Source organism: Chionomys nivalis, chromosome 1 (genome assembly GCF_950005125.1).
Source record: "Chionomys nivalis chromosome 1, mChiNiv1.1, whole genome shotgun sequence".
Lineage (NCBI taxonomy): Eukaryota > Metazoa > Chordata > Mammalia > Rodentia > Cricetidae > Chionomys > Chionomys nivalis.
The window spans coordinates 64,965,551-65,034,325 of record NC_080086.1 but is presented as its reverse complement, the minus strand read 5'-3'; the positions used below and the strand labels follow the sequence as shown (position 1 = coordinate 65,034,325).

General features: G+C 45.9%; 2 protein-coding genes across 3 annotated transcripts; both read left to right on the top strand.

Moving 5' to 3' along the window:
* Positions 1–33,637: 33,637 nt before the first annotated feature.
* Positions 33,638–41,626, top strand: Cd207 (CD207 molecule). 2 transcript variants are annotated; one of them, XM_057786366.1, is made up of 6 exons: positions 33,638–33,727; positions 33,820–33,936; positions 35,651–36,025; positions 38,282–38,433; positions 40,181–40,299; positions 41,084–41,626. In XM_057786366.1, exons 1-6 carry the CDS (start codon positions 33,658–33,660, stop codon positions 41,220–41,222), a joined length of 972 nt encoding a protein of 323 aa, XP_057642349.1. In that variant the 5' UTR covers positions 33,638–33,657; the 3' UTR covers positions 41,223–41,626. The 2 variants fall into 2 exon arrangements, with proteins under 2 accessions (XP_057642349.1, XP_057642339.1); XM_057786356.1 differs by lacking the exons at positions 33,638–33,727; positions 33,820–33,936 and adding an exon at positions 34,252–34,307.
* An 11,041-nt stretch (positions 41,627–52,667) lies between these two features.
* Clec4f (C-type lectin domain family 4 member F) lies at positions 52,668–60,225 on the top strand. The gene is made up of 6 exons (XM_057768018.1): positions 52,668–52,743; positions 53,560–53,670; positions 55,349–56,290; positions 58,223–58,374; positions 59,202–59,320; positions 60,075–60,225. The coding sequence occupies exons 1-6, from the start codon at positions 52,668–52,670 to the stop codon at positions 60,223–60,225; spliced, it is 1,551 nt and encodes a 516-aa protein (XP_057624001.1).
* Positions 60,226–68,775: the final 8,550 nt, after the last annotated feature.

Genomic DNA, 68,775 nt, shown 5'->3' with positions numbered 1-68,775 from the left:
GCACGTATGCACACACACATATTCATACATATGTATACATACATGTATATATGTATACACATATGTACGTATAGACACATATATGTATGTACACACGTGTTGACTGGGGGTTTCTGTCCCGCTTAGTCCTGCAGCCATTTAGTCCCACATAATCACACAGAGGTCTGTATTGGTTATAAACAGATTGGCCCACTATCCCAGGCTTCTTATTAACTAATTCTTTTTTTTTTTTAAATATTTATTTATTTATTAAGTATACAGTATTCTGTCTGCGTGTATGCCTGCAGGCCAGAAGAGGGCACCAGACCTCATTACAGATGGTTGTGAGCCACCATGTGGTTGCTGGGAATTGAACTCAGGACCTTTGGAAGAGCAGGCAGTGCTCTTAACCTCTGAGCTATCTCTCCAGCCCTTAACTAATTCTTATAACTTATATTAGCCCATATTTTTTGTCTATGTTAGCCATGGGGTTGGTACCTATTTTGGCGAGGCAGTCACATCTTGCTATCTCTACATCTGGGTCACGACTGCAGAATGAACTTTCCTCTCCCAGAATTCTCCTGTTTGCATTGCCCTGCCTCTACTTCCTATCTGGTCACTATGCCTGCCTGGCTTCTGGTCAATCAGCATTTTATTAAAAATAATACAAGTGACAGGATAAAAAACCATTGTCCCACAGCACACACGCACACACAGAGCCTTGGATATTTTGGAACTCTCTATGTAGACCAGGCTGGCCTCAAATTCATGGAGATCTACTTGCTGCTGCCTCCTGAGTGCTGGGATTAAAGACATGTGCTACCACACCTGGCCCTGTATTTTCCTACTCTTAAGTTTTTAAAATACATACTTTTCTTCGAGAATTTCAAACATGTATACAATGTATCTTGGTTCTACTCACCCCATCTCTTTCAGTTCCTGAATCCTCTCCCTCTCCACCTTCATGCTACTACCTCCTCCTCCCTCTTCCTCGTTCTCAGCCTACTGGGTCCAGTTACTATATTCCACATACTCCTGCGTGTGGCGCCATCTTGTGGAGCATGGTCAATTTAACCAGGAGCAATGGTCTTAAACCCCACTCTTCCTTCCCTGACAGCATCAGCTGTGAGCGCTTCCTCAACTAGAGGTGGGGCTTGTGAGCTCCTCCCTCCCTGCACCATCTTGTTGGCTGGCTTGACTTTGTCCAGGCAGCCAGAGCGCTGTGAGTTCAAGGTCTTGACTTGTCCAGAAGCCCCTGCTTCACTCTGGCCCTCCCCAGATGTGTACTATCTTTCTGCGTCTTTCTCCAAATGTCCCTGAACCTCGTTTGGTGTAAATGTCCTATTTTGGCTGCTATTCTCGCCTTCGGACAAACCAAACTTAAAGGAGCTTTTGCGGTTGCTTTGATTTGCCTGCTTCTGATTTCTGGTCGTCTTGGGTGCTGTCCCAACACGTCCAGTAGCCTTTGGCTTTCCAAGGTTTGCACACTCAGGCACAAAGGTCCCAGAGTTGTTTAAAACCTGCACAGAATCGGATCGCTCGCCTTGTTCTCCTGCTCTGCTCCCCACTAAGATGGCTTGAAAAGCTTTTAATCAACCATATAGAAATCCATAGCGTGTGTGGCCCTTACAAAGCGGAACCATTTTTCTGTGAATGGACATCTTGAAAGCTTTCCATTAACACACAAGTGTACATGCCACACACATACAAACACATTATGGTCCTATAACCATGCTTAGTTTACTATGTTTGCACCCACACCAGAATGTCTTTAAGTAGATCCCCACAAATGGCGTCTGCAGTATGAGATACACGCTAGAAGCCTCTGTATCTGGCCATGCCTGTGTGTCTGCACTCACGTTTGTAGTGGACAGCAGGCCTCCCCGCAGGGATGGGGGGTGGGGAGAAAGGCCACCACATTGAGAAGAACTCTCCTTTAGAGATGGGAGGAGTCCTTGAAGTTGGAGGAAGGTGCTGAGGACATTTCCAGGAGAAACCTGAGCACATGGGCTGGCCAATGGCGTTGGCCATGATGTGCAGGCCATGGTGCAGCAGGCCTCAGCTTCGGGAACTGCTCCCTCAGATCCACTGAAGGGAGCCTCCACTGACAGGAACATTGTTGGCCCAGCTCGTGGAGTGTGCAAATGGACATTCACCTGGTGAGGGGGAGGTTGCTGCCCCATGAGACTGGCAGGCTCCCCCATGTATAGTCCGCAAGTTGTGCCCAGGCAAAATTACCACATTCAGAAAGTGGGCAAAGGCTGAGCTGCTTCTCCAGAGAGGCTGTGTGGGTAGATGTGGTACCGCCTCAGAGCCACAGTGAGAAGACAGTGGCCAAGGCTCCCTGAACCCCGGGGCAGCCACATGAAGCCACCTAGTAGATACTGTTAAGATCTCCCTCTCCTGAACTCTCTTCTGAAGGGGACGTGCCCCTTCCCAGCAGTCTCCAGTGAGGCAGCACCCCCTCCTGGGGCAGGTCTCACTCCACACATCATTGGGCTCACTGGGCTGTGTTGAATCCTTGAAGGCTTTAGATTGGGACAACTGGGTACATCTGGGGGTGTGGCGAAGAGATCAGAGAGGGCTAAGAAAAGACGATACGCATCAGTTAAATTAGTGATAAACCCGAGTCACCAACAAGCATCCGGGGCTCATCTGTCTGTTACGTTAGTCTAGATCTGTGTCCCTGTGCCCGCATAATGTCAGGTGTCTCGTCTGTCTCTAACAAACGGCTTTGCTCTTCTTTTGTTGGACAGGGCAGAAGGAATGAGGGACCCAGCACAGAAATCTTTAACAGAGTTATACAAGGGATTGCACTTTTCTGACTCCACTGACCCAGCAGCACTAAGAGAGGCAAACATTCACGTATCAAGTGTTCTCTACAGGCTGTTTCCAACGTTTATGGTGGATGTTTGCTTTATGAGGGTGCTTTCAGCTGACTTGCTGCTTCCAGCATTTATTACCTTAACATGCACACACACGTGTGTTCCTCAGGGGCCGGGCTGGGGAGAGCATATGTTTAGGGTTAGAGCTACGTGTTAGCCTGTAAAAACTGATTACAGGAGAAATCCAAGGCAAAGAAGGTTGGCCCATACATTGTTCTCTTAGGGGCAGTGAGACAACAGGTACACGACACAGTAGGATACCAGTCTTAAGAGACCTCAAGGTGTATTGTTCACTGGGCTGTCAGGTCCAGCAATAGTTCCAGTATTTTAGAATGCAGGAGATAACTGCATTGCCATGATGGTGTCTCCTGTCTCAGACTGAACCAGGGATGCAGTGACAGAAATGGATGGGGCCCCAGGCTGGTGTCTCTTGGGTACTAGACTCTGAGGCGTTAGGCTGCCTAGTAGCCAGCACACATGGGCTTTGAGGGCAGCTCTTCCTTTCTCTGAGTGAAGGTCGGGCTCAAGGATGCTCCAGGGAGCTGGAGCCTGAGGGATGGAAAGGGACTCAGGGGCTAACTCTGCTTGAGGTTTGAGCCAGGGACTGAGGGCCACTGAGGGCCTGGCAGCTGCGTTCCTGTCTTGGTTACAGTTCTGCTGCTGCAACAAAACACCGTGACCTAAACATCTTACAAGTGAGTTTTCATTTTGGCTTGCAGTTCCAGAGGGCTAAGAGTTCACTGTGGGGCAGCAGTAGCAGACAAAGCAGCCGGCACCGGGAGCTGAGACTGTAGATCCTTTACCGTAAGCATGGAGCAGAAAGAACTGACTGGAAGCAGCCAAGGCCTTTTTACTTTTAAAGCCCAACCCAGTGACTTTCTCAAGCAAGCATGCACCACCTCAGCCTCCCTAAATGGTGCCACTAACTGGGGACCAAGTACTCAAATGCCAGAGAGTATAGGGGACATTTCTCATTTGAATCACAACTTTGCTTAGTTCTTTGGCTGCATACCAGCTCCCTGAGCAGCCACTTCCATCTGGGACAGTGCTGGCTCCTGGTAGGGCCAAGATGTCAGACAAGAGTCAACTACCCGAGGAGCATCTCCTCTTGGATAGAGATCCCAAGGAAGGGGTCCCAAACACCTCAGACAACTGTCAAAGGAGAGCCTGCAGCTCCCCCTAGTGGAAGCATTCTTACCTGCAGGGAGGGAGGTGCAGAGGCCTCCGGCTCAAGGGACACTGAAGGCGGCTCCCCAGGGTTGTATAAACAGTACCCATTGTTGGGGAGAGGAGATTGTTCTGTGGAGCTGGCTGTAAGCTGGGTGGGGATCCCCAGGCTTTCAGCTTTCCTGAGTTGTCACTGAATTTCCTGAGTAATGACAACTGCCTTCAAGACACCCAGGCTCCTAGAAGTAATGCCAATAAACTCTTTGGTTCACCAAGGTAGATTTGTGTGGACTGGTCGCTTTGATTGTGGTTGGTGCCCACTCAGGAGTGATGACCCTTCATGTCGCCCCAGAAAACGTCACAGAACGGATGTCAATTCAGGCAAGTGTGGAGTGTTCAGAGAAGTGCTAAGGGGCTGGAGAGAAGATTCGGTGCTTCAGAGTGCTGAGTGTTCTTAAGAGGACACGTTTCAAGTCCCGGTACCCACAAGGTTAGCTCATAACCACTTACAACTCCAGTTACAGGTGATCCCATGCCCTCCCTCCCCCGGCCTCCAAAGGCACCAGACATGCATGTGGTGCACATACACAGACATGCCTGCTGGCTAAACACCCATACTCAACACGGAAAAGAAAAATGCAAAGGGTCCCCCCTGGAAAAGCCTTTTGTCTTGGGTTCCTGAGTTCCCTAACCCCCCAGTGAGCCCCACCGGTCCATTTAATAGACGGGGGGGGGGGGGGAAGTCAAGGCTCAGCTAGGGCAGGTAGCTTGTCCAGAGCCACACAGCCATTACAAAGCCCGTTTCCTCTACCACTGTGCCAGATGCCTGTTGTGGAATATTAGTCTAAGGTGTTAAATTCTTTTATGCAGTAGATTTTTTTAAATGACACAAAGATGTGTTGTATTCTTTTATGTCACCTTTGTTTAACTCTGTGAAGCTGTGTTACTTTGCCTGTCTAAAACACCTTACTGGTCTAATAAAGAGCTGATGGTCAATAGCGAGGCAGGAGAAAGGATAGATGGGCTGGTGGGAACAGAGAATGAATAGGGGAGAAATCTGGGGGAAAAAGAGATCAAAGAACAAAGGAAGGAGAAGGAGAGGAGGATGTCAGGGGCCAAGCCACCCAGCCACACAACCAGCCATGGAGTAAGAAGCAAAGAAAGCTGTAGAGAATAGAGAAAGGTTTCTCTGTGTAGCCCTGACTGTCCTGGAACTCGCTCTGTAGACTAGACTGGCCTCTAACTCAGAGATCTACCTGCCTCTGCCTCCCAGTGCTGGGATTAAAGGTGTGTGCCACCACTGCCTGGCTCATAGTTTCTTTTTTTAAAATTATGTGTGTGTGTGAGATAGAGAGAGACACAGACACACACACACACGCACACACACACACACACAGAGAGAGAGAGAGAGAGAGAGAGAGAGAGAGAGAGAGAGAGAGAGAGAGAGAGAGAACAACCTGTAGTTTCTCTTCACTTTTCGATCCTGGGGCTAAATTTCACATCAGCTTTGATATTTGCTGAAATAGCTTAGGTCCTGGTCTAGGCAGTGAAGGAAGTCACAGAATCACGGTATCGCTAGTTCTCTCCCTCTCTCTTCCTTCTTTCTTTTCTTTTTTTCTCCAGAGAAGTTTTCTTGTAGCCCCCACTGGTTCTTAGCCTCACTGTGTGGCTGAGGATGATCCTTAACTTTTGATCCTTCGGCTTCTGACTCCCAAGTGCTGGGATTACAGGAGTGTACCATCATGGTGCTGCTGGGGATTGAACCTAGGGCTTTATGCATGGTAGGCAAGCACTTTACCAACTCTGTTACAGCCTCAGCCCTAGCCCATCCCCAGCCCCCTAGGCCCAGCCCAGTTCCAGCCCCAACTCCTTATCCCCCCCCCCGCCCCCGCCCCAGGTCCAGGCCCAGCCCAGCCCAGCCCAAGCCTAGTCCCCTCCCTTTCAGCCCCAGTCCAGCCCGGCCCAGTTAGCCCCAAGTCCAGCCCCAGCTCAGCCCCAGCCCTCTTAGCCTCCAGCCCGGCCTCAGTCAAGCCCCAGTCCAGCCCCAGACCCCTCCCCTTCAGTCCCAGCCCAGCCCCGTCCAGACCTAGTCCCAACTCAGCCCCAGCTCACTAGTTGGATTTCTTAACTCCAGAATCCAGTTACAAGTGTACTATGGAGGACTAGCCTCCGGACTCTGGAGAAAACAACTAGAGCCTCTGTGCTCTGTGTCGGATGGCGCCATCTGTGGGTCATGGAAGGGAGTGCACTGCGTGAGTTTAATAATGGCAGGGTCCCCAGGCTTCTTCTTTTGGTTTGTGAGACCTAAATTCCACAGTGACATGATCTCTGTTTAAAGACCAGATGTTTGGGTAGAGCAGTGTGCGAATCTGACTTTCTTCCAGCTGTGCAGTCCAGAACACGGGTGTCCTCTCTAGGTGACCTGAAGACACTCTTTAGGCAGGAGCCTGGGATAAATGCTCTCACAGGCTTCCCTTTCTCCCACCTTCATGGAGGTAAGGTTAGCATTGTGGTCTCCTGGTGGACGGCCTCCTCCAGACATGTGCTGATCACTTACTGTGCATTTAATGTACGTTTAATCCTGTCCTGACATCTGCTTCCCAAAGGACCTGTCCTGACATACTCATCTGGCTCAAGAACAGACTCCTCTTTCTGAACAATTTGTTGGCTGGTTGGTTTTAAGATAGGGTTTCATTTTGTAGCCGTTACTAGTAAAACTTGTGATTCCCCTGCCTCAACCTCCTGAGTGCTGGATTACTCACCTATACTGTGGTGTCAGACATGTGCCGGGGCGATCTCTGAGTGAGCACTGCTTGGAGTAGGTGAGCACACAGGGCAGGTGATCTCTTGAGGCTGGAAGGATGAGAAGGGATGGTGGCTGGCCCTCATCGACTGGACCATGAAATGAATAATTCACAGGCTCTTGGTAAAGTTCCTCAAAAGGTTTTGCCTCTTGCTGAGAGGATGCCTGTCCCCAGACTGTACAGTCCCAATCCAGAGTCACAGTTTGTGACCGCTAAGACATGAAAGGGTCTGGGAAGGGAGCAAGAAGGTGTTAGAGAAAATCAAAATGGAGTCACTAGTGTCAACCCTAACAACAATAAAATGAGAAAAGTCAGAACGGTAGGAAGAAAGGGCTCTTACACATTCTATACAGATGACCTGGTAGTCTCAGAGACGCTTCCAAAACTATAAACTTCCACAGGTACCACAACCTTACAGAGAATAACCCTCCACAAATTCTTCCCAGCACCCTTCATTCGGCCTCCACTGGCTCCTATTTCATTTGCGGCATGTCCCCACTGCCTTCACAGACCCAGAAATGTCCTAGCCCTAGAGTTTTGTTCTCCCCGTGGAAAGGAACTTTGTTTTTGTAGACACATGTGGAACTCTCCTACAGTATCACTGGTGGACAAGCCTGGGGCTTTGTGATGGGAGTGGTTCTTGCTCCAAGGAAGTATCCAGTTCCCAGGGGTTTTTCCTGGTAAGTCACCTGCTTTGAGAATGTGACCATGAGCCACATTCAGGGTGGGGACCCATGCTCACGTCAGGGCTGTGGTGGTGGTGGTGGTGAGGCAGCCAGGCCTCTGTGGCCAGCAAGGAGAGCCTGTGAATTTTGATGAGGGGCCGTGGAGGACAGGGATGGAAGCATGCCTTACCCTCCTGTCCAGAAAGACAGTTTGTTGGGAATCTAATTATGTTGTTATTTTAAACAACACGATCATAATCAGGTACTGCAAACTGGAGACAATTATTTAAAATGAAATTCGCTTTATTGTAAAGAAACTTGCAAATGGATGAAAAGGTCACAGAGCCGAGGTTAAAGTAGCCACTCAGACAAGCTCCTGTCCAGACCAGAAGTCTGTATAACTTCATGAATCGTGGTCATTCTGCAGCTGTGGGGCCGTTCTTTGGATTTAAACTTTCACCATCACTTTATTTTTTATATATCATCTATCACAGAAAGCTGGAAAGTCCACAACAGAGTTTAAACTAGAAAAATGATTGGCCTTCCATCCTACGTCAGGACCCGTGTCCTTTCCCTGCACGCGGTCCTCTTCTCCTAACGCTGCACATTGTTTTTAGATCACATATGAGGGAGAACACATGGCTTATGTTTCTAATTGGGTGACCTCGCTTAGTATTCTAAACTCTCTTGAAAATTTTGTTATTTGTTTTTTCTTTAGAGCTGGATAGTATTCCATTTTATAGATGTACCAGAATTTCATTATCCATTAACTGTTGATGGCCATCTAGGTTGGTTCCATTTCCTTACTATAGTATTGCTGGGTCTTGAAGAAGGTTGCTTCCTAATTTTCTGAGAAATTGCCATACTGACATCCAAAGGGGTTGTACCAGCTTTCACTCCCACCAGCAATGCAGAAGTGTTCCCTTTACCCCACATCCTATCCAGCATAAGCTGTCATCAGTGTTTTTGGTTTTGGCCATTCTTACAGGTGCAAATCTCAGAGTTGTTTTGATTTGCGTTTCTCTGATGACAAAGGATGTTGAGCATTTCCTTAAGTGTCTTTTAGCCATTTTATATTCCTCTGTTGAGAGTTCTCTAAAAGGATGTCAATCATGCCACAAGGACATGTGCTCAACTATGTTCATAGCAGCATTGTTTGTCATAGTCAGAAGCTGGAGACAACTTAAATGCCCCTCGACCAAAGAATGATTAAGGAAAGTGTGATATATTTACACAATGAAGTACTACACAGCAGAAAACAATAACGATTTAGGTCCATTGGTCCTCCTGACTGTTCTTATGCCAGTACCAGGCTGTTTTCAGTACTGTAGCTCTGTAGTAGGGTTTGAAGTCAGGGATTGTGATGCCTCCAGAAGTTCTTTTATTGTACAGGATTGTTTTGGCTATACTGGGTTTTTTTTTCCGTATAAGGTTGAGTACTGTTCTTTTGAGGTCTGTGAAGAATTTGGCTGGGATTTTGATGGGCATTGCTTGAATCTGTAGATTGCTTTTGGTAAGATTTCCATTTTTACTATGTTAATTCTGCCTACCCAAGAGCATGAGAGATCTTTCCATTTTCTGATGTCTCCTTCAATTTCTTTCTTCAAAGATTTAAAGTTCTTGTCATACAGGTCTTTCACTGGTTTGGTTAGATTTACTCTGAGATATTTTATGCTATTTGTGGCTATTGTGAAGGGTGATGTTTCTCTGATTTCTTTACCAGCCCTTTTATCATCTGTTTACAGGAGAGTTACTAAATTTTTTTAGTTAATCTTGTATTTTGATACATTACGGAAAGTGTTTATGAGTTGTAAAAGTTCCTTGATAGAATTTTTGGGATCACTTATGTAAACTATCATATCATCAGCAAACATTGAGAGTTTGATCTCTTCTTTTCTGATATGTATTCCCTTGATCTCCTTTTGTTGTCTTATTGCTCTAGCTAGGACCTCAAGAACTATATTGAATAGATACGGAGAGAGTGGGCAACCTTGTCTTGTTCCTGATTTCAGTGGAATCACTGGGAGTTACTCACTATTTAGTTTGATGTTGGCTGTTAGTTTGCTGTACACTGCCTTTATTATGTTTAGGTATGTTCCTTGTATCCCTGCTCTCCCCAAGACCTTTATCATGAAGGGATGTTGTATTTTGTCGAAACCTTTTCTGGCATCTAATGAGATGATCATGTGGTTTTTATTTTTCAGTTTGTTTATATGGTGGATTACATTGACAGATTTTCGTTGTTGAACCATCCCTTCATGTCTGAGATGAAGCCGACTTGATCATGGTGAATGATGGTTCTGATGTGTTGTATTCGACTTGCCAGTATTTTATTTAGTATTTTTGCATCAATATTCATGAATGAGATTGGTCTGTAATTCTCTTTCTTAGTAATGACTCTCTGTGGTTTGAGTATCAGGGTAATTGTAGCCTCATAAAAAGAGTTTGGCAATGCTCCTTCTGTTTCTATTGTGTGGAATAATTTGAGGAGTATTGGTATTAGTTCTTCTTTGAAAGTCTTGTAGAATTCTGAGCTGAAACCATCTTATCCTGAGCTTTTTTTGGTTGGGAGACTTTTGATGACTGTTTTTTTTTTTTCAGCTATAGGTCTGTTTAATTTGCTCATCTGGTCTTGATTTAATTTGGTATATGATATTTATCCACAAAGTTGTCCATTTCCTTTAAGTTTTCCAATTTTGTGGAGTATAGGTTTTCAAAATATGACCTGATGATTCTCTGGGATTTCCTCTGTGTCTGTTGTTATGTCCCCCTTTTTATTTATGATTTTGTTAATTTGGATATTCTTTCTCTGCCTTTCAGTTAGTTTGGATAAAGGTTTGTCTATTTTGTTGATTTTTCTCAAGAACCAAGTCTTTGTCTCACTGATTCTTTGTATTGTTTTCTTTGTTTCTATTTTGTTGATTTCAGCAGTCAATTTGATTATTTTTTGCCGTCTAGTTCTCCTGGGTGAGTTTGTTTCTTTTTGTTCTAAAGTCTTCAAATGTTCTGTTAATTTATGAGTGTGGTATTTTCCCAGCTTCTTTATGTAGGCATTTAGTGCTGTGAACTTTCCTCTTAACTCTGCTTTCATTGTGTCCCATAAATTTGGGTATGTTGTGTGGTGATTTTCATTGAATTTTAGGAAGTCTTTAATTTCTCCCTTTATTTATTCCTTGACCCATTGATGATTCAGGTGAGCATTGTTTAATTTCCATGTATTTGTGGGTATTCTGGAATTAGTATTGCTGTTGAATTCTAGTTTTAAGCCATGGTGATCTGATAAGATACATGTGGTTTCCCCAAGTTCCCCTCATCCTCTCCTTCACACTTTTCTCTTTCCATCTCCCCTTACCCCCATCCCACCCCACCCCCAAGATTCCAATTTTTTGCCCCGCAATCTTGTCTATTTCCCATAGCCAGGAGGATAACTATATGTTTTTCCTTGGGTTTGCCCTCTTGTTTAGCTTCTTTAGGACCACAAATTATAGACTCAGTGGCCCCCTATCCATGGCTAGAAACCAATTATGAGTGAGTACATCCCATGATCTTCTTTTTGGGTCTGGGTTACCTCACTCAGGATAGTATTTTCTATTTCCATCCATTTGCATGCAAAATTCGAGAAGTCATTGTTTTTTTACCGCAGAGTAGTACTCTAATGTGTATATATGGGGAGGGAAATGGGAGGTGGGGAGGAGGCGGAAAATTTTTTTTTCAATAAAATAAAATACATACATACATACATACACCCCCCCCCAAAAAAAGATACATGTGGTTATTCCAGTTTTTTTTTTTTAATCTGTTGAGGTTTGTTTTGTTGCTGAGTATGTGGTCAATTTTTGAGAAGGTTCCATGAGGTGCTGAGAAGAAGGTATATTCTTTTCCATTTGGATGGAATATTCTATAGATGTCTGTTAAGTTCATTTGAGTCATAACATCTGTTAGTTCCCTTATTTGTCTGTTAATTTTCTGTCTGACTGACCTTTCCAGTGGTGAGAAGGAAGTGTTGAAGTCTCCCACTATTAATGTGTGGGTTTAATGTATGATTTAAGCTTTAGAAGTTTTTCTTTTACATATGTGGGTGCCCTTGTATTTGGGGCACAGATGTTCAGTATTGAGATTTCTTCTTGATGGATTTTTCCTGTGACTAATATGAAATGTCCTTCTTTGTTTCTTTTGATTGATTTTAGCTTGAAGTCTATTTTGTTAGATATTAGGATAGCTACACCCTCTAGTTTCTTAGGTCCATTTGATTGGAAATTTTTTTTCCCAACCATTTACTCTAATGCGATGTCTGTCTTTGAGGTTGAGGTGTGTTTCTTGTATGCAGCAGAAGGATGGATTCTGTTTTTGTATCAAATCTGTTAACCTGTGCCTTTTTATAGGTGAGTTGAGTCCATTTACATTAAGGGATATTAATAACCAGTGGTTGCTATCTCCTGTTAATTTAGTTTTCATCGTTGGTGATGTTAATTTGTGCTTTTTTTCTTCTTTGAGATTTGCGGTTATGAGATCATCAATTGTCTGTGTTTTTGTTGGTGTAGTCATCTTCCTTCTTGGGTTGGAGTTTTCCTTCTAGTATTTTGTGTATGGCTGGGTTTGTGTCTAGGTATTAATTAAATCTGGTTTTGTCTTGGAATATCTTGTTTTGTCCTTCTATGGTGATTGGAAGTTTTTCTGGGTATAGTTAGTCTGGGCTGGCATCCATGCTCTCTTAATGTCTGTATAATGCTTGCCCAGGACCTCCTGGCGTTCATTGTCTCCACTGAGAAGTCAGTGTAATTCTGATAAGTCTACCTTTATATGTTACTTGGCCTTTTTCCTCTTAATATTCTTTTTTTTCTCTCTTTATGTTTAGTGTTTTAACTATTATGTGACGAGGGGACTTTTTTTTGGATCCAGTCTGTTTGATGTTTGTAAGCTTTTTGTATCTTCATAAGAATATCTTTCTTTAGGTTGGGAAAGTTTTCTTCTATGATTTTGTTAAATATAATTTCTGTGCTTTTTAGTTGAACTTCTCCTTCTATACCTATTATTCTTAGGTTTGGTCTTTTCATGGTGTCCTATATTTTCTAGATATTTTGGGTTAAGCTTTTGTTAGATTTAATGTTTTCTTTGACTGATGAGTTTATTTCTTCTATTGTATCTTTATCACTTGAGATTCTCTCTTCCATCTCTTGTATTTTGCTATTTATGGTTGTATTTGGTCAGTTTCTCATGAAACCTGATCAGTTTCTCATGATTTCTGTTTCTATAATTCCCTCAGCTTGTGTTTTCTTTCTTTTTTTAAAAAAAAGATTTATTTATTTATTATGTATACAACATTCCTTCCATATATGCTTGCATGCCAGAAGAGGGCACCAGATCTCATTATAGATGGCTGTGAGCCACCATGTGTTTGCTGGGAATTGAACTCAGGACCTCTGGAAGAGGAGTCAGTGCTCTTAACCACTGAGCCATCTCTCCAGCCCCCAGCTTGTGTTTTCTTTATTGTCTCTATTTCCGTTTTCAAGCCTTGAATAGTTTCTTTCATATGTTTAATTGCTTTTTCTTCATTTTCTTCAAGTATTTTGTTGATGTCTTTCAATTTTTTTGTTTGTCTTTTCCTCCATTTCTTTGAGGGAATTTATCCTTTCCTCTCTAGGGTCCTCAAACATTCTCCTGAACTTATTTTTTAAGTCATTTTCTTCTGCTTCATCTATATTTGCTTGTTCAAGTCTTGCTGTTGTAGGGTCACTAGATTTTACTGGTGTTTTGTTGCTCTTTGTGTTATTGTGTGTGTTCTTACCTTGTCTACCCATCTTTTCCTCTGATTGGTGTATTTGGGGCTGTGTGTCACTCTGGTGATCAATCTTCCAGGTGCCAGTGGATCCAAGGCTCAGATGGGTGTTCCTTGTGGTGCAGTCAGTGCCACAGTTCCAGTTACCCCATTAGTCACTCCATATTCCTGGAGGTCATTCAGTACTCCCCGGGTTTGCTCCACTCCTGTGGAGTTCTCAGATTTGCTCTGGCCTAGGTTGCTGGCTCAGACCTGTTTCTGTAAATGTCCCTGGTCTGGATCTGCTCCTGCAGAGGTCCCTGGCTTGGGGTTGGTCCCACAAAGGTCTCTCGCTCCGATCTACATCCTCAGAGGTCTCAGACTCACGCCCGGACCTGCAGAGGTCCCAAACCTACACCTGGACCCACAGAGGTCCTGGCTCAGGCCTGCTGCCCCAGAGGTCCCAGACTCACACCCGGACCAGCAGAGTTTCTGGCTCAGGCCTAGCTCCTAGTTTCTGCAGGGGTCCTGGTTCATGTCTACTCTCTCAAAGGTCCCAGACTCATGTCCAAACACGCAGAGGTCTCTGGATCCTGTCTACACCCTTGTAGGTCCCAGACTCATGCCTGGACACACAGAGGTCTCTGGCTCCAGCCCACTCCCTCAGTGGTTGCTTCCTGTGAATTTTGCTGTCTCGGGTCTGCTCCGACCTAGGTCGCTGGCTCAATCTTGTTTCCATAAATGTCCCTGGTCTGAATCCACTGCCACTCATGAGGAGTTCTCTGTTTCAGGCCTGCTCTGGTCTTGGTCGTTGGCTCAGTCCTGTTTCTGTGGAGTTTGCTGTCCCAGGCCTGCTCCGGCCCAGGTCACTCACTGGCTCAGTACTGACTCCACAAATGTTCCTGGTCTGGATCCGAAATATGTATTTTTTTCTCTTGGGTTAAAATTTAAGTTTCAAGTTGTTACAGAAGAGCAGCTTTGGGTCTCCTCTGTGTAGCTGGTTTTCTAATGTAAATGACTGGAGGACCCTGGCATTGCTGGGTCCACTGTGAATGACAGGGCCGTGGTGACCATGTAGTCTGAGATGAGACTATTGTTTTTAGTGACCTTCACCTTTTCTTTTCTTTTCTTTTCTTTTCTTTTCTTTTCTTTTCTTTTCTTTTCCTTTCTCTCTCTCTCTCTCTCTCTCTTTCTCTCTCTCTCTCTCCCTCCCTCCCTCCCTCCCTCCCTCCCTCCTTCCCCCCCCCCCTCTCTCTCTCTCTTTCTTTTTTGAGACAGGCTTTCTCTGTGTAGCCCTGGCTGTCCTGGAACTCACTCTGTAAACCAGGCTGGTTTTGAACTCACAGAGATCTGCTTCTGCCTCCTGAGTTCTGGGATAAAGGTGTGTGACATCACTGCCGGCTTCACCTCTATTCTTAAGTCTTTTCTTCCTGGTCCCTCTCTGAAACCTTGACAGATGATCGTACTTTATCAAAACTACCCAATGAGAGCGAGGGTAAAGACCTGCAGATAATCCACAGGCTTCTACAAATGGTACGGGCCAGGAACCAACTAGTGTGGAGGCCACTTCCACCCAGTTAAAGGGGAGACAGGAAAGTAGAAGACTGTGAAGAAGGGGTGTGAACAGCCTGAAGTGCTGCCCTAGGGCTGGATTGAGCTTGTGCCACTCAGTGGCTTCTCTGCTAGAGACAGTGGGTGCGGGGAAGCCAGGAAGAGCTCCAGCACATGTCCTCAGTCCTCAGCTCAGCTCCCTGAATCAAACCAGGCCACACCTTGTTAATTCTCCTCCTGATCCTGTCTGAACCTCCTCGATTTATCTCTATATCCATATTTTCTTTTTAAATATTTATTTAGTTTTATGAGAGAGGGTTTCTCTGTGTAACCCTGGCTGCCCCGAAACTCACTCTATAGACCAGGTTGGCTTCCAACGCAGAGATCCACCTGCCTCTGCTACACTGTGCTGGGGTTAAAGGCACGTACCACCATAGCCCGGTTTTATACTTTTTTTTTTTAATTACATTTGTGCGTGTGTGCTCATTTGGAGGTTAGAGGACAACTTGGGGAACACACACACACACACACACACACACACACACTTGTCTAACGTCATCAGGCTTAGAAGCAAGCCTTCTTATCCACTGAGTCATCTCTCTGACTCCAGACTCATATTTTCTAATGAGTTACTTGTGAAAGGCAAGCCTGCAACCCCAGCATTTGAGATCTCAGGAGGGATAATTGCTGTGAGTTATAGGTCAGTCTGGTTATATAGCAAGTGTTGAACCAGCTTCAATTACAGAATAAGACTCTGTATCAAATAAAACAAAACAGAACACCCAAATAAATAGAAAAGTTACTCATATGAATTATTTTGTACTGTCTAAATATTAAACTCTTCTAATTTAAATAATTATCCAAGATACTTCTTTCAGATGTCATAGTTTAAAAGATTGTTTTAGTTGGGCATGATGGCACATGCACTTAATCCCAGGGCCTAATGGGCAGATCCCTGTGAGTTTGAGGCCACCCTGCTCTACAGAGTGAGTTTTAGGCCAGCTGGATATATGTAGGAAGACCCTGTCTCAGAAAAGAGTAATTAAAAATTGCATTAGCTACAAATAACAATAGCTTTATCTTTCCCCCTTAAAAATTGTTGGGGCTGGGGACTGGAGAGATGCTCAGTGGTTAGGAGCACTTGTTGCTCTTGTAGGGGACCTGAATTCTGTTCCTAGCACCCACATGGTGGCTCACAACTATTGATAACTTAGTTACAGGGAATCGAGTGCCCTTTTCTGACTTCTGAGGGCACCAGGCATGCATGCGGTGTACATACATACATGCAAGTAAACATTCACACACATAACATAAAAAAAATCTATAGGGGCTGGAGAGATGGCTCAGAGGTTAAGAGCATTACCTGCTCTTCCAAAGGTCCTGAGTTCAATTCCCAGCAACCACATGGTGACTCACAACCATCTGTAATGGGGGTCTGGTGCCCTCTTCTGGCCTGCAGGCATACACACAGACAGCATAATAAACAAATAAATATTTTTAAAAATATATATATTAAAAATTTGGGGATTATAAAATGAAACCTAAAAAATGTCAGACAGATACAAAAGAGAGAGACTTCTGTGTCCCTGCACGCAGCAACTGTTTTTACTGAGTTATTTTTAGCTTTATACAAATTTGACTTAAAATCTCAGTAGGATTTGCTATGTAATGGTTATTGTTCATTGTCAATTAGGCAGAATCTAGAACCACCTGAGAGATGGGTCTCTGAGCATGTCTATGGGGGATTACCTTGATCACATCCTAACTGTGGGCCTGGCACTCCCTGGACTTGGGAAAGGAGAACTAGGGCTATATACTAGCAAACAAACGTTTCTTTCTGTTCTAATGGCAGAAACAATGTTGCCAGCTGCCTCAAACTCTTGATGTTGTGACTACCCCTTCCATGATTACCCTGCAGTGTTGACTATCCTATCACCATGACTGTCCTGCCATGACAGTGTGCAGCCCGAAACTGGGCTAAATGAACACTTTCTCCCTTCGCTTGGTCTCACCAGAGTATCTCATCACAGCAATGGTAATGAAACCAATACATGCTGAAAAGAGAATTCTATATTCATTTAAATTTATTATTATTATTATTTTGTGTCAAGGTCTCATTATATAGCCTAGGATAGCCTCAAACTTGTAATAGACTGTTTGCCTCTGCCTCCAATTTCTTGTTGCATTTCTGTGTGGGGCTGGGTGCACAGAAGTTGCGTGATAAACTAGCGAGGCTCTGAGGTGTTTCAATGCTCTGGGACTGTGTTTTGTGGTCTGTGACTGACAGGTGGGTGGTGGACTGCTCCTTTCAAGACTTGATATGCACTCTTGAGGCTCTAGAGCAGTTAAGGTATGGACTGGGCCAGGACATCTAACTTTGTGGACACAAAGACAAAAAGACTCATGTCTTTGCTCCCTTTCTGGTGGAAGGTCTTTAACTCATCATGCTTAGCACTACGGATCTGGGCATTTCCATGTAATGAATATTTCTCATTTTTAAATTCTTATTTTATTTTATGTATATGACTGTTTTGCTTGCAAGTCTGTCTGTGCATCATGTACTTGCTCAGTGTCTACAGAAGCCAGAAGAGGACATATGATCTCTTGGAACTGGAGTTCAGATGGTTGGGAGCTGTCCTGTGGATACTGGGAATCAAACACATGTCCTCTTAACCGCCGAACTAGCTCTCTATCCCCTTCTGTGTCATATTATCTCACTTTACTTGACTGTTGAGGTGACAGAGACACCCCTAGGTTACCACCAGTTGTGGCACTTGTTGGGGCTATAGAATTAATTGGCTTAATGATGTATTTTACAGAGGACAGATGTCCAGCTGGTATATGGGGTGTTGTATTAGGGAACTATGAAGGAATAGTATGAAAAGAAGGTGTCTGTATTTTGAAAGAATTGGGTTGCCTTATATCCAGGATCTAGGTAGTTCAATAGTGACCATCTACAAGGTAGACAGGATGAGATCCCTGCAGCTACTCAATTCACAAGGCTTAGCATTCTCCATCCAATGCTCAATGCCTGGAGTTTGTAGCATGAATTCTTATTGGTCTTAAAAATAAAAGCCTGCAGCCAGATATTGGGGTAAATGCTGAGAGATCAGAGAGACAGAAAAGCAAGCCACAGCCAACTCTTATCTTGCTAACTCCTCAGCCAAAAAAGGGCTGAGCTCCTGTCTCCTTCCAGCCATATTACTTCCTGTCTGTACTGACCTCCAGATCTCTATGGTTAACTAGTGGCTAGCTCTGCCCTCTGATCTTTAGGCAAGCTTTATTTGTTAGAGAACAAACAAAATATCACCACATTTCCCCCTTTTGTCTAAAATAAAAAGAAGGTTATAACTAATAAAGAAAATTATATACAACAAGTACAATAACTATATACAATATATACCGGCAATAAATGCACCAACAATGTCTAGTTCATTCACTGTTGACAAATTTAGAGAAAATACTCCATATCTATCCTATCTTGATGAGTTCAAAACATTGTACCTAATTCACTTTCTATTCTAACTTGCATTACCAAAACTATCTTTTATGTCTCTCAACCTTATACATTTTATACCTCTTTAGTGAATTTCTTTTCTGAATATGGCAACAAGGAAAACTATAACTATAAAGTCTTCAACTCCAGCAGAGACCTGAGAAAGAAATAATATTACCTGAGTAAGTAGGAAGTGCAAGCAAAAACAACTTTCAAAAAAAAGTGAGAAATGACAGTCACCCAAAGTTCCTCTGCAACACTGAGGCATCCATATTAGCCCTACAGGCCTAGTGTATCTGACAGACTTTTCTGTGGAGCAGGATTCTCTGAAGGGCTGTCCTACCTTGTCTTGACAAAGAAAGTCACTTTCTTTGGTGTCCTGCTTGTCCAATTTGGACAGCATACCATCAGCAATCGAGGCAATGGCACTTTCTTTCCCAGGAGCTAACTTTTGCAACAAAGAAAGGAAACTCCATGTGAAGTTTCTTTAATGTCTATCATCTCTGAAGTAGATTCATGCTGCCAGGAGCAAACATGTCTCATTGTCATAAAGAAAGAAAAGAATCTATGTTATTTAAACATCTTAAATGCCATATTATGTAGGTCTCTGAAGTGTTTGAAGATGACCTATCTAAAATATATCTCTATGTGACCTTGAAAACATACCTAATATGACTACAAGTTTGAGTGCAATGACTAACTACTAACTTGCATTTCTTTATATCCTAATTAGTTGGTAATAATAACTTTCAAGGACCAGAAATTTGCAGTACATTGCTAAATGAGCTATATAAGTACACTACCTTGAACAAGATTAGAAATGTATGTACAGTATGTTCTAACAAGATTAATCTCAAATTCGCATCAGTATGCAAAGATCCATATCAATGTAAAATATTTAAAACAAGCAGCTGTTTTAAAAAGTAGATTCAATATTCTACCCTTCTATCCTATCATTTCTGTATCCCCATTTTTTCTTTTCAGGGGAGACTTAATAATCTGCCTTTTAATCTTATCATATTTATATCCTCACTTTTTTCTTTTCAAAACAAGAACCCTGACTCTAAATTCCTCTGCTCAGCTTTTTTTCTGATCATTACAAAAACCAACTTGTAACCAACCCCTCTAAGTAATGGCAAATATCCATAACCCAATGAAAGACCAAAGCTCATCCACCCCATCTCTTGGGAATGTGGGCATTATGTTCTTAAATTTATTTCCTGCTGTCTTGGACCTATGGCATCTTTAGGGGATTCTGAAAAGAAAAAAAAATGGGTTAATTGTCCAGTCCTGGGAGAGGTATCTGTATAATTTGTTGTCCAGTCTCTCTGTAATGGGAAAGTACAGGGCTTGTCTTAAGTCCTGGCTAGAGTAGTCTGTGAGTCTGGATCACCTCAGCTAGTCCCTCAAAATTTTCCTGAGAGGTTGGTAGTCCTAAGCCAGTCTTTAGGTTATGTTTGCTTAGCAGTGTTATCACAGTCCTGGTGGAATCATTGTTGTGGGGCTCCGATCACAGTCCTGGTGGAATCATTGTTGTGGGGCTCCGATCACAGTCCTGGTGGAATCATTGTTGTGGGGCTCCATCCTCCTTTTGGAGACTTCAAAGGTTGCTGTTAGGTGTAGTCTTGGTTCACTGCAGAAAACTTAAACATTTTAAATGTCATATACAGTAGATCTTAAAGAGGTTAATGGACCACACTTCTTTATGTACATCCAGAGTACAAAACCTTAATTTCTAGTTTCCTGATAGAGACTCAGACCTGAAATCATGTACAGGAAGCTAGATGAAGCCTTATTCTAGAATTAGTTATTACTCTATATGACATCATGATAAAAGTTTAAAAATATATTAATCTTATAAGTTTTGAGTTAATATTTACTCCTTAAGAAAAACTTCAAGGAGTCAAAATAAAACCAAAGGATTGTGAGATTAGTGGCAATAAGTACTTCCTTAATTTTGGTTTTTCTTCTGTCCCATGTCAGGTGGCTCTTCTGACATGAAACAGAGATTTTGGGTTTTACTTTAACTAGCATGCTTGGGTTTAGAGAAGGAGAGATTCACAGTTCAATTCCAAAGACAGCTTTAAGTTTTAATTTGTACTGGGACTACAGAAAGAACATTTGCATTAAATGTCTGTGGAGGAGCGCAGAGATGAATGTTTGGGAAGAGCTGCGGCTATTGATTTTACATTGGAAGGATGACGGGGTCCGATGATGTGTACAGAGGATGAAGGGTTTGGTGATGTCCACAGAGGATGAAGGGGTCCGATGTGCACAGAGGATGAAGGGGTCCGATGTGCACAGAGGATGAAGGGGTCCGATGTGCACAGAGGATGAAGGGGTCCGATGTGCACAGAGGATGAAGGGGTCCGATGATGTGCACAGACGATGAAGGGGTCCGATGATGTCCACAGAGGATGAAAGGGTCCGATGTGCACAGAGGAAGGTGGCAGCAGCAATAGACTAACTTGTTCAAAGCAGACAGGTTTTTCCTCAACCTTCTTTATATCTGAGCTATCTGTTAGGAGGTGGTTTCCACTTCGAGGGTGGGCCTTACCCCCTTAGTTCAACCTCCAGAGCAGTGGTTTACAAGCTGTGGGTCATGACCCCTTCGAGGCCGTATATCAGATATTCTGCATATGAGATATTTTTATTACAATTTACAAAGTTACAGTTATGAAGTAACAATGAAATAATTTTATGGTTGGGGTCACCAGAACGTGAGGAACTGTATTAAAGGGTCACAGCATTAGGAAGGTTGAGAGCCAGTGCTCTAGAAGGTTAATGTGTTCACAGACACTCCCAGAGGTGTGTCTCCTCTACATTAAAATATTGTATAATTATTTTTTTATTATTGTTTGTTTTGTGTGTGTATGTGTGTGTATGTGTGAGAGAGAGAGAGAGACAGAGAGAGACAAAGAGGTCATTAAGGAGACATGGGTTTGTTTTGGCTGTGCTGTGCTGCGCATTCCAGGCTAGCTGGCCCCAGAGCTTCTGGGAGATTCTCTTGTGTCTGCCTCCCATCTTGCTGTAGAAATGCTGGGATTACAGATGTGTGCCACCACATCGTACTTTTTTTGTGTGGGTTCTGAAGATGGACTCAGGTCGTTAGACTTGCATAGCAAACACTTTTACCCACTGAGTCACCTCACTGACTCTCATACGTGAGTCTAATCCTATCAAGTCGACCCCTACAGATGTATACGACTGTGGGATTTCATGGTCTTGGTGGCCCTACTCTTTCTCCGGGTTTCGGCTTAGGTTTAATTCGTGGTGTATGGGGTACATAGAGCTGGACACTTTTTCCTACTCTGGGCTCTGGGAAACTCAGTCTGATCAATAAGCCAGGTCTTTGTGGTCAAGGGCCTAGTTACTTCACCAAACTGCCTGTGAGGCCAAAGAAGCACGTCATTTGTGATTCATACACACCATGTAACTACACACTGACCACCAGCTCTCGCTCCATCATCCCCCAAGGAGGGGACTCTGGCCCAGAGCAGTGTGACATTTGAATGAATGGACGGCAGGGCCCTTACCACGGTTCTTGCTGTCGTCAGCACTGGTTCCTCCTTGCTGAAGAGCTCGTGCTAACTGCTGACCAGTGTGGTCAGGCGGACCATTTCCCTCCTGTGTGTTCCCTGGGGTGTTCTATGGCATCCTCCCTTGCTGGCTGAGGCTGCACTCAATTTCCCTGCCTGATTTTCTCCCTTCTGGCTAATAACTGGTGGCTCAATCTGTGTGGTTCTGAAGACAAAGGCTGGGGCTGCAGAGTGAAGAACTGGACCTGGGGTCTCCAGTGCTCTGGACTCCTGACTTCATTAGTCTGTATCGAGACACGGAGGGAACTGTCCTGGGTAGAGAGCAAGTCCCCTGTCTCCTGCCACTTCTCCTTCAAAGCTGCTTCCTTGCTTGTTCCTCCTCATCCACGGACAGAATCTCAGGCAGGGTATCCCTTCCTGATCATATTAATACACTATAAACATTCAATAAAATAATCAGAACAGTTCGGGTTCCCATCAGCTTAACGCCTCTCTGGGTTTTTGTAATGGGCTGAGTTTGGGGTCTGAGAGGATGGTCCTGCTGGTCTTCCCCACTGTGCTCCCCTCCTCTGGCTCCCTTACCTGCCTTGCTCCAGATGGCAGAGTTTCCTTGCTTGGGAAGGCAGGAACTTTGCAGCTTGTAGGTGAAGGGGTTCTAAACGACATTCCAGTTGATTAGTGGGCACCGAAGTGGCATTTTCACGGGACCAAGGTGGAGAAGAGCTAGTATGTGGCTGCACGATAGGGCGCCGGTGTACAATGGCTGGGCTTCAGGAAGCTAGGGGAGCTGGTGTGCTGGGGCACACCTTTGATCCCAGCAGGTGACAGGTGGATCTCTGTGAGTTTGAGGTTAGCCTACAGAGTGAGTTCCAGGACAGCCAGGGCTACACAGTGAGGAAAAAAAAAGAAGCTAGGGAAAGGACTTGGAATATTTTCACTCCACAGAACTTTCGGCAGTTTGGAGACACCACGTGGTTTTCTAAAGCTTATGCACTTAAGAATGCTGACTCGGGAGCCTGGGAGATGGCTTTGTCCAGCAGGAAGGTGCTTGCTGCCCAAGTGTGAGCACCAGAGGTGGACACCCAGCCCCTAGGCACAGCCACAGTCCCTGTACAGGGGAGGCAGCCACAGGAGGATGCCCTGAGCTCTCAGGCCAGACAGGGGAGCTGATCAGCAAGCTTCAGGTTAATTAGAGACTCTGTCTTAAAATGTAAACACATAAGGTGGAAAACAAGGACCTCTGGTCTACACACATGCGCACATACACACACACACATGCACACACGCACACACACATGCACGCACATGCACACACATGCACATGCCCTGCCTGCATGCTATTCATTTTCGTAGGCATGGTTCTGTTTTTTTTTTTTTTTCTGGGTCCCTCCATTGTTGAGGGTGTGTCATGGGCAGTTCTCTTGTGCGTAAGTGGTGCCTCTTCTGGCCACCTCCTAGCCTCTCCCACAAACCCTGCTGCCTGGTTATCCAGCCGCCCGCTTCTCCAGGTGGTCCTTTGAGAATAGCTCCCTCTGGGAGAGGCCAAGTCTGCTCGATGAGAAACTTTCACCCAGTTTCACATTTCTTTCCTGACAGAGGACAGGGTAGTAAGAACCTACGCTCTGGCACACTGCCACTGTTCCCTATAAATCCATAAAAGAGGGACTCATTTCTAGGGCCAACAGCGACTTGGGATGTCCATGTGGAAACCATCTTCTTCAGTTCAGTCTCCCCTTCTTTCCAGACGAGAGCTCTTTCTGAGGGCAGGGTCTGCAGCTGCCTGTGTCCTGCTGTCTCTCCTGTACCCATTAGCTTCTTCTTCATTTCGCTGTCCAGCACTGGCACACACCCAGAGGGGCCTGGGATCCCTCAGCTGTCTGGAGCCTACGGGGTGAGTCCCTGTCGTGTCTTATCTAGGGGTCTCTCTAGGCCTGGGGTTAGGGCGGAACCCTGATTGTCTCCTCTCCTCGCCCTGTCACCCTCTCCTCCTCCCTCCTCTCTCCCGCCCTCTCTCTCTTCTCACTTGTGCTCACTCTCAACTCACTGTCCAGTCCTGTGCCCTCCATGTTTGCTTGATCATCACTCCTTGGAGGTGACTCTCAGTACTGCTGAGCAAGTATGTCAAATGACTCGAGTCAATCTCTCTCTCTTCTCTCATTCTCCTCTCTCTCCTCCCTCCCTTGCTTCTACAAGGTCTCATGGAGCCCAGGCTGGTCTTGAACTTGAGGTCTTCCTGCCTAGAGGCACTGGGATTCCCAGCACTGGGATTCCAGTCCAGGTTGATGCAGTGCTGAGGCTCAAACCCAGGGCCCTGTGTGTGCCAGGCAAGCACTCTACCAACTGGGACTTGTCCCCATGCCCCCGAGTCTTGTTTCCGTTCTTGTTGGTCTGGCCCACACTCCATCTGCAAGCACAAGGCTAGCTCATCTTGAGAAGGGAAGAAATGGCCAAGCTGGCCCCTCCTCTGCCCTCCTTCAGAGGAAGTCTGAGAACCTCAGGAACATGGCAAGGGGAAACAGAAAAACAGACACAGTCATCTTTTTTTAAATCACAGTGATTTTTGGTGTCTTGAGGTTTAGGCCGAGTTCCTCTTTGGTTAAGAAGAGCTGGTTTGCTTCTGAGAATGTTAGAGAACTGGCGCCCTGACGAAAGCCACAACAGACACATTGTTTCCTTAGTCTCCTCTTACGGAGGAGACAGCAGCCAGCAGGCAGGAGTCAGAAGATAGGTGCCTGCAGGTAGGGGCCAGCAGGTAGGGGCCAGCAGATAGGGGACAGGAGGTAGGGGACAGCAGCTAGGGGACAGGTGGTAGGAGACAACAGGTAGGAATGCTCTGTGAATTCCAAAGGAAGAGGTTTTGCATTCACTCCTCTCCAGGGGACAAGTGTGAAATGGATCTTCCTGTGGCCTGAACCTTCATCTCTTGAAATCCCAGGTGTTTTTACACTGGTCAGTCTTTGGCTCAGAGATCAGGAGGACACTACCTTGAACCTGTTTCCATTTGTACTAAATGTCTCCACCCTACCCTTCCAATAAAGGGGCCTCTAGCCTAGTGGGGACCCTTATTCTGCAGGCGAGAGCTCCCCGATGCCTCCTAGGACCTCTGGGATCATCTTTAATGCAGAATTCAGATCTGCTTCCATTTGAGAAAAGTCAACTATTTTTATTTATTTTTAATTTTTATACTTTTGGGACAAGGTTTCACTGTGTAGCTCTGGTTGCCCAGGTACTCAATATGTAGATCAAGCTGGCCTTGAACTCACAAAGATCTTCCTATCTTTGCCTCTTGAGTTTGAGGATTAAAGGCCTGTGCCACCATGGCTAACAGAGTCATCTTAAAGAAATTAAATTACATGGCTGGAGAGATGGTTCAGGAGTTAAGAGCACTGATTGCTCTTCCCGAAGGCCAGGGTTCAATTCTAAGCCCCCACATGGCAGCTAACCACTCTGTCTCTGACTCCAGGGATCTGACGCCCTCACACAGACGTACATTCAGGCAAAACACCAATGTACATAAAATAAAAATAAATAAATTGAAAAAGAAATCAAGTTACTTAAGCTTTTGTGTATGTATATATCATATGTTGGGTGTGTTCTCCTTGACCCCCCCCCCTCTTTTCTTGTTCTTCCCATGTCCACTCATCCCCTTTGTTGGGAGCCAGACAGACTGACTCAAGTTTCTCTGTGACCTTGATGAAGGACAAAGGGAATGTAAATTCTGTGTCCTTGTCCAGGAGTGGACTTAGCAAGGTCCAGTGCACCTCACACAAGTCAAGGTTGCCGTTTCTGGAGACTTAACCTTTCCCCTGGGCTCTGGTCATCAGCCCTAGGACAGCTGTGTTGAAGGTATCCTGTGTTCTCTTTGCCAACATTGTCTGTCTTAGCTCTCTGTTGATTTTGGCCATTTACCCCTGCAAGAAGTATATAAGATGCCATATTTTTAAATAACCTTGCTTGGCATACGCCAACTTACGCAAGACCTCCTGGTCCTAGCTATTGCTTTTGTTCTCTTCATTCCTCAATCCCTGGTCCTCCCACTCGATACCTCACCACTGAGGACCCTTATTTCTGCACTGAGGGTCACTCTTTGCTCTCCTACTTCTACTGTCAAACCATATGTATGTGTGTATGCATGTATTTGTGAACCTATGTGATTTGTTTTTTTTTTAATTTTCAAGACAGGATTTTTTTTTTTTTCTGTAGTTTTGGGTGCCTGTCTTGAACTAGCTCTTGTAGACCAGGCTGGTCTCGAACTCACAGAGATCCACCTGCCTCTGCCTCCCGAGTGCTGGGATTAAAGGAATGTGCTACCACCGCCCAGCACTATGTGATTTTATATAGCTATATAAAATCTAGGATTCACACATGGAGGAAGACATACATTTGTTTTCCTGCAACTAACCTAATTCATTTAATATGTTGCTTTCTCTAGTTGTATCCATTTTCCTGCAAATAAAACAATTTTATTTTTTAAAAAATATTTAATTTTTATTCATGTGTCACTCTTTGTTGGGCTCTCTGTGTGCACAGGTGCCCTCTGAGGCCAGAAGAAGGTATTGGATCCCTTGGATCCTGACTTACAGGTGGGGAGCCACCTAATAGGGGTGCCGGGAACTGAACTCTGGTCCTCAACTACTGAACCATCTCTCTAGCCTTAATTTTATGCTTCTTCATGGCCGAAAAGAATTGTATTGTGTATACACACACCTTCCTCATCCATTTCTCTGTTGAAAAAATCAATGTCTTGCTAGAGGAGAAAAGGACCAGTTGTCCCACACGTTGTGTGGCAGCTTTTTTCCTCAAATGCCCTAGGATACCTGGGCCTTTCTGTCAGGGTCTGGTGCTGTCTTCCACCTCCTGGCCCCGGGCCCAGGTTGTTAATGTGGGGCCGGGAGCAGAGGACGGGAGTGGTTTGACTTATACAGGGCACCAGGTTGTTAGTTTCTTTTCTCACTGCTGACAAGAAGCAACCCAAGGAAGGGCTTATCATGGCTCTCAGCCCAGCAGTACAGTCTACCCAGACATATCAGGAGGTGCTGGCTCCTGTCTGACAGCAGAGGACTGCTTGCTCACATCTTGGATCAGCAAGCAGAGAAAAGGGAAAGCCAGTTCTGTTGACTTTCTCCTTTTCCCCTTCTACTCCAAGTCTGTTCCCTCATCGGTGGGATGGTATCACCCACATTCAGAGAGGGTCTTCCCTCCTCAGTGAGTCCTCTCTGGAAGCTCCCTCACAGACCCACCCAAAAGAGTGCCTCACTACTGCCTTAGGCGGTTATTAATCCAACCAAGTTGACAATTAAAATTAACCATCACAGGTACCAGGTAAGGAGGATCAGAAAGGATATTCTCATCCTTATACACTTGGCTGGAACCAAGGTAAGCAGCAGGAAGAGGCAGGTCCATTCTTGAAAGTTCAGAGCAGCCTGGTTTCAATTTAGTTGGCTTAGGGCGATGCTCCCACTAAAGGCTGAGCAGACGGGATGCTGGCGACTGCAGCCAGTGGATGCAGGAGGACCGGAGACAGGCCTGGCAGAGCTCCATCTTTGCTTCCTAGCTTCCTTTCTAGAGCTGGAAGGTCAATCTTAGCATCCTATCTGGGTTTCCCACTCAGAGACTCAGCTCTAGGATGAGCTCAGTCAGCCAGCTCTTGCCCAGAGGCTTACGTTTGCCACAAAGAAAATAAATTCCATGTGGAGTTTCTTCAATGCCCATTATCTTCTCTGAAGTAGAATGGTGCTGCCAGGAGCCAACATGTCTCATTGTCTTAGATTATTTATTATAATTATATTATATTGCCTATGTTATTAAAACATCTTAAATGTCATATTCTGTAGATCTCTGAGGTTTTTGAAGATGACCTGTCTATCTATAATGTATCTTTGTTTGACCTTGAAAAAATACCTAATGTGCTACAAGTTTGATTATAAATGATGACTAATTACTAACCTGCATTTCCTTATTATCCTAAACAGGTGGTAATAATAACTTTCAAAGTCTAGAAATTTGCATTATGTTGTGAAATGAGTTGTATAATAGAAATGTATGTACAGTATATTCTAATAAAATTAGTCTCAAATTTGTATCAATATACAAAATTTGTATACAATATATCAAAGACCAATCAAATGTTAAACATTTAAGACTAGTAGTTGCTTTCTAAAAGTAGATTTAATAATCTACTTTTTTTTTATCTTATATCTATATCCTCCCTTTTTTTCTTTTCAGAGTAGATTCAATAATCTAACCTCTTATCCTATCATATCTATAGCCCCCTTTTTTCTTTTCAGAAAGACAGATTCAGATGGAAAAGAAAAGCCTCTAAACATTTTACAGTGTGTTTAAAAATATACAGAGGCTTGGTAGAGAAAAGAAAAAAGATGGAGAAAGTCATTTAAAAATTAGAAATAGAGTAGCCAGGTGTAGTGGTGCATGCCTTTAATCCCAGCACTCAGGAGGCAGAGGCAGGTGGAACTCTGTGAGTTCGAGGACAGCCTGGTCTACAGAGTGAGTTCCAGGACAGCCAAAGATATACAGAGAAACCCTGCCTCAAAAAGTCAAACATTAAAAAATAAAAATAAAAGAAATAGAATAAGAAAAAAGCCATGTAAAGATGGAAAATGCACAGAGAATCTGAATACTGTATGTTATTGTGTTGTCTTGGAATTGTTTGGCTGTTGAGGAAGGAGCAACAGCTATTAAAAGACATTTGAATATAATTGATGCTTGATTAATCCAACCTATATATTTTGAAAATACCTTGACTTCAAAATTTAAGTCAAAAAATATGTTACTTTGGAGAAGAGATTTTGCCTTTGTTTCCATAGGAAATGAGAAGCTATGGATTCATTCTGGGTTAAGAAAAATCAGGTTTGATCAAGGAAGACCCCCTGAGAAATCTTCCATAAGAGTGGATGGCCCAGATGACCCAATGTTTTAGAGTACCTCTGTTGCATTTTTCTCTGAGTTCTACATCCAGAACATCTTTAAGACTGCTGGTTGAGATGATCCAGCTTCACCGAATATTCCAGTAAGAACTTGACCATAATCCTAAATTTTCTTTGGGTCCCCATAAGATTATCAATGTCCCCAATCAGTAGGAAGAAGCCTAGAAAACTACACCCACATTCCCAAAAATGGATTATGGATGTTTGTCTTTGTTTACAAGACTTGTTTGGTTACAAATTGTTATGGATAACAGTCAGGAAAAAAGCTAAGCAAATAAGATTAAATTCAACGTCTTGTTTTGAAAAGAAAAAAAAGGAAAAATGTCATGGGATACTCTTGTACCCTGTAAAGATTCGTCACTCTTATTGGTTTAATAAAATGCTGATTGGCCAGTAGCCAGGCAGGAAGTATAGGTGAGACAACAAAACTAAGAAGATTCTGGGAAGAGGAAAGGCAGAGACACAGTCACCAGTCAGATACAGAGGATGCAAGATGAAAAAGTCTTACTGAGAAAAGGTACCAAGCCATGTGGCTAAACATAGACAAGAACTGTGGATTAATTCAATTTGTAAGAACTAGTTAATTATAAGCCTGAACTAATAGACCAGACAGTTTATAATTAATAAGCCCCCATGTGTTTCTTTGGGACTGAATGACTGTGGGACTGGGTGGGACAGAAACTTCCATCTACAGCCAGCAAAGGTAGCAAAAGCTATGGGTACCAAGGGATGCTAGATGGGGCTATGCTGAGCAAGGCTGGCTGCTTTCAACTAGGGAATCCTCTGTAACAGTAGACAGCAATTTTCTTGACCTGCTGATTAGCCTGCCACCCTGGATTTTGATATTACACTGTTACTGAGCCTCAATACTCAGGGTGGCTAGGGCAGAATTCCAGCCCTGTGCATTCCAACCCGGTGGCTAGAGCTTTTATTAGACTCTCAGTAAGGTATTAGCCAGAACTCTTTGAGTCTTTCCCTTACAAATGAGAACTGGATGCAGTGCTGAGAAGTGGAAACTTCTAGAAAACAGATTACTGGCTATCAACTGTGGAGAGTTTTGACCAATTATCAAATCACCCATTCATTTATCATCCATTCATCATCCACTTATTTTCATTCCACCTATTCTCTATTGCTGCTCCATCCATATCCACCCACTCTCTGATCTTCTATCCACCTATTCATTCATTTTTTTACAATTTATCTATCCATTGATTTCCATTCATCTTTTTACACATTGTCCATCCATTTGCTGATTATCTGTCCAACCATTAATCTATTTACTTTTCCATTCATAAAACCATCTGCTTCTTTCCTACTCATTTATTCAGCTGCTTATCTTTCACCCATCCATCCTCTCATCCATCCATCTGTCATACATCTATCCATCCACCATCCATCCATCTACCATCCATCCATCCACCATCCATCCATCCATCCATCCATCCATCTACCATCCATCCATCCATCCATCCATCCATCTGTCCTCCATCTATCCATCCACCATCCATCCACCAACAATTTATCCATTCATCCACCCATCCATCCAATTATCTGTGCCAACTTCTTAATTTTCTTCTTGTTCTTTTTTTCTTTCCTCTTAACCTTCTCTCTTTCCTACTTTCTGAGAAACATTTGTCTAGAGTCCACTATGTACCATGGTTTTAGATTTCTCAGGCTTCTTCAAAGAATGAGGAGCTTCTCAGGAGAAAAGTTACTTCCACTGAACCCAAATCAGCTCCTCTGTACTCTAAGCCTCTCCTCCATAGGGAATTCTGTTCATGATTCCAGGGGAGTAGAGAGGAGCCGAATAGAGCAGAGAGGAGAGAGACAAGAGCGATCTGAGTCAAGTGCTGCTGAGTCATCCTACTTTATATGAGATACCCAAGCTCAAGAAGCACGGAGGAGACCCCAAGCCTCACACTTAACAATGTGAATCTCTATGTTGTATTTTATAAAATTTCATAATTGCATATGAGAATGTTTTATTGCAGTGGTCTCCTAATTGGTCTCTCTGCTTCCAGAGTCCTGTGCCCAAGTCTATGCTCCTAACCATGGTCAGAGGGATCTTTTTTTGTATATATATATATATATATATTATATATATATATACACACACACACACATATGTGTATGTGTTTACATATGTATACATATGCCATGTGTGTGTGTGCATGCTTTTAGGGGCCAGAGGTCAATGCCCAGTGATTTTGTTGACCAATTTCCACCTTATTTTTGAAACATGGTCTCTTAGTGAACTTGGTTAGCCAGGGATCTCCATGGATCCTCCTGTCCATGCCTCCTTAGCCTGGGGATATAGGTGCCTACTGTTGTACCTGGATTTTACATGGGTGCTGGAGATATGAACTCATGCTTAGATGTGGCAAGCACTTATCTCCCTACCCCCTCAGAGTGCTTTTTCTAACCACTTTATTACCTGAAGTCCCCTTTCTGAACCCACAGGAAGGAGGTAAAACTCCTTAAGATGATGCAAAAGGACCCTCATCATCTGACTAGATGCTTCTTTAGACCCATGCCCACCCCCTGCCATATACATCACATGCGCGTAGGACCAGAGCTATCCACAGTTCCCTAGCATCTTATCAGTCTTGATTCCCAGACACTGAGTGTGCCCGTCCCTCAATCAGCACCCTTGTCACTCTGCTCCCTGGATGTTCTTTGTTCCCCAGACACTAAGTGTGCCCGTCCCTCAATCAACACCCCCGTCACTCTGCTCCCTGGATGTTCTTTGTTCCCCAGACACTGTGTGTGCCCGTCCCTCAATCAGTAACCCCATCACTCTGCTTCCTGTATGTTCTTTGACAGCACATATCCATCCTCTGCCATGTTCCCCACCTCGGATTCTAATTTACTAGTTCAGGCTATTTTTTTTTTTTTTTTGGTCAGGTTGCAAGCTGCCTGAGTTAGAAAACTTAATAGTTCATCTCTGGGGTCCTGGGATGGGCTCTGAGAAGTCTCTCAGTGTGTGTTTGTAGGGTGGGTGAATAGATGTTGAATGGATGATAGATGAGAAACTTTTTTTTATTAATTTTTTTTATTAAAAATTTCCACCTCCTCCCCGCCTCCCTTTTCCCTCCCCCTCCCCCCACTCCCCACGCCCTACTCCCCTCCTCCTCTCTCTCCAGTTCAAAGAGTGGCCAGGGTTCCCTGCCCTGTGGGCAGTCCAAGGTCCTCCCCCCTCCATCCAGGTCTAGGAGGGTGAGCATCCAAACAGGCTAGGCTCCCACAAAGCCAGTACATGCAGTAGGATCAAAACTCAGTGCCATTGTCCTTGGCTTCTCAGCAGCCCTCATTGTCCACCATATTTAGAGAGTCCGGTTTTATACTATGCATTTTCAGTCCCAGTCCAGCTGGCCTTGGTGAGCTCCCAATAGATCAGCCCCACCGTCTCAGTGGGTGCGTGCCCCCCTCGCGGTCCTGACTTTCTTGCTCATGTTCTTCCTCCTTCTGCTCCTCATTTGGACCTTGGGAGCTCAGTTCAGTGCTCCAATGTGGGTCTCTGTCTCTATCTCCATTCATCGCCAATGAAGGTTCTATGGTGATATGCAAGATATTCATCAGTATGGCTATAGGATGGGGCCATTTCAGGCTCTCTCTCCTCAGCTGCCCAAGGACCTAGTTGGGTACATCTCTCTGGACCCCTGGGAACCCCTCTAGAGTCAAGGCTCTTGCCACCCCTAAAATGGCTCCCTTTTATTATTTTTATTATTATTAATTAATTTATTTATTTAAGATTTCTGCCTCCTCCCCGCCACCGCCTCCCATTTCCCTCCCCCTCCCCTGATCAAGTCCCCTTCCCTCGTCAGCCCTAAGAGCAATCAGGGTTCCCTGTAAAATGGCTCCCTTAATTAAGATATATACTTCCCTGCTCCCATATCCATCCTTCCTTTATCCCAACCATCCCATTCCCCAAGCTCTCTCCATCCTCCCCTTCTCACTTTTCTCTCCCCATCTCCCCTTTCCCCCATCCCACCCTACCTCCCAGTTCCCAAATTTTTGCCTAGCAATCTTGTCTACTTTCAATATCCAGGAGGATAACTGTATGTTTTTCTTTGGGTTCACCTTGTTATTTAGCTTCTAGGATCGCGAATTATAGGCTCAATGTTCTATATTTATGGCTAAAAACCAATTATGAGTGAGTACATCCCATGTTCAACTTTTTGGGTCTGGGTTACCTCACTCAGGATAGTGTTTTCTAATTCCATGCATTTGCATGCAAAATTCAAGAAGTTATTGTTTTTTACTGCTGAGTAGTACTCAAAAACACCAATGATAGCCTTTGCTGGAGAGGATATGGAGTAAGGGGTACACTCATCCATTGCTGGTGGGAATGCAAACTTGTGTAACCACTATGGAAAGCAGTGTGGCAGTTTCTCAGGAAATTTGGGATCAACCTACCCCAGGACCCAGCAATTCAACTCTTGGGAATATACCCAAGAGATACCCTATCATACTACAAAAGTATTTGTTCAACTATGTTCATAGCAGCATTATTTGTAATAGCCAGAACCTAATAGATGCCCTCCCATGGAAGAATGGATGAAGAAAGTGTGGAATATATACATATTAGAGATGAGAAACTTTTTACAAGAGAAATATAAGAGCCTTCGGAATAGATGATTTAAAAGTCTGTGTTCCTGGGAAGGAGTCATGTGCTACCCTCTGCCCCACAAAAGCCCAGATTTTTGAGGAGGGAATGAAGCTGTGGCCTCAGCCAGGCAGTGTTTAAGTCAAGAACGGGGAACTTGGGCATGACATAGTAACCTGCTCTCTGACTCATTTCCCGTTTCCTTCTGGATAAAATACCCTTGGGGAGACAGGCAGCCAGAAGCTCCTGCACTAGGGGTGGAGATGAAGGAGAAGGAGACCCCCGACGCACACTTCACAGTGGACAAGCAGAACATCTCCCTCTGGCCTCAAGGCAAGTGCCAGCAACTGCTGCATGCCCAGTTGGTGCTTATGCCAGTCACCACTCTTCAGTGATCCTTAACAGCCCTCTGTGTCTCCTTCCAGAGCCTTCTCCCAAGTCAGATCTGTCTCAAGTCCTAAGGAAGACTCTCAGCCTCCGCGTGGCCTTCATCTGTCTGTCACTGGTGCTGGTGGCCATGATTGTGCTTCAAGCTGTCTTCTGTAAGTCACCTGGTCCCTGAAGACCCAAACTTTTTTCTTTTTGCTATTTTCCTTGGTGTTTTCAGTGTTTCTGGAAGCTGACCTGCTGCTCCTCCTATCCCCGAGTTCTTGGATTTTTGACTGGCATTAGGAAATGTCTGTTCTCACACTCTTCAGGCTTGAGGAAAGAGTCACCAATCTTTTTATGTCTGCCTTGGTCTCCCTTAGCATCCTGTCACTCACAGCTCTGAGACCCTTGGATTCAAAGCCTTGTGGATAGCTCCAACAGTGAGAGTGATGTCTCCTGACCCTACTAGGAACCAATTCTCCACTGAGCAGAGAGAGAACTTGGCCAAGCCAGCAAATCTCCCAGATGATCTCCTCACTCTCTTGTATGTCCACACCTGGAGCCTTCTTATTCCTCTTCTAGAAGCTTCTTGGTTTCTACAGTGGTCACACCCTTTCCCCTTCTGACACGTCTTTAGAAAGTATAGGGTGGGGAATATCTTCTCTTTTCATGGCCTACATGTGTGGTTTCAGATTCTTGGCCACACCCTTCCAGGTCCCTAACATGGACCTTGACCTTATCCTGAACTCCTGGATTTGTATCTGCTCTTTTCTCTCCTCTCCTCTCCTCTCCTCTCCTCTCCTCTCCTCTCCTCTCCTCTCCTCTCCTCTCCTCTCCTCTCCTCTCCTCTCCTCTCCTCTCCTCTCCTCTCCTCTCCCCTCCCCTCCCCTCCCCTTCCCCTCCCCTCCCCTCCCCTTCTCCTCCCCTCCCCCCCTGCCCTGGTTTTCTTGGAACTCAGTACATCAGGCCTGCTGAACTTCACTGAGATCTGCCCGTCTCTGCTGGAATTAAAGTTGTGTGATACCATGCCTGGCTGTTCCTGGCTTCTAGCAATGTCTTTTTTATAGGACTCTTTTTAGAAAAATCTCACATTTTATTTTATTTTGTTTTATGTGTGAAAGTGTTTTGCTTGCATGCATGTTTACTGCATGCCCTAGAATATTTTGCTTGCTAGTTTGTACACCACAAGCCCTGGTGGCCAAAGATAGAAGAGGGCATTGGGTCCCCCTGGAACTGAGGTTATGGATGGTTATGAGCTGCCACATTGTTCTGGGGAGTCCTGTGGAGCTGTTTCAGTCCCACGGGATTTTTTGATAGTTATTGGTTAGTTTTTACTCACATGCCTGTGATCTTAGTAGAGTATGGAAGATGGGGCCAGGGAAGGGCAGAAATAGCTTTAATGACCTTCCCATGTGTCCTGGAGTCTGCATGGATATGCCCTTGCCCATGGCCATAGAGCAGCTTGTGAGCAGACAAGGGAGGGGTGTGCTGCCCTAGCTGTTGGCTGTGTCTTTAACGGGAGATGGCTGGGGACTAACTCATAGGCTCAGAGGGGGCTCAGTGATGGAGTGACAAGGGGGTGACTAAGGGCGCCCCTTTACCGAGTTCACTCTGACCATACTAAGACATTTCAGGGCTGGGTTCTCCCTCTGCTTGTTCACGAGACCCCTTGGTCACTTCCCTGCCTGTGCCAACCAGTGTTCCTGACACACAGTGGCACATGATGCACACATGTGTATGTTAGTGAATGAGTGGAGAGTAGGTGACAGCTCCTTGGATGTCCTGGTCCTTTGGGAACTTGGTCCTGCAGTTTACCCCGCCTTGGGACAGCACCTTACCTCTGTGGCTAAAACCCCTCAACTGACCTCCTGACTTTCTCAAATCCAGACCCCAGGATGATGGACAAAATACTGGAAGTGAAGAGTGATGCCCAGATGTTGAGAGGTCGTGTGGACAACGTCAGCACCCTGCGTTCTGATCTCGAGAAGGACAGAAGCCGTGTGGATGAGGCTGAAGTTCAGATGCAGATGCTGAACACCAGCCTCACCCGGGTGCGTTCTCAGATCCTGACTTTGAGGAACAGCATGGAAGTAGTCAGTGCCCACATCACTATGTTAACAAGAAGCTGGGAGGAGGTCGGCAACCTCAATGCCAAGATCCCAGAGCTGCAAAGAGATCTGGATAAAGCCAGTGCCTTGAATGCAAAGGTCCGAGGACTGCAGAACAGCTTGGAGAATGTCAACAAGCTGCTCCATCAACAGAGTAAGTAAATGAGAAGATCATCCTGAAGGCTGAACGGTGGCCATAAAACCCCACCTGTCTCAAACAGGCAGCAGGCCGGTTTGTGGGTGGGCAGGGGAAAGGGAAGTGGGTGGATTGAAAAGTTAACAAGGAAGGTGTCTTCGTTAGGGTTTACTAAGGCTGTCCATGGCAACGCCTATAAAGAAAACATTTAAGTGAAGGTGTCTCACTTACAGTTTCAGAGGTCCAGTCCATTGTCATCATGATGGGGACCATGGCAGGATGTAGGCAGACATGATGGAGCAGCTTAGAGACCAACATCTTGATAGGCAGGCAGCAGGAAGTCACTTGATTGTCACACTCAGAGAAGCTTGAGGAAAAGGGACCTCAAAGCCTGTCCTCACAGTGGCACACTTCCTACTAATAGTGCCACTCCCTTTGGGGGCATTTTCTTTCCAGCCACTACAGAAAGTCTATTGGTCTGAGAGGACTTGGGGCAGTGAGGAGAGAAAACACCAGGCCTAACTTGTGTCTCTACACTAAGGTGCAGCGTATAGAAGCATTAGGGAGTTTCCTGGCGTTCTGTATGGTCTGGAAAATATACATATTTTGGGTTTTGAGTGAGTGAGTTTATTTTTAAAAAATATTTATTTATTCATTATGTATACAATATTCTGTGTGTATGCCTGAAGGACAGAAGAGGGCATCAGACCTCATTACAGATGGTTGTGACCACCATGTGGTTGCTAGGAATTGAACTCAGGACCTTTGGAAGAGCAGGCAATGCTCTTAACCACTGAGCCATCTCTCCAGCCCCGAGTGAGTGAGTTTAAAAGTATATAATGAACTAAAAATAAAAGAATGAATGACAAATGATATATGGATCGATGATTGATAGGCAGATAGACTGATACAGAAGTGATATTTGATATAGCAAAGTATAAAATTGGACACTCAAAACATCCAGCAGAAATCACCTGGGGAAGCTTTGCTGAAGCCGTCTGCTGGAGTTTCTGTTAGAGGGTCCCTGAGGAGCAGAGGGTCCCTGAGGAGCAGAGGGTCCCTGAGGAGCAGAGGGTCCCTGAGGAGCAGAGGGTCCCCGAGGAGCAGAGGGTCCCTGAGGAGCAGTGGGTCCCTGGGAACAGAGGGTCTCCAAGGAGCAGAGGGTCCCTGGGAACAGAGGGTCTCCAAGGAGCAGAGGGTCCCTGGGAACAGAGGGTCTCCAAGGAGCAGAGGGTCCCCGAGGAGCAGAGGGTCCCTGGGAACAGAGGGTCTCCAAGGAGCAGAGGGTCCCTAAGGAGCAGAGGGTCCCCGAGGAGCAGAGGGTCCCCAAGGAGCAGTGGGTCCCCGAGGAGCAGAGGGTCCCTAAGGAGCAGAGGGTCCTCGAGGAGCAGAGGGTCCCCGAGGAGCAGAGGGTCCCCGAGGAGCAGAGGGTCCCCAAGGAGCAGAGGGTCCCCGAGGAGCAGAGGGTCCCCGAGGAGCAGTGGGTCCCTGAGGAGCAGAGGGTCCCTGAGGAGCAGAGGGTCCCTGAGGAGCAGTGGGTCCCCGGGGAACAGAGGGTCCCCGAGGAGCAGAGGGTCCTCGAGGAGCAGTGGGTCCCTGGGAACAGAGGGTCCCCGAGGAGCAGAGGGTCCCTGGGAACAGAGGGTCCCTGGGAACAGAGGGTCCCCGAGGAGCAGAGGGTCCCTAAGGAGCAGAGGGTCCTCGAGGATAAGGCTTTCAAGAAAAGGAGCAAGTAGCAGCTGGGAGGTGACACCATCCAATCCAGAGCTACAGCATCCAGCAGAAACATACTGGGGAAGTCGAAGCAAGCATCTGGAGTTCCAAGTTGAGCTTTCTCTCCTTAGATGGCACTTTGAGACAATCATACTTGGGTTTGAAATCGGGAGGAGTGAGCATCCCCTCTCTAGGGCCAGCTTCTTGTTGAGCTCACATAGTGACATGTTATTAATATGGTATGTCACACATGGCCTGTATCTTGCCCTTTCCCATGAAGTTCATTACTGTGAACCAGGTCCAGGACCTCTGTGTTCCTCTCACATTCTCCCCTCCCTGCCACTGTACCTTTTCTGGCTTCAGGTGTTCTGTCCACAAATCTCAGACCTTTAGGGTTCCAACAGAATCCTTTAAGTGTCCCCAACCCCCAACTCCAGGAACCCAAGGACTCTTAGATCTGGATCCATTCACTGCTGTCTCCAGGATCTCACTGAACAAACACCCCAGTCAGGATGCAGTGGAACCAGGAGCATTGCGGTTACCTCAGGCCCTGTTTTCCAGGTGACATTCTGGAGATGGTGTCCCGAGGCTGGAAGTACTTCAGGGGGAACTTCTACTACTTTTCACACACCCCAAAGACCTGGTACAGCGCGGAGCAGTTCTGCATTTCTAAAAATGCTCATCTGACCTCAGTGACCTCAGAATCAGAGCAAGTGAGTACAGTCATCACTGGCTCTGTGAACAGCATGCCAGAAAGACTGGGCAGGAGTTTGCTGCAGTAACAGAATTCCTCTACTGTTCGTGAGCTAACAATGAAGGCTTATTTTTTGTCTGTGCATGTGTGCATCTCTCTCTCTCTCTCTCTCTCTCTCTCTCTCTCTCTCTCTCTCTGTCTCTCTCTCTGTCTCTCTCTCTGTCTCTCTCTCTTCATGTGTGTGTGTGTTGGGGGTATATGAACGTGTGTATGCGCAGGAGCATGCATCCGTGCATGTGTGGAGGACATCAAATGCCCTATTCTATCACTGTCTCGTTCCCTGAACACTGACTGGTAGCTACCAAGTAAGTCCCAACAATCCTCTGCCTCTGCCTTCCACAGGGCTGGGGTTATATGGGTGCCGGGGATTTGAACTCAGAAACTCATGCTTGTGTAGCAAGTGCTCCTACCCACTGGGTTATCTAGCTTCCCCAATCCAAAGGTTTATTTCTCATGAATATTACACATCTCGCAGGGGACAGCAGAGGTTCTGTTCATTGTGGGTAACAAGGTCTTAAATCAAGAGGCTTTATTTCAATGCACATCCACAGTTTCTGAAGCAGCAAGGAGACATGGCCAGCTTCATTGGCTGTTAAAGCTCCTGCCCTCAATTAACATGTCATTTCTACTTACATGTCCCCAGCAAGAGCCAGTCACACAATCCTTCTAGCGTCAAGGAGGACAGCAAGGGGGCGCTCTTTCCACATGCCAGAAGATAGAAATATTTGTGAACAGCATTAATGATACCCCGGAACCCAGGAAGCCTCCTTCCTGGTGGCAGAGTGCAGACTGGGCTCATTGATCTGGGAGGCGGAGAAGGGAAGCAGATGAGGGCCCAGGTCTGTACTAGCGGATGTCACTGTCTGTCATCAACCTTGTCCTGGAGCCTTGGGGAGATGGCTTTCTTTCCTAGGCCTCACCTTAGTGAATGGATGAAATTGTGCCTGCCCTGGAAGGTAAAGGAGGGAGGGAGGCACAACACGCCTTGCAGGGGCCGGCACAGTTTTGGTCTCCTGTAATTTAGGTATTTCCAGTCAGGCCATTCCCTTGATGTCCCTTGTCTGCAGTTTAGCTGATTTTCCATCTTTCAATCCTTCTTTCCTTCCGTTCTGTTATTCATTTGTTCTTTTTTTTTTTAAGCTTTATTTATTTATTAGATATACATTGTTCTTCGGGCCAGAAGGGGGCACCAGATCTTACTACAGATGGTTGTGAGCCACCATGTGGTTGCTGGGAAGTGAACTCAAGACCTTTGGAACAGCAGGCAGTGCTCTTAACCACTGAGCCATCTCTCCAGCCCTATTCATTTGTTCTTAAGACAGGATCTCAGTATGTAACTCAGGATGGCCTTGAATTCTCAATCTTCTGCCGCAGACTCCAAAGTGCTGGGATTATAGGTCTCTGCTGCTACACCCAGCAGGCTGTGTTCCCCTGTTCTCCAGCACCTCACTAAAAAGCACAAGCTCCAAGTTTGTTAGCTGATAAGCAATGGGCAGCTAGGATGTGGATGTGGGCTCTGGGCTCCAGGCCTGGGCATGGAGGTACCGAGGGAGGATGCTGTACCTGTAAGTCTGCAAGTCTCATGGGGGCATCATTGTCAAGTTCAGGGGCCACCACTGTGCACAGGTGAAGAGTAGCCAACAGGTAGGTACTGAAAGGTGTGGCGGTGGCTGGGCCTCCACTCACTTCCTCTGTGCTCCCCACAGGAGTTTCTCTACAAGACGGCAGATGGGCTTCCATTCTGGATTGGTCTCACCAAGGCAGGGACTAACGGGGATTGGTACTGGGTGGATGAGACGCCATTCAACATGGAGCAAAGCAGAAGGTGAGTGGTCAGCTGTGCCCTCCTTCCCAGCCTGGTTTGCTGGGGGGTGAGTTCCCGTGAACGTGCTGCTGCTCATCGGGTGGTACCTGGGGCCAGTTAGGAACCTGCATGTCCCATGCGGCTGGGCAGCAAGCCCTTCTGCCCCGCTGGGGTGAGGGTCTGACCCAAGTCCAGGCCTGTGCAGGAAGGGATCGTGAAAGCCTTGAGAGAAGCGGGGTGGGGGCACAGCAGGAGGCTTGAAGTTCAAGGTCTACTCATCATCTTAGGTTGTCACCAGGGACGAGAACTGATCAAGATTGAATTGAAACTCAATTTTGGGATTGAATTAACTCATCAAAACTATTTATTTATTTATTTATTTATTTATTTATTTATTTATTTATTTATTTTATTTTCCTGTGTGTGTACATGATGTATATCTGGGAACCTGGGGCACAGATGTGTAGAGGTCAGAGGACGACTTGTCTGAGTCTGTTCTTTCCTGCCATATGGGTCCTGGGGATTAGACTCAGGCCATCAGGTTTGGTTGCAGGTGCTCTAACCCACAGAGCTATCTTTCTAGCCTCTAAAATAGCTAATTTTAAAAACAGCATCTCATGTATCCCAGGTTGGCTCAGGACTTACTATAGAGCCTAGGTTGACCTTGAACTTCTGGTCCTCCTGCCTCATCCTCCTGAGTGCTGGGATAAAGGTGGTGGTGCCATGGCTCTGATGCAGAGCTTCCTGCCCGCTAGGCAAGCATCCTGACAGGGGCATAAAGAGTCTTTGTTTTCTCCCTTGGTAGGTTCTGGATTCCTGGCGAACCCAACAATACAGGAAACAATGAACACTGTGCCAATATCAGGGTGCCCTTCCCGCAAGCCTGGAATGATGCTTCCTGTGATAGTAACCTCCTTTTCGTCTGCAAGCGGCCCCACATCTAGACAATTCCATGACAGGCCTGGCCCTAAGCTCAGCATTTGTGTTGCAACAGTGACCCAGATTGAAGTGATGTCGCTCTCCTTGACACTCCAAAACTGCTCTGTGCCTTAGCATTTCTTGCTTGAATATTGTCCCAAACACACCCTGCGGTCCATCTGGGTTGGCTAGAACTCTCTGCCCTGGAGAGACTTTGAGGGGGTTGGGTTTAATGCGCAAAACCATGCAGAGGATATAGAAGTCCCCACTGCCCAGGTGAAGCAGGTGCACCTGTCACCTGCAGATCATTTTGTCTGCGTTTACCTGACCCTTCTAAGAAGCCTTGTATGGCCACGTGAAAGCTACATTCGCATGTGACCAGTGCTGGAGAAGACAGGTGTGTTTAGCTCAGTTTCAACACTTTATAATTTATACATGCATTAGAACAGCACCTGGTACTATCAAAATGTGTAACTATTTCATGTTTTCTTGTATCCATTGCAAATACATTTAAAGACATTTTTTCCTGCACGTGTGTGTGAGTGATCCCAGCGTTCAGGAAAGGGTGTCAGATCCACTGTAGCTGGAGTTACAGCTGTTTATGAACAACCTGATATGGGTGCTGACATCCAGACTCTGGCCTTCTGATAGAGTAGCAAGTGCCCTTAACTGCTGAGCCATCTCTTTAGTCCTGTAAATTTAAATTATAAAATAGGTGAAAAATATAAAAACATACGTCAGAATGCTGGAGGTGTGGCTCAGGGGATAAAGTCCTCTGGCACTGGTGACCCTGAGTCTGACCAGCAGGACCACACAAACAGGTGTGGTCATGCACCCCTGTGACCCCAGCAGCGAGGAGGTGGAAGGAGGAGGGTCAGAAGTTCAAGGTCACCCTCAACTACGTAGTTACATTTGAGGCCAGCCTGCTATGCAAGATCCTGTTTTGGGAGAGGGGACAATTTGCTTCAGGATACTAAGCAATTCTTCCCATATTTCTATGAGGCTCTCTCTTGTTGTCTGTGGAGGAGCACTGGCAGGGGCCTCTGGCTGTTTGCCGTGGGAATAGCTGTTCTTAGTCACCCTGCCCCCACCATGTTCTGTCACCCCCTTATTCACATTCTTTGAGGTCGGAATCCCCATTTCTCTAAGTGAGATAACTCAGTGCAGGCAGGGGCTGACAGGTCCTCTGCCTTCATTTGAGATGCTTGGTTCAGCTCCCCTTCCTCCGGCCCCCAGGCCATCACAGGCCCAGTACTCCCCCACCACAGGCAGCCTGGGTCTCCCACCTCTCCGCTACATGGGGTTCCCTCTCTTGCTAAGCCCTGTGCAGACAAAGTCCTCTTCTACTCTAAACATCTCTTGGCTCAAAGCTTCCTTGGAGTGCCTGTTTCCATTCCCAGGGCCACTGTAACCCTAAAGAACATGCAACTTGGGGTACATTCAGTTAGAGGGTAGAATGAATAGGGTTTTTTGTTTGAATTAAATATGATAAGGTTTGAACAAAGTCCGTTCCTGGAGTTCCTTGGTAGTCAGCCTTCTGTTCTTTAGCTCTGTTCCCAGGGGAACCTTGTTGAGGTCCTTATTCTTCACAGAGACTGGGTTTCCAGATCCAAACTGGAATATAACCTGGAGACTAAGGCCTGAAAAACAAGGGATCACCAGCAGGGGGCAGCAGAGAGAGTGCAGGAGGTGTGAGCTGGCCTCCATTGAGAGTTCCCAGGAAAGACATTGCCTTCTTACATGGGCAGACAGCATGGTACTGGGGAGTGAGGACAGCAGAGAGTGCAGGCTTGTTGCTTTCTGTTTTGTTTTGTTTTTGACACAGACTTTATATGTGGTCCTGCTTGGCCTTTCGAGTGCTGGGACAAAAAGTGTGTGTCACCACACCAGGCTGTAGGCTTGTGTGCAGTGTCAAGACATCTTAGATCCTCTCAGGGCCCCAAAGACCTCAGCTTGAGGTTCCTTGCTCTTACCAGTAGTCCCCACGTTCTGAAGGTTCCCCTTCTGGATAGCGTACCTCACCATGGGACCAACTGCCCTCCTTTCCGTTTTCAATGTGATAGCTAAAGAAACTCCATTTCGTGCTAGGCATCCATCTGGGTACCTAATGGCCATTTTGTCGCCGACGAAAACTCCTGGAAGTTAAGTTCCCTACAACCTTGACTCCTTGACCCCACCCAGAAATGTACGTCCACGATGTGACTGTCTGCTTGTTATGCTATGACTAACTGCTAAATTTTGGCTTCTGTAACCTGCTTAGGCAGACATTCAAGGACTGTTTTTAAGGTCATCTTGATTACTGTTCTGGCCAACCAGAACAGCTCTTGTGGTTTTTGCCTTTAAATGCCCTTCTTCAGCTGCCTCTGGGTGGCATGTCTCTGATTTGGGTTAGAGACTGCAGGCCTGCTAGCAGTTTTAATACATTTGGCTAATTACAACCTGAATTGAGTCCGGTGATCTTTTCCCAGTAGTCTCAAGCTTCACAACATCTGGAGGCCCCAGCAAGATCCTGGGAGAACACAGATTCAGGGCCTGGGGTCCAGGATAGGTTCTAGTGGGGGCAAGTCTGGGGTAGATGTGGAGGCCCCAGGAAGCCTGCGACCATGGTTGCCACAAATGAAAGAGTCACTAGTTAGGGAGGTCAGGTCCTAGATGGGGTCAAGTAACACAACTCAGAGGCCCCTGGAGTGAGCAGCCCTGGGTGGGGGCAAGCACATTTGTGAACTTGGGGAACCGGGGCTGCCCCAGCCTGTGACCCCTGCTAATTTTCAAAATAGAACCAAAACAAAAGAATTGCTAACTTAAAAGAAGACTGATCATGAGTTTTTCTAGATGTCTGGACATTTGGGGACTCATAGGGGAGATGAGGAGTGGTCATAGACCTGGTCTCCAGACTCAGAGTATGAGATATGCTTCTGGTGTGCTTATAAGTTTTCTTGTAGGAATGGGAAGAAGACTGAGCACAGCCAAGTTGCCATTGAATTGCATGCTGTAACACTTGAAGGAGTTCTGCAAAGCAGACTACAGAGCTAAGATGTCACCTAGACAGCTCCTCACTCTCTGTGAACTAGAATGCCCCACTTTTGATGTGGGATGGCCAGATGAGGGCCATTTGACCTTCAAAGTGCCAAGAAAATCTAGCACATAGTCACCGGAACCCTGGCTACCTGGACAGTTCTGTTACATTAACGGCTTCTCTTCCTCCTTTTCAATCCCCTCCTTGGCAGAAAGGTCATGCCCTTAAACAAGACTTCTCTGCTTTAGTCACCAAGTCAGAGTTGGAGGCAGAGTAAAACACTCAACGAAATGTCTGGACACTCTGTGGTGGTCCTGAAAGGAGGAGAAAGAAGAGGAGGAGGAGGAGGAGGAGGAGGGATAAGAAAAGGAAAAGGAGGAAGAGGAGGAGGAGGAAGAAGAGGAGGAGGAGGAGGGATAAGAAAAGGAAAAGGAGGAAGAGGAGGAGGAGGAAGAAGAGGCAGTGGCAGCGGCAGCAGAGATTCTCTTACCTTACAATCCCCACATCCAGCCAGTCCAGAACCTGACTGTCTGAAGGGGATGATGCACGTGCAGTTCCAAGAATCTGTCCTCACCCATCCTTACTTCCACACCCCAGGAGAGAACCAGCTTATGCTCCACTCCAGCTGAGCCTGACTCCTGCTGTTCTCTCTCCTAGAGAAGCATCCCTAATGGGCACCCATCCTTGCCGGAGTAAGGGGCTGATGGGGAGCAAAGGCCCAGACCTTCTTTTCTAGTTTATGTCCTTTTTGGACCACTGATTTGTATAACTGGAGACCCAGAGCACTCCCTTCTCTGAGAAGCCTCAGGTTATCATCAGCCTCTTGGAAACGGTTTTCTTTACCCATCAGCTCACCTCGGCTGATGGTCAGAAGTTTCTAGGTACCATTTTGACTGCACAGGAGAAGAATTGAATAATGACTGGAGCCAGCAAGGCTACAAAGGATCCTAGGGTGACCGCGGTAGATGCCAAAAGAAGAGCCAAGGGAATATGGCTGTCCACTCTGCCAAACTGGAACCCCAACACTGATCAACATAAGGGAGCACTAGACACCTATCCCTGGGGCCTCCTGAACAGGATGAGAGCAGCAGCTAGAAACCAACTAATCTTAAAGGTGTCTAAGGTAACTCAGGGAAATCAGGAAATCTCCTGCTTGATTCCTGGATCATCTTCAAGAGGTTTATTGGGTATTTACCCACATTGATCTGGCTGCTGCAGAAAACCAAATGTAACATGAATGGGGCCTGCTTGTTTGTTGGGGTTTCTGTCCCACCCAGTACCCCATAACTGTTTGGCCGTAAAGAAAATCACACATAGGTCTCCATAAATTATAAGCTGATTGGCCCATTAGCTCTAGCCTCTCACTGGCTAACTCTCACATCTTGATTAACCCATTTTTCTGATCTATGTTAGCCATGTGGCTCAGTACCTTTTTTCAATGGGGCAGATCACATCCTGCTGCTTTGGTGATCTGGGCAGGAGTGGGAGGAATCAACTTTCTCCTTCCCAGAATTCTCCTGTTCTCATTACATTATTTCTACTTCCTGTCTGGTTTTCCTGCCTATATTTCCTACCTGGCCAATCAGCGTTTATTTATAACATGATTGACAGAATACAGACAATTCTCCCGCACCAACCAAACACTTGAAAGATATCATTTTCTCCCTACCCCAGGGCCCTGTGTGCCAACATATATTTGTTTTTTAATGGACAGATCTGCCGACTGAATTTTTTGTATTGCCCAATTCCCATAGTCATTAATTCCCAAAGAAATCACACAGAGGTCTACATTAGTTATAAACTGATTGGCCTAGTAGCTCAGACTTCTTATCAACTCTTATAACTTATATTAGCCCATTATTCTTGTCTATGTTAGCCACCGTGGCTCAGTACCTTTTTTTTTTTTTTTTTGGTAAGCCAGTCACATCGTGCCTCCTCTGCAGCTGGGTAAAGACCGAGGAGCAAGCTTTCCTCTTCCCAGAATTCTCTTGTTCTCATTGACCTGCCTCTACTTCTTATTTGGTTGTCCCACCTATACTTCCTGCCTGGCTACTGGCCAATCAGCATTTATTTAAAATATAATTGACAGAATACAGACCATTGTCCCACGCCACAGACCCAAGTCAGGGTTTAATGACCTACTGATCTGGACTTAACTACCACAAGGGTTTAAGAATCCACTACTCTGTTTGATGAAGACTTCAGTGCAAACCTACGTGAACCACCAAGGGCACCATAATGTCACCCTCTTCCAGTATGTGGATGACCTTCTCATCACTTCACACACACTGAATGAGGGCCAAAACCTATTGAGGAACTGCTTAAAATGCTCCAGCAGCTCAGCTGATGTGTGTCTGTCTAAGAGGCCCAGTTGTGCTTCCATAAGGTACGTTCTCTGCCATATTGCTCAGAGAGTAGCAGCAGGACTCTGTCCTTGAACAGGATCCAAGCTATCTTAAACATCCCAAGCCACAAAATAAAAGTCAGGCAAATTCTTGGCAACAGTTGAATACTGCAGATGATACCTAAATTTGCAGAAATATTAAAACCATTATACAAGGGCCTAGGAGAAAATGACCCCCTGAACTGGAAAAACAAAGACAAGGAGACATTCCAAAAGCTCAAGGAGGCTTTGATGTCAAGACCAGCACTTAGGATACCTGGCATTACTAAGTCTTTCCACCTGTATGTGGATGGATGGCACAGGTGGCCAAAGGCAAACTGACCCAAACTTTGTAACCCTGGAAAAGCCCTGTGGCCTGTTTATCTAAGTGTTTAGTCTGCTGCAGCAGGATGACCACCTGTATGCACACCATGGCCACCACAGCACTACTGCTAAAGGAAACTGAGAAACCGACCACGGACAGGAGCTGGTTGTCGCCACTCCTCCCTCCATTACAATGCTCCTCTGAGCTTCTGAGTGCTGGATGTGGAACTCATGCCTTGCCCTCTATCGAGATCTTTCCGATGCACCCAGGATCAGTTTCTCACCTTCTACAGCGTTGGATCCAGCCTCCTTCCTTCCTGACCCTGAAGAACAGCTTTTTGGCTTCTATAACTTCTTTATACAGATACTCAAGGACTTCTTGGGGTTTTTGCCTTTAAAGCCCTTCCTTTAGCTGCCTCTGGATGGTTCATTTATGATTTGGGTTAAAGACTGCAGACCTGCGATCAGTTTTAATAAATTTGGTTAATTACAATCTGAGCTGTGTCTGATTGTGTTTTCCTTGTGGTTTTGACCTCCATAACATCAACTTCATGGGTTCCTTTGTTAGTCTGGAAAGTCCTCCAGCATCCCAGGGTCATCTTGGGTGGGGTGTCACTCTGTCCGCCCTGTGATTCCTCCCTGCTCCACCCCAAGCCTTGCTGGTGGCTGTGCTCCTTGATGTCACTCTGTGGAACTCTGCAGACTTTGTAGAGAAATGACCTTCTCCCCTAGACTGTGAGTACATGTGACTGGTCAGCCTCTGCTGGTCTATGTGTTCTGTGTCAGGTGTGGTTTGCAGTGTGAACATGGCTACAATGACCGTTGGGAGAAAGAGGGGACCAACAGGGTCTGTGGTTGCTCCTAGTGAGCACGGATGAGCTAGGGGAAACAGATAGTTTTTCCAGGAAAAGAAACTGAACCAGAAAGTACCAAGGGGATGAGTGAGGCAACCAATGGTGGAAGATATGCTGGAGGATGTTGAATTAGAGCAAAGTTGGAGGCTTCATGGAGACCCAACAACAAAACATCACAGCCATGCACCTTCGCATTCTGAAGCCCTCACAGCTCTGAGTTTTCATAGTCCTGAAGCCCTCAAGGCATTCGGGGAAGTGCTTCTCTTTTCCAATAGTTCTGACAAAAACTCAGGGCTGGGTCACATGCTGCTCTCTGAAGCCATGCGGAAGCAAGGGCAAGGGGTGCTGTAGGTCACCCCAGTTTTCACTCCTGGTGCTGGCTCTTGGCCCTGCTGTGGTTATGTGTGTTAGGCTCATGATGCAGAAAGGATGTTGCCAAGACAAGCCCTAAGCATGCAACCCTGGAGCTGGGAGCCATGTCAGCATGCACGGGCACCTGTGGGGCATCTTGCTTGGGTCTTTCTCCCTCATCAACCATTGACCAAGCTACCAGTAGACCAGCTCACCAGTTCTGAGTGTTACGTATTGACATTGTCAATATTTCAGCAGCACACCTATGGTTGCTGAACTCACCCATATCTGAGACCAGATGTGTGTCTCAGTGGTAGAATAATTACTTACTATGCACAGGCTCTGGATAAAGTCTCCAGCATTGCTGGAGATAGGCAGATAAACAAACAAACAAACAAATGATAAACAGAACCTTTAAGAGTAAGCCCTGGGAATGTGCAGGAGGAGCAGAAAAATAAATGTGTGGATGACATTCTTCATGCTCGTGTGCAAAAGGCCGCTTCACTTTTCCTTATCTGAGAGTAGAGAAACCTCTAAGCGAGGACAGAACAGAATCCTAGATCCCTTGCCTGTGGGAAACACAAGCGGGACCCTGGAGTGAAGGAGCGAACAGGAAAGGTGAGCAAACCCGACACCTGGGGGTCACAGCCTGTGGGATGATGCCCTCTCCTGCCCGGACGCTGCTTTTCTGCTGAGCAAGGGATCCCCAAAGTTCTGCTTTCCAGGTCCTTCCAGCTTCTCAGGATATCCGGGGAAATAGGTCCTGAGTTGGGTCGAGCTTGACCCTTCTTGTATATGGGGAAATAGAAACCAAGACCAGCCCTTTTCTCTCTCTGTAATGGCTGGGAAGGTATTGCCTGTGGCTCCCAATCCCACAGAGAGGGACTTGGCAGACCCTGATGGGGTACAGGAAGGGCTTCTGACTGACTTAGAAGGGGTGCCTCCCCCCACCACACCTGTCCAGCATTTAATAGACAAGAAATAAAAGGTCAATAGTCAGTGGTTTGAGCTTTGTATCCTATGTCTTCTGTTCTTCCTTGAACAGTTACACCACACATACACACACTCACATGTATGTGCACGCATGCATGCACACACACCAAGAGTTGAATGATGGCCACCTATTTCCTTTTTATCCAGCAGATCCACCTCCACAGGGCTATTTCCCACTGAGTGGACTGCAGCGCAGCTCCATGACACAGGCTCCTCCTTGCCTAACAGGGCCACTGCTGGTCCCTGTCAGAATGGCTTCTCTGTTACTGAATTTACACGGTTCTCAGTCACTGCCCATAGGCCTATGGGAGGGTGACTCCAAGATTTGGGAGAAAGACATGGGAATGAGATATGGGAACTAAGTATGAAAACTGCACATGTCATGTATGGGACAAGGCGTCTGCAAGCTTGTGATTGACACCTCCTGAGAGCGCTGTGAGACTGGCCGTTCACTGTCACCAGGACTGTAGGCGCCCAGAGGCAGGGGTAGGAGAGCAGGGGATTCGAATCTGCCAGGCTCCCCTGACTTTGGAGGGATGTCTTGGCTAGCAATATTAGCTCTACTCCTGGTTCCAGCTCCCTCAATGCGGTGGGAACACTACCCTGAAGAATGCCATGTTCTGTCTGTCCCCCGGAGGCTTTCCTTCTCATCCTATGCCCAGTGAGCAGCAGGAAGCCCTACAGCAGGATTTGTTTTCATGTGTTTGTTTTGGGTTTTTAGGACAGTTCTCTCATTCTGTAGTCCAGGTTAGCCTCAGACTCACTATGCAGTCCAAGTTGGTCTCTCTAGCTTGGTGATCTTCCTGCCTCAGACTCCTGAATGCTGGGGTTACAGATGTGTTATCATGTGTCTTACTTACCTTTCTACTGCTGGCCAAAGACATTTATGAAAAAAAGACATTATTTGGGGGCTCATGGTTGCAGAGGGCTAGAGTCCATGACCACCATGGTGGGGAGCACAGCAGCAGCCTGGCAGCCCTGGTGCTGGAGCAGTACCTGAGAGCTCACATCTTGATTCATAGGCATAGGAAAGGGAGGGAGAGCTGGTTCGGAACTGCATGGGCTTTTGGAATCTCAAAGCCCACTGCCAGTGACAGCTATTCCAACAAAGCCAAACTGGAAACCAAACATTCAAATATACGCGCCTATGGGGACTGCTCTTAGTCAAACCACCGCACCATGCCAGCTCCAGAGCAGTGTTTATTCTCCTGGAAGAACTGTTGTGGGTCTCATTTACAGCACTACTTTGGGTCCAGGCTTCTCTGTTTTTTTTTTTTTTAATTAATTCTGAAAATTCCAGAGACATCACCAATATGGATTTAATTGCTAATGAAGGTTTTATAGGTCATTCTAAACCTGTGGGTCACGACCCCTTTGATAAACCTCTATCTCTGAAAAGTATTTACAATTCATAACAGTAGCAAAATTACACTTATGAAGTAGCAACAAAAATAATTTCATGGTGGGAGGCTTCACGACATGAAGAACTGTACTAAAGAGTTGCTCATTAAGGAAGGTTGAGAACCACCGGCTTGGGTGAAGGTGGATCCTACTTCGTTTTCTCTGACAGTTCCTCTGATATTGTTTTCTTTGCCATCAGCCCCTCTCCCACACCATTAGTGCACCCATCATTTGATTGCTCTGATGTTAACATTCTTTTATTGTTTTATTAATAAAAAATGGTCGCAAGTCAGGTATTAGGTAAAACCTGATAGATCCACAGAGCGACGGAGAAGAATGATCAGTGACCTCTACTCCCCATGCTTCCCCGCTAACAGGGCCAGCTCATCTCCTTTGGCCCCTACTTATTCCTCTTGTCTGTCTATCTCCTCCGAGTCCTCCAAAACTCTATGGTTCACTCGGTTGCTCTGAATGTGGACCCAGCTCTCCATCGGACTTCGGTGGCGGTTTCTGAGCAAGAGCACAAACAAATCTCCTGCAACACTAACTCTGCAAGATAGCAGAGATCTCCCAGTCTGAGAACTCTATCCCACAAGTCTGCCTCCACTTTAGAAACTTGGGACTGTTAGGTTGCCAAGGGACTCACTCTTTTGCCTGTATTATAGCCAATAGCATTCTCTCAGTTTTGGTGGTTCCCTAGAACAAATCATGGAACTATATAAACACTAGGTAGAGTATTAGAGTTGATGGAAAGACCTGGGCTAAGGTTTAGCAGGTCCTGAGCACCGAACTTCTGTGTCTGAGGAGTCAGGGTGGGATTGATCCTTCCTTTATTTTCTTGTTTAAGTTTTTTATTTGTTTGTTTGAGACAGGGTCTTGTGTGTCCCAGACTGGTCTCAAGGTCACTATGCAGCTGGGAATGACTATGAACTTCCGATTCTTTCCTGTCACTGTTTCCTGAGTTGTATGATCTTTGACATGAACCCCACACCCGTTTAAAGGCAGGTTGGAATGGAAGCCAGGGCCTTATGTGTGTCAGACAGTGCTCTACCAACTGAGTCGTAGCCTGAGCCCTATTTTCTATTAGGTATTAGAATTCTTGTGTCTCCCTTTGAAGTGCCTCTAACAGGGATGTCTGAGAGTGGGGGAGGGATGCGGAGGTTTCTAGTCTTTCTGGGATCAGAGGCTATCTAGAGAGAGTCTGAATCATCTCACCAATGTGAACTCAGGTGTGCTCAGAGGAAGCACAGTATGAACAGCCAGGGGCATTCCTGTCACTCAGGAGTCAGGGTTGCAGGAACTCTAGACCAGGACCCAGTCAAAGACCAAATTAAAGCATCTCAGGGCTTTTTCTATGATCTGTCTGCAAAGTTCCAGAGTTCTGGGTGGTCAGTCACCTACACTTTGCCCTGCTGCAAATCTCCCCCACCTCATGCACTGACTGTTATTTGTTTTTGAGATGAGGTCTAACTATGTGACTTTGGCTGCCCTGGAACTCACGTATGTAGACCAGGGTGGCCTCGAATTCACAGAGATCCTCCTGCCTCTGCCTCCCGAGTGCTACCTCAAGCCTGACGGAAATCAGAGGTCAATATGGTCTGTCTTCCCTATTTTCTTTCCACCTTTATTGAAAACAAATTTCTCGCTGAACCCTGTACTCACTGATTCAAGTAGGCAGGCTGACGAGAAAGTGCTAAGGATCTTCCTGCCTCTGCCTCCCCAGCCCTGTGACTACAGGCATATGCTGCCATGTGTGTGCTGGGTAGCCAAACTCTGGTCGTCATGCTGTACGGCAAGCGGTTCACTGACTGAGCATCTGCTCAGCTCCACAAGAATGTTCCTCTGTAATCTACCCTTCCTTGGTGCCTGACCCAGACCCCACTGAAGAGGATCGGGGTATGTGACTCTGAGGCACACTGAGGGGGGGCGGGGCAGAGAGGAAGAGGGCTGCTGGGCTCTTGGCCTCTGGTCCTCCAGGAGGAGGGGACAGGGGTGACACAGAGTTTCTGCAGAGTCAGAAGGAAGGAGGCAGGGCTGGGGAGTGGTCATGACCTCCTCAGAGAACATAAGCCAGTTGTCTCAGCTCCCACTGCTGCCGGCTCACAGGACAGGCCTTTGGGGGACCCGGTGGCAGGAGCAGCGCCAGAGGATGAAGGAGGCAGAGTTGAATGGAGATGTGGCTCGATTCTGCAAAGACAACCAGTATGTCTCCCTACAGCCCGGAGGTGAGGACACTTAGGGTTCCCGCCTGTACCCTGCCCTCTGACACCATCCTTGCCAGTCCAGAAACTCCTCTCATCCTCACCTTCGTCAGGGTGAAATAAATGGGTCCACAGATGCCCAGAACTCGAGAGCCCGGGCCTCTGTATGGAACCTTCAAAGCCCCTGCTTTGAAGTACAGTAACCCGAGGGAAGAAAAGGGTGCACTTTAAGTTCAAATGGCCTGGTTTTGAACCCCAGCTTTGAATACTGCCTACCCCCATGTCCTCTGGGGCTGGTGGTTTCTGAGGTCATTAGTGGGTGTACCCTTGCCCCTTAACCGCAGTGCCAAGAAGGCAAGGGCCCCTGTGGCAACAATTCAAGTTCTGTGTGAGGCTCCAGGAACGCAACCATCCATCCCAGGGGCTATCCTGCTTCTTTCAGTCAGGTTTGTTAACAAAACTGGGACCTGGAGGTCTGGGCCCTGCCATGGGCCTCCTTTTCATTTCCCCCCTCCTTCACTTTCTTCTTTGTTTCTGATCATACTTCTGTAGCCACACCCTCTGGGGCAGGTTTTCTGTCTAGACACCACTACAGCTTCTGTCGGATGTGAGTTGCTGATATTTTGTTTGTCCACTACAGCTTTCTGTGAGGTGTGAGCCGCTGATCGTTGGCTGTTGCCTGGTCCACTGAGAGTGCTTCCTATTCCTGCCTGTAGCTCCCCTGTGAGAACATGGTGGCTGTTCTCATCTCTAATGGACAAGCTAGAGGACTGTTCCAGAGAGCGACAGTCCTAGCCCTCCCAACCCTCATCCCCACAGGCCTTGTCTTCTCCTCTGCAGGGCGGGACCCTATACCAACTGTTCCCGTGGCTTCCAGGATGTTGAGGCTTGTCCAGGCCTTCTTGACACTCATGGCTGTGTTCTTCTCTCTCCTGGCTCTTTTTCTAGTGGGTAAGTTCTCAGGTGACCTGAGCCACCATGAATTTTCCTTTCTGTGCAAAGATCCCAAGAGACCCAAAGGGCAGGCCTCTGGGCCTTCATGCTCTCTGAAACAACAATTTACCACCTACCTCGGCCCAGACCTGGAGCCCATCGTGCTTTGAAATGACTCAAGAGAATGGAAGCTTGCAGGGAAGCTGTGTGGGGTGGTCCTTGGTGCCCCTCCCTCTTTCTGGCCCCTAGCTGGCGTGGGGCAGCCTGTCGTGCCAGGCCTGGGTTCAGCTTCTATGGCCACATCTTAGTTCTGCCTCCCGCTTTCCTCCTTTAAAGAACATCCTTTGAACCATTTTAATTTTTGATACAGGGCCTCATGCAGTCCAGGTTGATTTCAAATAAAAAAGCTAAGGATGAAATTAAGCTTTGGACCCTCCTGCCTCCACCTCTCTAATCCTGGAATTACAGGTGTACAGCACTATGCCCAGATTTTATGGTGCCGGGGGATGGACCCCATAACCTTGTGCAAACTAAACAAGTATTCTCTCAAATGAGCTATATCCCCAAGCTCCAAATTGTTCTGTTTTAAGCACAGCTTTATTGAGCTATCGTAGTTGTAAATGTTGGGCACATTCTTAAAACCTACACTCTGATAAATCCTGGTGAAGAAGTGTGTTCAGAAACCAACTCTATAGTCAAGGCAAGGAGTCAATTCACCATCACTGTTCCCATCCCCACCTCCCTGAGTTTACTTGTAGCCTTGATAATCCCTCCGATTCTCTCCTGACTTGACCTTCAAGTAGCTCCTCCTTGTCATGACTAAAGAGCAGTTTAGTTATAGAGTGTCATTTAAAAAAGGGATCAAAAATTTATGTTCTTTCCTTTTTCAGTCCCTTTTCAGTTATATGATCGTGAGTAGTGCTGGGAATTAAACCCAGGCCAGAACTTCAATTTTTCCTATTCCTTCATGTGTGTGCAGCAGTCAGCTTTCTCTCCACCCATCTTGATTTTAGATCTGCATCCTTGGGCGATCCATCCCCTCAGTCTAGGAAGCTGCAGGATCCGTGGGCTGCCCTCGGAACACTTAGAGCTGTGTCTGGAGGTTTATCTAATGCATCCAATGTGTTTACTATCTAATGTGTCTGCTATCTAATGTATCCAATGTGTCTGCTATCTAATGTATCCAATGTGTCTGCTATCTAATGTATCTAATGAATCTGCTATCTAATGTATCTAATGAATCTGCTATCTAATGTATCTAATGTATCTGCTATCTAATATATCTGCTGCAACACACATGTTACAAAAGCAGCTTAAGGAGGAGTTTGTCTTGGCTTCCAGTTTGAAGGACTGTTCAGCATGGCCAGAAGGTGGAAGGCATGGAAGCAGGAGTTGAAGGAGAGAGCTATGACACTAGCGCTCAGCTCTTGCTCTTTTTTATTCCGTCTAGGACCCCCTCCCCCCAAGTCCATGGATTGGTACAGCCCACATTCAGGGTGGGTCTTTACATCTCAGTCAAACCTTTCTGGAAGTTATCTTATAGACACAACCAGAGGTTTGTCTTCTGGGTGATTCTAGATCCTTCCAAGTTGACAGTATTAACTTATAACCTAGAATATTCTGGAACATTCTGATTTGCCATCTGAACTTCCCTACATACTGGGCTTCAATGGCACCCCTTGTTTCCTCTTTTCAGATCATCCCCGCTCTGGAAGCATGGCAGAAAAGCAAGAGGCTGCCCAGAGGGTTAGGGACTATGTTGAGAATTCTAACACGTGGTACGAGGAGATACAGATGCTGAAGTACCGAGTGGAGAACGTTAGTTCTCAGGTCCAGTTGCTCGGGGACCACCTGGAGGATGCCAGTGCTGACATCCAGCAGGCAAAAGGTGTGCTGAAGGACTCAGGTTCCTTGGCTTTGGAGACCCAGGCACTGAGAATCTCCTTGGAGTCGGCCAGTGCTGATATCCACAGTCTGAGAGGAGATTTTGAAAAGGCAAATGCTATGACTTCCCAGACCCAAGGTCTCTTAAAGAGCAGCACAGAAAACACCAGTGCTGATCTCCACATCCTGGGCAAAGGTCTGGAGGAAGCCCAGACTGAAATCCAGGCCTTGAGGAGAAGTCTGCAGAGTTTCAATGACCTCAGCTCCCACACCCAGATCTTTCTCCAGCATAGTGTGGACAACACTAGTGCTGAGATCCAGGCCATTAGAGATCATCTGGAGAGGGCTGGTGATGAAATGAGTTTATTAAGGAAAGACCTGCAAACAGTCACTGCCCAGACACAAAAGGCGAACGGCCACCTGGAGCAGACAGATGCCCAGATCCAGGTGTTAAAAGCTGAGCTGAAAAGCACCAGTTCCTTTACCTCCCACATCGAGGCTGTCAGTGATCAGCTGAAGGACACCAGCAAAGAGTTACAGACCCTTAGAGGAGAAATGGCGGATGTTGCAGATCTGAAATCCAAGATCCAGATGCTACAGAGCAATCTGCAGAAGGCCAAGGCAGACTTGCAGAGTTTGAAAACAGATCTGGAGGCTACCAAAACTCTCACTGCCAAGATACAGGGGGAACAGAGTCGCCTAGGAGGCCTGCAGGAAGCTGTGGGTTCACAGGAGCAGGTGCAGAGAACTCAGAGTAAGTGAGAAAATTTTGTGTGTGTGTGTGTGTGTGTGTGTGTGTGTGTGAGAGAGAGAGAGAGAGAGAGAGAGAGAGAGAGAGAGAGAGAGAGAGAGAGAGAGAATAAATCCTGGGAGATGTAGCCTCTGGGGAGGATGATGGCCTTTAACCCTTTAGCTTCTTTGTTTACCTCAAAATCTGGGGAGGAAGATCAGGACTTTAGGAAAATCTGATAAGTGAATCTAGTAGCAGTCAGACTAACAGCCATGTCTTCAACTTTCCTCCTCTTCCTCTTCAGTGTGTGCAATGTATGTACACATTACATATGATTGCACATGAATATAGAGGCCAGATTATCTTTCTTAGCCTTTTCCCACTCAATCTGTCTTATATAGCTCTTATCTACCTATCTATCTATCTATCTATCTATCTATCTATCTATCTATCTATCTATCTATCATCTATCTTTCATTTTATCCTTGAGACAGTCTCTTATTCCTAAGGTTGTCTTTAAGTTTTGCTATCTAACCGTGGATGACTTTGAATTTCTTATCCTCCTGCCTTTATCTCCATGAGTTCTGGGAATCCAGAAGTGCCCTCCTGTACCTGGTTTATGCAGTTCCGTGGCCAGAACTAAGCACTTTCTGTAAAATAGGCTAGCACTCTATCCAGTGAGCTACATCGATAGCCCTCCTCACCTTAATTTTGGAGACAATGTTTCTGACCAATTCCATTAAGCTGGTTGGCCAATGAGCTTAAGAGTCTCACTTGTCTTCACCTCCCAACACAGAGACTATAGGCACACCATGTCCCACACTGGACTTTTATGTGGGTGCTGGGAGTTGAACTAGTTCCCCATGCTTGAGCAACAGCCATATCATTGATCAAGCCACCTCCCAAACCCTTGAACTTTTTCTTTAAGTGCAAAACAGAGAGCATTTTTGATTTCTGCGTTCTAAGGTCTCTGTCTAACTGCTTCCTGCTGCCATATTGAGGAATTAGCCACAGAGACCACAGGGCTTCGCTTTTGGAGAAGAGGCTGCTGGGGTACAATTTGACTATCTCCGTTTTAACCTTAGATCTCAGACAAATGCCAGAATCACCCACAGAGCAGGCACAGCCATGCATGCATGGTGTGTGCTAAAGTGTGTTTGGGATTGAACAGAGACTGAGCACGCATCCTAGCCAGTTTCCTGACGGTACTGGCTCAGCCAGGTTGGGACCACATATCGCGAATCCCTGTTTCACACATTCACCCTCTTTCATGGAGACCTTGGTTCTTGTGCTGTCATTGATGTTTCCGCCTGATTAAAAGTGCCTTCTTCCTGGGTGGGCCAGGGGGCTCAGCAGGTAAAGCGCTTGTTACCAAGACTGGCAACCTGAATTTGATCCTCAGAGCCCACATCGTGGGAAGGGAGGACTGCTTCGTGCAAGCTGTCTCCTGGTTTGCACACACATGCTGGGTCACATGCATGTGACAGCCTTCTAATAAATAAATTAAAAAATGTAAGCTGTGTCTTCATCCTGTCTTGTCTTCTTCAGTTTGAAAATTATTCTAGAGAATGTGGGGTTGTGTTAGAGTCTGTGGGTGGGGATGAAGTCAGGAAGTGAAAGAGGTTAACTTGTGAGTTGCAGGACTAGAAGCAGACTGACCTGGCCTGTGACAGTTATGAGCGGGAGAATATTGCATACAAGAAAGCAGCCATCTGCAGAGAGCGTTGATGGGTGACAAAGCTGAGACAGAGACACCTAGGTGTCTTGGAAGATGGCCTTTAGGATAGGGCATGGGACTGGGGAATTGCGTCCCAGCCCCGCTCCTAGAGCACGGAGCATTGGGAATTGCCAAGGCTTGTGGCCATTCAAGGTCAGACCTGAGACAGTAGAGGCTGACTTTGGGGCATCACTGTCTGCTTCTGATCTTCATCCTCCCTCTCCTGACCTCTGTTCTAGATCAGCTTCTCCAGCTGATCCTGCAGGGCTGGATGGTCTTCCGTGGAAGCTTGTATTACTTTTCTCATGAGAAGAAGTCATGGCATGAGGCGGAAAATTTCTGCATGTCCCAAGGAGCGCACCTGGCATCAGTGACTTCTCAGGAAGAGAAGGTCAGAGCTGCAGGCTTGGGGCAGGCTAAGGGGTGGTGAACGTTTAGGGACACACAAACTTAGCCCTTTGTCCTCCTAATGGGCGGTGGGGCTCTTCATGTCCCCATCAGTGAGGAAGAACTATTTACTGGACTCCTAAGAGAACTCTGTCCCGAGGAGGAAGCACAGCAGCTACTGCCACCTGCACAGAAAAGGAGGACAACCTTCTGGGGAGGACCAGGGCCCAGCAGATGCCATCAGGAGGGGAGGAAAAGACGTTTGTCCCACTCTTCAGTTTCAGGGATGTGCCTCTCTTGCTTTCCCTCAGCTCCTGCCAGCCTTCCCCTCTGGGCAGCAGTCTGCATGGGTATACTCAGTGGTTGAGGAAGGCTGATGGAAAGGAGACTCTGGCCCTCTGGGAGCTTGGCTCACTGCTAACCACCTGGGGACTCTCAAAGTCCTGCTACCTTAGATACTGTCCTTAGAAGGCCTTCTGCTCAGGGCCTGGAAGGAGCTCCCTAAGCTAGCAGAGGATTTTGTATGATTCACTTTAGTTCAACTTGCAGAACTATCCCTTCCTTGCCGCTCTCTCAGGACTTGTTACAGAATAAACTATGACGAGAACTTCTGTCCCAGCAAAGCCACACTCCTTCTCAGGGGTGAGAGTTATTCAAGGCAGCCAATATGGGGAAGCTGTGCTTCCAGAGGGACTTACCTGCTACCCTAGATACTGTATAAACCATGGAAGGTTCTCAAAGCCCCTGCACTGAGAAGGGCCTCCTGCTAAGGGGTCAGGGAAGGGATGGTCCAGGGAGTCAGCTCCTCACAGCCCTGCCTCCTTTGTGCAGGAATTCCTGGCAAAGTTCACAAGTAACGAGTACCATTGGATCGGGCTCACTGACCATGGCATTGAGGGCGACTGGCGCTGGGTGGATGGAACACCATTTAACCAATACCAGAGCAATGGGTGAGTCTAACTCTGTCTAGCACTGTTTGGGCACTGTCTTGTGGTATGGGAAGTCTTTCTGTATATGTGTTGCTTTTACTAGTTAATGAATAAAGAAGCTGCTTTTGGCCAATGGCTTGGCAGAATATAACCAGACTGGAAGAGATATAGATAGAGAGAGTAGGCGGAGTCAGCAGAAGCCATGGAACCACTGTTGCAGACTGGGCAGGCTTTACTGTCCTATGTGTATGGTCCTGTCCACTGAGTGTTAGTTTTGTGTGTGCATGTGTGACATATGGAGTGTATTGTGGTGTGTGCATGTAGCATATATGTGTGGTTTTCTATGTGATATATCTGGTGTGAGTGATGAGTGTGACATGTGTGATGTGCAATGTCTATGGTGTGTGATATGACATGTGGTATGTGGCCCTATGAGGCCAACAAAAGAATATCAGGAAAGGACAGGCCCTGGGGCTGGCAGACCAGTTGTCTTCTTGTTTTTCTGATTTCATTTGTTCATTTGTTTCTCCCTTACTTGGCCCTTGCCCTTGTCGATGGAGCGCAGAGCCTCCGAGAGCCTCCGAGAGCCTCCGAGGCTCAGAGCCTGAGTTCTGTGGAGGATGCTCCTGCAGAGCCTGGATCAGAGGGAGGGCAGTTTCAGCAGGGTCACTCAGCAGGCTGCTCTGGCTCCAGTCCTGTCCCCATCCTGAGGTCTGTCTTTATGCACGGGAAGGAATACTGACTTCTCTAGCAGAGTAAAGCCATTTTCTTCCAGGTTTTGGGGAAAAAATCAGCCCGACAACTGGAGACATCCGAATGGGGAGTTTGAAGACTGTGTCCACATGAAGCAAACGTGGAATGACATGATCTGTGGGGCTGCCTACCCCTGGGTGTGCGAGAAGTCCACAGGTCAGGCTGTGGCCTGAATGGGCCAGAGCAGAGTTGTTCCTTCTCGAGACTCCCAGAGCTCTGGACTCGCTGCAGAGCTCCTTGGGTCCTGTGCTGTCGCGTTGTTTAATCATGTGAAACACGCTTGCCTCCTGTGGCCCCTTCAGCGAGATGACTTCTTAAAGATAAGCCCTGCATGCTTGTGTCCCCTCAGTACCCCAACATGCCTGCCCAACCAGGTCTTAAATAAACACCCCCTGAATGGACAGAAACTTAGTACTCGTTCGTCCCTGTGGCTGCCTTCACACTCCTGTCTCTCTGGCCTGGCTCTCCTCCCCTCAGGGTCTTTCTGTTCCTACAGACACACTTTCCCACAGGCTCTGCTGTGACTGTGCCGACAGCAGTAGGGGCTACAACAACTCTGGGGCCTTTTTAGGTCACCCCAGTGTTCCATGGGTTTCTTCTGGTGCAGATCCTGTTTCTCTTCCTTGTTTTCTGGGGTGTGGGGTCTCTGCTCCATCCTCCCATTCATCTCTCTAATCTTTACAGGGATTCTATGTTCTGCTCACCTTAGGATGAGACCCTCAGTAACTCTCTGTTGGTGCCTGTGGAGCATTCTATCCATGCACAAGGAATCTCATGCAGGTTTCTGGATCTCTGTCTGTCTGTCTGTCTGTCTGTCTGTCTGTCTGTCTTCTGGTCTCGTCATACTCTGCCCACAAGCTGCAATGTTCTCTTTCCCCAGCATGGGTAGAATACCATACCTAGGTTAATGCTATCTTCCCTGTCCTGTGGAAGAACCTTCAGAAAAAACGCCATGGGGCCACGGGCTCCCCATTTGCTTCCCAGCTCCCTAACTTGGCCCAAAGTTTTAGTCTGCCTGTGGTCCAGTATCTGGAAATAGTGGTTTCCTCTATGTATGAGTCTTTTAGTTGTTTACAGCCAAAGAGCTCCTCCAGCTGTGTCCAGCTGTGGCAGTTTGGGGGACGGAGACATGGCTCTGTGGTTGAGTGAGTGCTGCTCTTGTGGAGGATACGAGCTCAGTTCCCGCACTCTTGTCAGGAAGCCTGACTTCAGCTCCAGAGGGTCTGACTCCCTCTCCTGGCCTTGTGGGCACCTGCACTCATGTGCACAGTTTGATACACATACCTATAATTAAAATAAATATTATAAGAGAAGTGGAATATCTTAGATCTGTTATATTTTTGGCTGAACAGAACTTTATCTTGTTCATACTTATTTTTAGCATCTTTTTTGTTTATTTCCTCCTCCTCCTTTTGTTAGTATGTGTGTGTGTGTTAGTAACCATAGAAGCCAAGTGACTCCATGTTTTATTTTATTTTGTTATTATTGAAAATTCATACAACGTATTCTGATTGTTTCCCTTCCCCCATTTCCTCCCAGATTGCCCCCATCTTTCCACCTATCCATCTACATGCCTTCTCTCTCTCTCTCTCCTCTCTTTCTCCTATATACATCACTTATTTGAAATGCCAGTTATACATAGGATAAAGTCAGTGTTACATGCTTACCAGTAACAGTAGATAAATAGAACCGGTGAAAACCTCTGTACAGCTGTGATGGTACTCAAAAGAAAAATGCATCGTTTACAGTGCTTCACAGAGACGAGTTCAAGTTTGGAGGTACCTAAATAAAAATACTATATATTTCTTTTAAAAACACTATGTACAATCAAAGAGTAACCAAATTTACAGAATACTGGTTTGTATGTGCCAGTTGTGGCACATACATGGCAGAGGGAACTTGCGTTTTCAGCCCTCCTCCCCTATCTAAGAGCAGAATTCCCTAGGGCCTACCCAGATAATCTGGAGAGTCATGTGCAGGCAGGTACACCAGGGGACTCTTCCAGAGTGTGTCTGATCTCAGCGCTTGCCATGGACCAGCTCAGGGGAGCCACTGAGACCGTGGGAGAAGCAGGGTCTTTTTTTTTAAATCTTTATTTATTATGTATACAATATTTTGTCTGTGTGTATTCCCTTGCTCATCATACACCCCGTGTATGACAAAGGTTCTGCTGTAGTCTTATACATTCCCATACTGTGCTTCCTTATCCCAGAGCTGTTCCTGAAGAGAATGATCCTTGCCTTGTATATATAAAGACTATCATTATTATGAAAGAAATTGTGCAAAGCTCATATCCCGCATAGCCAGCTAATAGAGAAACCCGTTTATGCCTCAGCAGTGGCTAATACTGGACTATCTGCCATTGACCTCCAGGAAGCCTAGTCCCATAGGACACGTAGCTCCCATCTGGTATAATGACATATGTCATGTCACACAGACGGCATTGGAGTTGGTGTGGCAAGTGCTCACATAAACACACAAGTAGGAGAAGATACGAACTTGCAAACACTCATTCTACAGAAATGGCCGTGGCATCATAGTATTCTGAATACGACAGATTGGTACAGTCATGGACATATTTTTAGGGAAAACAAAATCAAAAGTCTTGCCCAGACAATAGCCACATGAAAACTAGTACAACTGATGGAACAAGGAAACTCACACTTCACAGAGCACTGTTCACACAGCAGAGTTGAGAGAAGATAGTAGAACACCTCTAGGACGTGCAGAATACTTCTTAGCAAGATTATCTGAACGAGTCTTGAAAGTTCCCACATGGTAGACACTGTGAACCTCTGCAGACCCGGAATCAGCACCATCAGAGTGGCATTGATAGTCTGTTGACTACACAGAGCCTAACTCAGCCCCGAGAAACACGTGAATGCCTTATCATTGTAAAACAATGACCTTAGACAAATTTCGTGAAATGTAATTTTCCCTTAAAAGGAAAGTTCAGTATTCTGAAGACATGTCCCCTTCATTGTAGACACTGGGAGTGTCGCTCCTTCAACTCCAGCTTCGGCTTCCATGGTGTTCTGTATCATCAGCTTTGTTCAGATGTACAAGGGTTGTGCCCATTGCGAGAACTTCAACAAGTCAGGAAAGAAGAGGCAACACAGGGAGACAAATGTTAAAAACAAAACACCCCAAAACGACAGAGGCCAGCCAATGAGGAAGCAGAAATCAAGAATCAGGTTTAGTTACATAAGAGGTACAGAAAGGTAAATAGTATCAACACAGTTTCGCGAACATTTCAGCATGGGTGTGTGGGTGCACGTGTGTCCATGACATGAAGACTCAGAGACACAGGAGGATATACTTAGCCTCTGCACCTGCAGGGGACTCAGTTTCGGTGAACTGAAGCCTTCCCTTCACCTCCCAGCATCCTTATTTTTCCCCACATTACAGTTAGCTAGTAGATTTCCATATCTCAAAACAAACTGATAGAAGCTTCCGACAGTACAATGCCAGCTGCAAATACCTGATTCATGAGGTTCCAAGTTTTGAATAGGCTTTGTATCCATGGGACACTCTCAGTCAAGATTCACATAGGACAACAAAATATATTTGTAACACAAAGGAAGGCCTAGGGGCTGTGCAGAAACTCTGCAGCCAGGCTTGATATAATCCTGGCTAGTGGAGGCTGCTTGCTATCTCTCTGGTGCCAGGTCAGCGGGACATTATACCACAACATTAGTGACCTGTTGAGCCCTAAAAGCTCAACAGGTCACTAAAATGCTAGGCCAGCTTGGGCCTAGGGACTGTACTCAGAAATAAAGCCAGCAGGGGTGTAGGGGAATTTAAGGATCTGTGTTTTGGATGATTTTAATTTTTCTCTCTATAAGCCACAGTATTTAAGTGCAAGTTATTTTTTCAAAACTAAAACAAAAATACAAGAAAAGGATCAACAACATCTTGAGAACCTAAGCAACAATTCTCCAGCCTCAGCACTCAGAGGAGCTGCAATGGTAGCTTTCCAGATAACCCGATTGTCCCTGGTTTGGTTCTTATTAAATTTCTATACTAAGAAATATTCCAGTTCCTGTGGCCTATTTTTGGAGGGCGGGGGTTGAGACAGAGTTTCTCTGGATCTTTGGAGCCTGTCCTGAAACTGGCTCTTGTAGACCAGGCTGGCCTCGAACTCACAGAGATCCACCTGCCTCTGCCTCCCAAGTGCTGGGATTAAAGGCGTGTGCCACCATCACCCGCTCTAAATTTTATAATATCATAAATACTTCCTTTTCTGAGACCAGCTCTACCCAGACTTCACATTTGTGAAGTACATCTTTAAAAATCTTCATAGGTGGGTTCACACCAGAGGCACACAGTCTACTACATTCCAATAATACTATCCTATCACATAGAAAACCACATTTGTTTTATCTTCTGAAAGTCACACCAATTCATAATGTTATGGTCCTAAAAAGCAGCAGGTGTGCTGAGCGGGGCAGCAGCAGGTGACCCAGAGGTTACCCAAGGAACAGCAGTTCCCTGTTGGCCAGCATCTGGCCATGGTGCTGTGATGTGTTGTGTCCCAAGTGGGGGCAGGCAGGTCCTACGAGGAGCAGTGGTGGCCTCCATGGGTGAGAGGAGGATAGACACGCCATGCAGAGAGAGTTTGGGTGCAGTTTATTTAGTGGGTTCTGGAAGGGAAGGGGAAGAGGAAGGGGGAGAGAGGGAGAGAAAGAGAGGGCAGAGAAAAGAGAGAAAAGCAGCAGTTACCTCTTCAGAAGTAGGACCAGAGGCGGGGTGGGGGTGAAGATTGCAGGCTGGAGGAAGCAGAAGTGGGGAGAGTGGGCAGGGCTTGTCTCTTAAAGGGGCTGGGAGTGGTGGCACAGGCCTTTAATCCCAGCACTTGGGAGACTGAGGCAGGTGGATCTCTGTGAGTTCGAGGCCAGCCTGATCTACAAGACCTAGTTCCTAGCACAGGCTCCAAAGCTACAGAGAAAGCCTGTCTAGAACATAATCTAATAAGTAACTAAAAGCAAACATTATACTTTAAATAATGCCATGAACAGTTTCCACTATTTTGTATAATTGCTTCGTGTGGACAGGAAAGCACATTTAGCGAATTTCCAGGAAAATTAAGTGTCAGATCGAGTGTCTTAAATGTAGAGAAACAAAACCTGCCAAGAGGTGAGAAAGCTTTATGTGTGCTTGCTTCTCTATGTACCTACCTGCACAACGCAGTCTGATTTTCACTATGAACCTATCTGCACAACGCAGTCTGATCTGGAAAGACTTCAAACCATATGAAACAGTTTCTGTCAATAGGTCCCAGACGCACAGGGAGGAACAGAATGGAACTGCCTTTTGCTTCTGTGATCTGAGACTGTGCTTCAAAAGATACCAACACTTAAAAATGAGTAGATCCCTGTGTTTTTATAACTTTAAGGAAAAGGTGTCTTAAAGGTGATGTGAGCCTACTTTGCAGCAGATGCACCTGCCCTATGCAAGCCTCTGAATTCAGATGTACATCATCAGGGTCGGTCACAGTCCAGGGATGCATGAGGTAACCCAGACCCAGAACGAAATTTTATAATATATACACACTCATAAGTAGATATTAGACATAAAGCAAAGAATGACCAGCCTACAGGCCACAATCCCAGAGAACCTAGGTAACAAAGAGGACCCTAAGAGAGACATACATGGATCTGCCTAGGAAGGGGAAAAAGAACAAGATCTCTTGAGTAAATTGAGAGTGATGGTGGAGGAGGGGAAGGGTGAAATTGGAGAGTGGAGGAGGGGAGGGGAGTGGAGAAAAAAATGTATAACACTTCCTATCCAAACAATTAAAATGAGAGGGATTTAAAAAATTAAAAAGTATAAAAAAATAAAATCTCCCTTTAACAAGAAAGAAAGAAAGAAAGAAAGAAAGAAAGAAAGAAAGAAAGAAAGAAAGAAAGAGTAAAACCAAAAACAGTCCTTAGCTCACACGTTGCCCTTACAAGGGGAGAGGCTGTAAAAAAAAATTCCATGTGCTCAGTAATTCAGAAAATGTCAAACCAGCACCCCTGCTGGAGTTCAAGTAGGACATGTAGGGTTTTTTTTTTCTGAAAAGAAAATAGCTTTTTGATAGTAAAACACTATGCTTCATGCAACTTTGAATATGACACCAAAAATCCAGACATACTTAGAAAACATTAAGAAAAACATATTCTTACAAATACCAAATGATGTACATAAGTCTGAAGCCCTTTTTGTTGTTGATGTTGTTGTTTTTTCCACAAACACAAGACAACCAAAGACAGTTGTTTCCCCAGCACAGTGAAACACATTCAGCTTCTCTCTCTTCAGAAAACCATGAGGTAAATAAAAACAAGAAAATGGATTCACAAAACAATGAAAAAGCACAAGAAATACACATACACACACACACAGAGAGAGAGAGAGAGAGAGAGAGAGAGAGAGAGAGAGAGAGAGAGAGACATAAAAACACAGACACACAATTGGAAACTGTAATATATAAGCAAAGACCAGTAAGGTAAAAAAATGTCAAACAAAGCAATATAAGACAAAAAATCTACACAAACACCATTGAGTTCACTTCTTGTTGGCCAGCTATGGCCTGGCATGCAGCCTGTCCTTAGGTGTCATGAGACTCCATTGGAGAAAACAGATTTTTCCTTTGTAAGCATTGTCAATTATAGTTTCTTGCTTAGGCATGGGAGCCCATGCCCACTTCCCTCTCTATGTGTTGGGACCCATCTGACTTGAACCTGTGCAGTGCCTCTGCTCATGTGTGTCAGTCCGGTTGTATCCGAGAGACAGTTTCTGATGTCATCCATCCCCTCTGAGTCTTATAATTTGTCTGCCTTTTCTCCAAATTGTTCCCTGAGCTCCAAGGGGAGAGACTTGATGGAGCCATCCAGTTTAGGACTGAATGTTTCATGATCTTGTTACTCTCTGCATATTGTCCAGTCATGGTTCTCCATATTAGATACCATCTACTGCAGGAGGAAGCGTCTCTGATAATGGCTTAGTAAGGCACTGATTTATGACTGCAGAAGAATGTCATTAGGAGTCGTTTTCTCTCTCTCTCTCTCTCTCTCTCTCTCCCTCCCTCCCTCCCTCCCTCCCTCCCTCCTCTCTTTCTTTCTTTAGCAGAACAACAGTATTTGATTTTCCCTCAGGCCTATGACCTATCTAGTCTCAGTTTCTTGGTCATCTGAGCAGGGTCAGGCATGGATTTCATCTCATGGAGTGGTCCATAAATCCATCCAGAGTTTGGTTGGTTACTCCTACAATGTTTGTGTCACTATTACATCAATGTATCATTCAAGCAAGTCACCGTGATAGATCAAAGGATTTGTAGCTGGTGATGGTTACCTTTTTCCTCGGGTAGCATGCAGAGTACCCTTTAGCACCATAAACACTAGTCAGTAGCAACAAACTTCTCTGTGTTCAAGGAGATTGTGCTATCGTCAGCAATAGGGCTTTACCAACAGTTTGCAGAGTTCCACCAATGGCCTTGGCAATAGTCTGGGATGTTTGGGGGTTTCCATGGGACCGCTTTGGTCAATGACTGGAACAGATGTAACTCATTCCTGGCCCTGGAAGTTTCAGTTGATGGGAAGATATCTAATAGGAGCATTGTCTCCCTTGTTATTTGGTGACTCCACTTCTATGTATATGTTTTAAGCAGCTTCCTCTTCCTTTAGCAATCCTTCCTTCTCCTCTTGTTGCTTACTCTATACCCAAACACTGTGGTTATAGGATTGTAATATGTCTATTGAAGGCGTAAAAACTAATATCCACATGTAAGAGAATACAAACCATATTTGTCTTTTGGTGTCTGGGTTACCTCACTCCAGATGAGTTTTTCTAGCTCCATCCATTTACCTACAAATTCATGACTTTTCCATAACTTTCTATTGTGTAAATTTACTACATTTTCATGATTATTTGTCTGTTGATGGATGTCTAGGCTGTTTCTAATTTCTGGTTATTATGAAGGGGACAGCAATGAGCACAAATGAGCAAGTGTCCCTGTAGTAGAATGTTGAGTTCTTAGGCTATGCCTAAAAGTGACATAGCTTGATATTGAAGTAGATCTATACTCAACTTTCTGAGGACTGCCACACTGATTTCCACAGTGGCTGTACCAGCAATGGATAAGTGACTCTTTTTCCTCACCCTCACCAGCATGGGCTCTCTTTGTTTTACTCATCTTGGCCATTCTGACTGGTATAAGGTGAAACCTGAGAGTAGTGTTGAGTTGCCTTTCCTCAATCAACATCTCTAAGGATGTTGAAAACTCCTTCAAGTATTTCTCAGCTATTTGTGTTTAATCTTTTGAGAACTCTGTTTAATTCTTTATCTCATTTAAAGTAGATTGTTTTCCTGATGTTCAGTTTCTTTAGTTCTTCATATATTTTAGATATTAAGCCTTTATTGAATGTATAGATCTCTTCCCATTCTGTAACCTCTCATTTCTCCTGAATGATGGTGCCTCTTGCCATATAGAAGCGTTCATTTTCATGAGGCCTGCTTGTTGTTGTTCTTAGTGCCTGTGCTCTCGGTGTCCTGTCTAGAGAGGTTTTCTTGTGAGAATGAGTTCAAGACTGTTCTCCATTTTCTTTTCTATTAGATATCTGGTCTTATATTGATCCATTTTGATTTGAGTTTCATGAATGGTGATAAATATAGATGGATCTATTTGCGTTCTTCTACAAACAGCAATCCAGTTCGACCAGCACCACTTGTTGAAGATGCTGTCT

Bases quoted from the DNA above. Each gene is read 5' to 3' on its own strand.
- Cd207 (XM_057786366.1), top strand. From the start codon at position 33,658: ATGAAGGAGAAGGAGACCCCCGACGCACACTTCACAGTGGACAAGCAG. The intron at 36,026-38,281 runs GTAAGTAAATGA...CCTGTTTTCCAG, and splicing joins CAAGCTGCTCCATCAACAGA to GTGACATTCTGGAGATGGTG. The intron at 38,434-40,180 runs GTGAGTACAGTC...TGCTCCCCACAG, and splicing joins TGACCTCAGAATCAGAGCAA to GAGTTTCTCTACAAGACGGC.
- Clec4f (XM_057768018.1), top strand. From the start codon at position 52,668: ATGAAGGAGGCAGAGTTGAATGGAGATGTGGCTCGATTCTGCAAAGAC. The intron at 52,744-53,559 runs GTGAGGACACTT...TCTCCTCTGCAG, and splicing joins TGTCTCCCTACAGCCCGGAG to GGCGGGACCCTATACCAACT. The intron at 53,671-55,348 runs GTAAGTTCTCAG...TCCTCTTTTCAG, and splicing joins CCTGGCTCTTTTTCTAGTGG to ATCATCCCCGCTCTGGAAGC.